Raw genomic sequence first — 72089 nt, forward strand, 5'->3', positions numbered from 1 at the left:
ATCTGGTGGAGATCATGTGAATGGACAGTGTGCCATGCAAGCCAATACCCAGTAAAAAGTAAATTATATGGGTAATTAGGACCACCTAGGTAATTTCAACCAAGGGTGGAAACCTTACCCAAGCATGGGTCAAGGGCAAGCTGAGCAATTTAATAGAACACCACAATAGCAATGGCAACCACAATCCTCTTTATCTAAAAGGATGACAAAACTGGAAGACACCTTTCAACAATTCATGCAAGTGTCTGTCTCTACTCAAAAGAGCACTGAAGCTGCCATTAGAAACTTGGAGATACAAGTTGGTCAATTGGCTAAAAAGTTGGAGGAGATGTTTGATAGGAGTTTTGGGGCTAATATTGTAGTTAACCACAAGGAGGAGTGCAATTCCATTATGACTAGAAGTGGCAAGATGTTAGATGAGAGAAAAGTTGAGAGAAAAGAAAAAGCTAAGTTGAGTGAAGTAGAAGAAGAGAATGAAGAGAGAAAAGAAAGGACAAGAAAAGAGAAAGATGAGGGGAAGGAAAAAGAAGAAGAGAGAGAAGAGAGAAAAAAAGAAAAAATTATTGAGAAGTCCCTTCCTTACCCAAAAAGTTGTTCAAAGATTGAAAAAGAAATGCAATATGGGCGTTTCATGGAGATTTTCAAGCAATTGAAGATTATTATGCCCTTGATTGAAGCACTACAACAAATCCCTGCTTATGCGAAGCACATGAAGCAGTTCCTCAAAAAGAAGAAGTATCTAGATGAGGAAACAATTGAAGTACAGGGTAATTGCAATGCCATATTGCAGAAGACGGTTCCTGCCAAATTCAAAGATCCAGGGAGTTTCACAATCCCGTGCACCATTGGGAATCATGATATAGGGAAGGCTCTAGTTGACTTAGGAGCTAGTATCAATCTAATTCCCTTATTTATGCTTAAGAAGATTGGTGGTCTGGAGGTTAAATCTACAAAAGCAATATTGCAAATGGCAAATAGGTCCATCAAGCATCCTTATGGTGTAGTAGAAGACGTGGTGGTGAAAATTGATAAACTCAAATTTCTGGTGGACTTTGTAGTGATGGAGATGGAGGAAAATGTAGAGGTATCGCTCATCCTTGGAAGGCCATTCATGAAGACAACTAAAGTTGTCATTCATGTGGATGATGGGGTTATAACGTTGAAAGACCAATATGAAGAGTTGACTTTCAAAGTCTTTGAAGTTGGGCAACCAATACAATTAATAAAGGCTAGTCTTAAAGTTAAAGACGAAGTTCTATCAATGACTAGTCTACCTGATAAAGTTGCCAAGACGGTCAAGAGGAATCATTGTTGTTGCTTTCCAAGGCTGAAGGAAGATGGTGGAGATAAGGAAGAAAAACTCGTTCACCATGACTCTATGATGGAAAATAATGAACCCTACCTTGGCAAACTAGTGAAATTCAAGAACAGGTTATGGGTTATCAAGGATATAAAGGCAAATGGAGTTCTTGAGATTGAGGCTCCTTACTCTAGGAGAGTCAAGTTGATGACAAGAAAGATGTTGAGATTATGTTGGTGTCATGAAAGGAAGAAGCACATCAACATTGAAAATCAAACTTGAGCTTTATTGGGTCAAGCTAGTGATGTTAAAGAAGCGCTTGCTGGGAGGCAACCCAGTTTTCTAAACCTATCTTTTTAATTTATGTTCGTCTTTATGTTATTTAGAATAAGTTATGATGTACTTGGCTTAAAACTGTATCTGTGATGCAATGGTTTGATGATGATGATGTTTGTGATGAGTGTTGCTTTATGATGCTGATTATATTGATTGATGTTGAGATGATGCATGATGCTGATATACAGGTGGTTGCTCATAATATTGTGAAACAGATGCATGATTATTTGTGATTGTGTTACTGAGAAGGATGTTTATCTAAATGTTGGAACTTGAATTAGCCTGTGTGAGGATTGAACTCCAAAGTTTTTGATGAATGATTGCTATTACTTTCAAAGCATGAATGATTTTGCCCAGGTTTCTATGATTGAATCACTTGCTTGCTTGGGTCATATGATCAAGTCCATCTGTTGTTATCCCATTTTAGCCAATGCATGATTCTAGCCCAACAAAAGAGAGCACAATGTGTTCTATCCTTTGAACCTTTAGCTTTAAACAGGATATGAAACCCTTTTTGAAAATCTTTACTTTGAGTTAAGTTGAGAATATTTGTGTGGTATTGATAAAGGTTCAAGTTTAGGGTTGTTGGGAAATTTGAAAAGGAAAAATAAAACGAATAAGCATTGAGCTAAGTATTGAGCAAATGAAAAGCAAAAGAAAAAGAAAAGAAAGAAAAGAAAAGCTTAATGCATGGGAACGTTGGGAATAAGTGAGAAGGGTTTTAAAAAAGAGAGATTGTGTTTAAATGATGAAATTATGAATGAATCTCTTAACTCAAGGATTTTGTCATCCAAAAGAACCAATTTTCTTCTTAGCCCAACCACATTACAAGCCATAGAAAAGCCCTTGTGATGATACTTGCTTGTGAGTGTGTTTGATTGTGGTTAAATGAAAGGCAAAGTTGATTCATGTGACATGATGATAGTAGAGTAAATGAGTCATCTTTATATACACCTGTGTGTTTGAGAGAAACACTTTTGCTTGGTGAGGAGTAGTTCCATGTATGCATGATTATATCTTTGCTTGGTTGATCATTCATGAGGATAGACTCTGTTGAATATTCTGTTATTAGGAGAGCACCACAATGAGTTAATTAAATCAAAGCATGTATTCGTCTTGACTGATATTCTTTATAATAAACTGATATGAGCAATTACTTGTCTTGAAAGAAAAGGTTTCGAAATGTGTTGAAACTATTGTATTGATTGTTGTGAAAAGCTAAGTTACATTTTATTTTGCTTGAGGACAAGCAAAGTTCTAAGTTTGGGGTTGTGATAACGGTTAAAAATACTGTTATCTGTGATATAGTTTTGATACTAAATGCAGTCTTTTTGACTTAGAAACTTGCTTTAACTCATGTTTTTGCTTTAGTTTTGTGAATAAGGGAGTTGAGGTTATACTTGATGACTTTATCACTAAATTCCCTTTATTTTGTAGGCTATTGGAATGATTTGAAAGAAGAGTTAAAGTACCAAATAGTTCGAATGCAGAAAAGTCAACCAGAATGAAAACTCAACCAGAGTGCAGAAAAAGGACGCTAAGTGCAGAAAAAGGGCGCTGAGCGCCAATTTATTCTGTCTCACGCCTGAGTGCCACCGTTGAGCATCACTTTAGTGTCGCAACCACCGCTGGGCGCCCATTTTGCGACGACGTGGGCTTGGACCTGTTTTATGTTATTTTTATGAACTATTTAAGGTTTTGGACGACCTAGGGTTCATATCTTTTGACAGAAAGAGGCAAAAATACACTCCTTTCACCCCTCGGAAGCGGATTTTGGATGCGGAAGCTCCGATCTTCAAGTTTTAGGGTTTTATCTTTCATTCTTTTCCATATTTTCATCTAGTTTCACCATGTCTATGGTGAACTAAACCTCCATTGTTGTTGGGGAAACAATGTAATCCTTTGAAACTCTCATGTATTGAATTGATTTATATTATAAATGCTTTACTTCATTAATTGTTTGGGTTTTTCCTCTACACTCTATGCATGCTTTGTTTAACTCATTCAATTGCATGATTATTGATTTTGTCAATATCTACATGGGAAAATCTAGAACTGGGGAAATTCTCCCAAAAGCAATATTACCTAGACATAGGGATAAGAGGAATGGTTGTCTTTAAGCTTTTGTGCGAATGTAATGCATAATTAATTGATGGGGATACAAGACATTGTGATCTAGTAATTAAGAGTAGGCTTTCTTCACCGAGACATCAGGTTTAAGGTAAATTAGAAAGTGGCATTAACATTAATCAAGAAGATGAATTCATAAATACATGAGAGTGGATAGGATAAGTTGGAAACCCCAACAACATAATCATTCCATATTTTATATCAATCACCTGTGCATTCTTCAAGTCAATTGATCAACACTTGCATTCATATTTATTTTCTGCATTATAAACACCATGATTTTGTTTACAAGTCTTAATTAATCAAGAAACCACATGAATGTCTAGGTCGTGAGTCTATAGGGAAACAATACTTGGTCTTACCATTTATTATTACTTGATACGATTCGATACACTTGCCGAATTGTTAACAGCCTACTATTATTCCTACGGGTTGTTCTCTCTATCTCAGAATCAAACAACAAATTTTCAGATTTTGTCTTGCTTCTCCTACAGAGCAAGCCAGCTCAAAGAATCAACCCAAGGAAATAAAATTAGAAACAAAATACAACCTATCTATAAAAAATTTAAAATAACAATGGATATATATAGATAATGGAACAACATTGAAATTGATAAATAATCAATAATTGAAATAACAATAACAATCAAATTCCCCAACAACAACGCCGAAAACTTGATAAATTTTTGACAATTATACCAAATCGTTACAAGTAATATAGTGAATAAGTAAAGTGTCGTTCTCGCAAGGGAATTTGAGTCATGTTATTCTTTCAAGTTTATTTATCAAAATAAATTACTAATAACAACATTTGATTTCAACTAGGTAAAATAACATGAAATTAACAATGTAAAAATTTAAGATTGTAAAATTAGAATAAAGATCACTAGAATTGGTCTTTGACTAACATTATAGTAACATCCTGAACAAAATACGTTCTCTATTAAAGCATTCACATAAGCGTATCTTGATTTAATTCCTTAAAACAAGTTCTAAAATTATCTATTAAATTATTAATTCCTTAATTAATTTAACAAATAACTTTGCATTAATTTCAGATGTTGAGAATGACCAAAAGCACAGAAGCTATTCTTAGCGTAGTTACTTTTAGTTGCTTTTCTTACATTTCTGTTCTAAAAATACTTCCGAGTAAAACAGAATGTTTAACGATAATTATATTGCATAGGAAAAGCACAAGAATAGTCACATGTATTGAACAGGAAAATTACATTAATGTATTGTCATACAACCAATTCCAATGAACAGAAAAACTAGCCTCTCCTAGACATCTAAACGTACTCTTTACATCAATTCATTGCAGAAAGTGTAGTCTTGATGCCTTGAAGAGTCTCCTGAGTATCTCCTGAAGTTCTCCAGAATTTTTTCGTGCTTTAGTTATGTCAGAATATCGTTTTTGTCTTTCTGTCACGTCTCCAGAATTCACACTTATCAATGAATGTAATCCCTAATGACATCAAGAATTATATCAATATTACAGTGACAAATGAAATATACACGACAAGATAATAATACCAAAATTTTAAGCATCCATAATATTTCAATCAATTGATAAAGACAACAACTTTGGAGCCCTTAAAATCTTCTTTGGTCAATTCTTCTGCTTGCAAAAAAAGAGCAGAGTAATTGTCAAACATAACATAATTTAGTTGATGGATATTTTTTGTTTCAACTCGAACTAAATGCATGTATATTTGAGACATAGACAATGAAGTCATGTACCTGAACTTTCACAACATTAGAGACACATGATCGCATGCACTAGTACAAAAATCGTATACAACGTCGAATATTTTGGGCTTTTAACGGCGAATTCACGAATGACGTTATATCAGAAGATGTTAAATTGACGTCAAATTAAAAAAAATTGACGTTAAACTAATGTCGAATTTTGTAAATATACGACGTTAACTTAATGTCGAATTTTGTCAATATACGACGTTAATCAATTTATTTTGTTTTTTTTAATTAATTGTGATCCTTTTTCAAAACTCTACGAGACTTGAAAAGTAGAAAAATAACAAATTTTACTTTTTGGTATTTTATAAAGCAAGAACTATGAACGTAATATCAACAACAAACAAGTTCAATCAAACAACAACAACAACAAACAAGTTCAAGCAAACAACAACAACCAAGTTCAAGCAAACAACAACAAACAAGTTCAACAAATAAGTTCTTCAAAACGAAAACGAAAGCTAACCTTCAAAAGGTGGGTTTGTCAGAATAAAGTGTCTTCACTAGTGACAGAGAAAGCAAAATGCACCTATAAAGGACAAGAGCACGAAAATAATCGGTCAAAACAAACGAAACCATACATAAAGTAGTTAATTAACATGCATTTGTATCAAATGAAAGAAATATTACATGTGATGGTCGTCAAACTTCGTTCGAGAAAAGTTTGAGAAGAGAAGAGGGTCTCGCGCGCTAAGATAAAGTGAATGAATTTTCAATCTCTCGCTCAAATTTTTATTGAATTCACTAACCTTTTGACTTCTAACGCTGGGGCATTCGACGTTTTATATCCTTTTACTTCGAATTACAATTCTAAACGACGTTTAATAATTGCACTTATTTACAAAAATGCCACCGGTCATTTTTAACGTTGGCTATTTAGTGGTTGGACGTTGAATGCGTGATGTTATATGCTGTTTTTTCACTAGTGATGGTTCGGTTTCCCAAGTCATCAACCAAACAAACACACTATGTCAGATAACTAAGCTGTTACATTTCTACTTTTGAACAAAACATTTATTGATACAATAAATTATACGATAAAACTTTGATATCGATCCTTGTAATTAGTATTTTGTTACTCACCATCGAGGTTACACTCTTATTTGGACTGAAAAACAACTCAACAATACCAAAAACATTTAAAAAAATGTTTCTAAGTTTTAACCAAATATTTGTGATGTTGAGAAAACTTGTGTTGTATGTCCTTTCTTCTTCCTAATTCTAGAGAGGTCAACTCCATTGAAATTCATGTTATGGACAAAGAACTCTCCTTGGTCATCATCCCCACAATCCCAGTGAGTCTTTCTCCATAATAGCAAGAGCTATAAACCAATCAGCCATGCTGAAAAATCATCTCATTGTTGGTTGTTCCTAGAAACAAACCCAATATTGAACTTGCACAAGAATAATGAAACCTTGCACAAGAATTAAACCAATGGAAGGTCACAATACTTGAAAATCCATGTCACTTGGAAATTGATATAAAATTTCATCAATGATATAATAGAACTTGAAGAAGTATCATTATTGGTGACTTTCACCATCTTCAAAAAGTTTAGATTCATCAATAATTCCCTCATGGCCAAAAATATCTTCAACAACTTCATCTATCACAACCAATTGAAATACAATCAAACAACTAGTTTAGAGTGAGTAATTTAATATAAAGTAATGATAAAAATAATAACATATAAATTTACCACTAGGATTTTTAGAAAATCCATATAGCCAATTTTGAGTACAAATCAACATTTGCACATGCTCAAGAAGAATGAAGCTTCTATATTTTGAAAGTACATGCCCACCTTTACTAAAAGCAGACTTTGATGCCATTGTAGTAATGGGAATACTAAACACATCTCGAGTCATTATAGACAATATAATTTTCTCTCATTAGTCTTCCAATATTTGAGCACATCAAAATCTTCAGTGTCTTCATCATAATCTATTATTGGTTCATCTAAATAAGTATCTATCTCTTTCTTTCAAATGATAGATTTTGATTCATTCTAATACATTTTAAAATGCTACAATGAATTACATATTATTTATCAAAACAAAACTAGAAAAACTGAAAGAAAAAAAATGAACACTAGGTATAAAATGCTTACCGAAATAATCCTTGATCTCTTAAACTTTTTCCCTTTAGTATTGGATTCAGTAGGTGATTGGGAAAGAGAAACACTAGGGATAGAAAAATTCTTTACCAATAAACTCTTTAACTTCTCTAACACTTTCTTTGTTTTCTCTGCATATGTTATGTTAGTGGATCAAACTTTTTATAATAATATGTTATAAAATCAACCTTTAGTCGTGGGTCAAGAATAGCTCCAAAAGCTAACCCGATACTATACTCCTTCCAATACTTTTGAAACTTTTCTTTCATATTCCAAGCCATATCCATTAAGGTGACATCTTCGTTCAACAAATTCTCTTCAATGATAAGCTGAATTTTCCAAATTTACATAAAATATAAGTTTGAAGTGGGATAAGATGAACCAAACATCACATTTGTAATCTCATAAAATGGTTTTAAGAATTGACATATTTTCTCTCCCCTATTCCATTCCTAAAAAGATAGACAACTTTTATAATTTCTATCAATGACTTTGAGAATTTCAAAAGTTTCCTTATATTTGATTGCACTTTCAATCATTAAATAGGTTGAATTCCATCTTGCAATCACATATAATCTCAAACCCATGCTCATATTTATGCCAACATCACTGACACATTCTTTGGATTTTAGAGTTCTTCCATCTGATTATTAATAAAAGATATTTCATCATGTATTCTACTTCATTCATGAAGGGCTAAGCTTCTAGGGATATTCCACTGTAATTTCATTATGGATTCTAAGGTTAAGTTGAATTAATGAAATTGTTTCTTTTGATTATTGATTTGAGTTGCTCTCTTTCTATGTCTTTCATCTCTCAATCATATTAAAAGTATTGATTTTTACATCATAATGTGTTTGAATCTACATGCATATTAATCATATGAGTTCAAGGGTTTTAGGTTTGGTTGAGAATCTACTTTGATTAAATTTAGGAACTTTCATATGATTGAACGAGTTTTTGCTATCAATTGAGAATTTACTTTGATTGATGGTAATAATTTTAAGGTTTAATACCTATTTTGGTCCCTCCATTTATTAGATGTGTTCAAATTGGTCCTTTTTTTCTCAAAAATTCATAAATGTCCTATGTTTTGTAAAAGATAGTTCAAGTTGATCCTTTTTGCCTACGGCGTTAAAAAACTAACAGAAAAGTTGCTCTCTTGGCAACTACTGAATGAGTTGTCCAATTTATCATTACGTGGCACTCTGAAATGAATTGAGGTGTCGATTTTAAAAATAAAACTTAATGACGTGGATTACCATAAGTGAAGTGCTGAAGGCCAAGGTTATCACGGCGGGAAAGAAGCTGGTGGAGTGGAGCACGCCGATCCTAAATGCTCGAACACGCTGATCTCTTCCACCCTTTGGAAGCTTCCCTAGGCTCCCCCTTCAGCCCCGAACCTCTCTCTCCCAACCCCAACCCTCTCATCATCACCATCAGCGGCTCCAGCGGCGTTGGCAAAGACACCCTTATCGCGCGCCTCCATGAGGCCCATCGTAGCCTCCACTTGGTCATCGCCGCCGCATCGCGCCCTCGCTGCCTCAACAAAGTCGACGATAAGGACTACCTCTTTGTCTTGAAGGAGGAGTTTCTCGGGATGGTGGAGCGGGAGGAGTTTCTCCAGTACGCCCTCGTTCTTAGGGTCGATATTTAGGGCGCCGCCATGTGAAAGAGGAGATGAAACTTTTGAAGAATTTTGATTATGTTGTGGTGAATGCGAAGAGGAAGCTGGAGAATGCAGTGAAGTTGATGAAGTCTATTATTGATGCCGAGAAAGCTAGGGTTTCGCACTTAGACTAAGGGCTGAGGGTAAATGAACCAGGAAGAATCTCTCTGAAACGTTTTCTTTTATTGATTTCATAAATTGTTCATTGTGGAAGATTGGTCGTTGGTGTTTTTGAGGGAACGACTGTTCCCTTTCTGCAACCTCAATCCTAAAATGCTCATTCTTTCAGAAACTAGTTTGGACTTAAACTAAAAGATCCATTAACAAGTCAACATTGATTCCACTATGTAGTTTGTGCTTAGAACTGAATAATAATACAGTATAATCCCAAGTGCAAAACTTCATTGTCTCCAATTTTTCTCGTCAAATTTTCATTGCCTTCTTTGTTGGAATTCAATTTGTACCTTCAATGAGCCACAAATCACAAATTGATTTTAACCTAAAGGTAATGAAGGAGAAGTTGCGATGGAGGTTGCAGTATGGTTCGATATTCAATATGACTGTTTAATGGTAATGAGGGTTACAGTGATGGTAGAAGAAGGAGAAGTGTGATGAAGCTTCCAGTTTTGAGTGGGAAGGGGACTGCCACGTGGTAGTCCCTCATTGGCTGAGCTTACCACACAATGACTAACTGGACAGGTCATTCAGTTTTGGCTAGGGGAGCAACTCTGCCGTTAGTATTTTTAACGCCATAAGCAAAAAGGATCAACTTGAACTATTTTTTACAAAACATGGGACGTTTATGAATTTTTGAGAAAAGAAGGACCAATTTGAACACATCTAATAAATTGAGGGACCAAAATATGTATTAAACTAATTTTAACTATAATTAATTGAGAATTTACTTTGATTAATTAGCTTTTAATCTTGTTAGGAGATTTAAGAATAAACATGATTAAACACAATAGAATTTGATTGAGAATGTACTTTGGTTGAATTCGTTGTGAATAATATAGAAAGGTCTTGCATTTGATTGAGAATCTACTTTGGTCAACTGCATGATCGCCCTCAAATTAATTAACAATGTACTTTAATTAATTTGAAACTTGAACAATAATCAATTGAACAATGATTTGTAAATAACCGATGATGAATCTATCTTGGAAAAGTAGTGGAATTAGCTTATTTCATCATAATTGTTTCTAAGTATCCTATTTGTTCTTCAAACATTCCTGAAACATTAATCCCATTAGCATAGTTTCTCACTTTAATTCTTGAGCATTACATAGCATTCATAAGAGACCAATATTAAAAAGCAATTTTGTATTCGTTGAGAGACGACTTAGGGTTACTTTAACCCTATCTACTTTCTAAAATACTACTTGGCAATATTGAAGTTGCCTTAAAAAGTAATATTAATTTGATAGCTTCAACGACAGCGTATCAAGTTTCTTGCACAATAAATGGATAAAAAAATTGCTTGATCTTTATTGTGTTTGTGCTTGAAATGATTGGTATATACATTCATTGTATGGAAATGAATCAATTGTTTAAACACATTGCACTTTGTATATTTGGAAGAAATAATCAATTGGACTATTTATATAGTCTGTTAAATTTCTTCAGATTTCAGTACATGCTTAACAGGAGCAAAATAGTTATGTTTTAACCGATTACATTAGTTGTATAATCTATGAAAACACCTTGTTATGCCAACATGTGTTTGTTGAGTGCATTGATGTATTTGGAATGGAAAATGATTTTATATTTTGCTTAAGTATGGAACTTAACCGATTACATAAGTTTCATAATCGGTTAAAGTGTTTATCTTAAAAAAATCATTTTCATTAAAAGTCATAACTGCCTATAATGGTCATATTTGTTTGTTGTTAACTTGTATGATTTATCTAGTTGATTGCATGTGCCATTTAATATGTTAAATTGTTAAAGCAGAAAGAAAAGCTTAACATATTACATTAAAAGCGTAATGATTAAACTGCATCAGGATTTAGAAATTTATAAATAGACACGTTGCACGCTTATTCAATACAATTACATGAACTTACACTTTCATATTAGACTTGTTTGTTAAGTATTGATTGCAGGAACTTCCTAATACTTCTTGGAGAATCAAGATCATTCATTTGGAAAGAAATCATCAAGATTCTTGCAAGATAGTTGTGTTGATACATTGTTGATCGTATTCTGCACTTTAGGTGTATTCTTTGAGGATAAATGTCTTCATTACAATCAAGAGCACGGTGTTCCTGTTGTTTTGAGCCAGGAGGAGAACTTGTGTGTTATGTATTGAGAGTTGGGATTGCTCTTAAGGTGTACAAAAAGTTATGATTGCTTTATGGGTTTGTGAGATTGTGAGGTGATTCACATCTTGTATTGTAAGTGATATTGAGTTAGGGAAGGAGAGTGCATTGAGAGGGGATATCTCTGTATTCTTGCTTGTATAACTCTATCATTATAGTGGTTCTCTTCAACTAAGGTTGTTGAAGGAAGACTGGATGTAGGCTTGGCCGAACCAGTATAAATCTTTGTGTTCATTTTTCTGTCCTTTCTCCTTTATTGTTGATTCATATACTTGACTTATTGATTTCAAGAAAACTCAAAGATTTTGTAAAGCTTTTTGAAAGAACAATTTTTTAAAGCAAAATCCAATTCACCCCTCTCTTGGTTGAGATATTGGCATCACATTTTCTATAATCTCCTCTGTAATTTGATTAAGATTACAGAGAATAAATATCTAAAATTTGGAAACACATTTGTTAACAATAATTTGGGGGAATTTCTATACAATATTTCTCTTTCTTTTCAAACCATAATTTCATAAGTAAAACCTAAATTACATAGGCAAATAAGCATGAAGTAGGTGAGAAATGAAGTGGGTACCTCCAAAATGGTCAATGTGAAATCGACAAGCAAGAGGGTTATTGAGAGAACGGTCGAATTGGGTTTTGCAGTTTTTGCAATTTCTGAGGTTGATGTTGTCGTGTCGTCGACTCTAAGCTCGTAGACAAGTGTTTCTTCAGAAGTAAATGGGAATAGTTCAACGTTCGCATAAAAAAAACTAATGTTTTGGGGGTTAGGGGTCTGACCCGACTCTAATTCAATCCCAACCCATTTCATGAGGTTTTGGGCTGATAAGAGCTTTAGGAAAACTCCCTAAGATATGAGTAAAAAAATGGGCTAAGTTTAAAAACATCATGGGCTGGCCATGGGGCTAAAAAAAAATTAACAGCTCTAGATCAAACCACAAAGAAAAAATGAAAATAAAAATATAAAAGTATAAAAAGCAAGATAAATTTTATTTTTAACTTCCTTTGTAATTTTGTGAGATTTTTTTCAAAAAAAAACTATCCATAATTGATTATAATTAAAGTGATAATTGTAAAGATTTAGAAAATGATATTTTAGAAGTGGTAGTGGATTAAAAATAGTGAAACTCGGTTATTTTAATATTAAAAAGTTTTAATATAAATGGATTTGTTATAAACAAGTTTCAATATTTACATCATCTCTCTACAAACCACTTTTCTAGAGTTCTTTGACTTCTCTTTAGGATTTTTTCTCTCTACTCATCTGATTGAAGAATTGAGACCGTAGGAGTGATCGTAGCGACGAGTTATTCAATTCAGACCGATCAGTTTATCTATTTGAGTAAGTTAAGTTTTGACCCCTTTTATTTGGTCTTTTCTTTCTTTTGTTGCATGTGGGTCCCGTTCAGTTTACATATAATGTCTGAGTCTTTTATAAGACTCTCTCTTGATCAATGGTATTAACAATATACCTTGATTGTGTTTTTGTTGTCTATAAATACAAATAGAGCTCCTTGAGTTGTGTGAGCGAAATATGGTTCTCTAAAGCGTTTGGTCTTCTAAAAGGTAAGGGAAGTTAATTTTTTGTCTTATAATTTGTATTATAAAGCATGAATTGATAGTTAATGGTACATGGAATTAATGTATGTTGATTGTTATACCTAAAATGATGGTTTTTAATATTAAATGTGTTTGTATGCATGTAATTGGTTGAATTATTGTTTATGCACTTTGATGCTTTTGTTTGAACTTGAATATTGTCATGAATTATGTAATTGTGAAGTCAGGGATGTAATATCTATGGTAATGTTGAAGAGAAAGGAAATAGGATGAGTCATTTTTTTGTGCTAAAATGGAGGTTTTGATAAGTGAGTTTTAGAAGTGAAGGTCTAAGGAGAGAAACTGTAATCTAGAACATGTTGTAGGGTCAATTGAGACTTGTTGGTAGCTTGAGTTGCTAAAATTATAATATGGAAATGAGTATGAGTCCATAGGGTGGTTTAGGAAGGTTTTAAGCTCAATTTAGGGTTTTGAAGAGTGAGATTTTGATTTGGAAGGTTTGAGACAAAGTGGAGTGTTTGGGGATTGTCTTTGAGTCATTTGGGATTTGTTCAGACAAGGTGCTAGGATCTGCATTAGAAAAGGTAGAAATGATTTAAGGTCCATAAAATGTAGTTTTAGTTGTCACGAGTTAGATTTTCATTGTAAAATGAGTTTAAACATGGTTAAAGTTGGGATACATAATCTTGGATAGGTCAAGTGTAGCTTAAAACACCAGGTAGAAGTGGTAGAAGTTGGTAAGAGTGTCTAAGGTAGGTCAAGTTAGGTTGAGAGGGTGCAAATTCTATAGAATTAGTGTATGTGGAATTATGTAGAGTGGTTGGGCGAGCCAGGGGCTCGTTAGGCGACTATTTAAGGGTTTTGGGAGTGAGTTTCAATGGCTATGCAAGCCAACTCGTTGGGCTTGTGAAGCTCATTGTTTTGGCTCTCACTAGGAGAGTGGAGGTTGCTCACTAGGCGAGTATTGTAACGCCCCGGCAACTCACAGGGACCATCGACTGCCCCCACAGATCACCACTAGGCTTTCCAGTGTGCTTTGTCCTCACTCGCACACTTTCTGGGAAAACTTCCCAGAAGGTCACCCATCCCAGAATTTCTCCAAGCTAAGCACGCTTAACTATGGAGTTCTTATGAGTCAGGCTACCGAAAAGCAAATGCATTTTGGTGATATGAGTAGTCAAATCAATTCCTTTAAGCTATCCTTCAACTGTATAGTCCCATACCTACACAGTCTCCAGATCCCTCTCATTCCGGTGTATGTTCGATTCGTCCATGTACCCCTTCCACCCGAAGCTGCCAGGAGCCGCTCCTTGTCTGTGCCCCCTGCACCATGCTTCTTGCACCGGCGTCACTCCCCGCCCTCGTCTCCGTGCCCGGGTGTCACCTGCCCACCAGCTTCCGCTCTGGTTCGTCCTCGAACCACACCGTACTGGGAGAGGCTAGGCTCTGATACCATCTGTAACGCCCCGGCAACTCACAAGGACCATCGACTGCCCCCACAGATCACCACCAGGCTTTCCAGTGTGCTTTGTCCTCACTCGCACACTTTCTGGGAAAACTTCCCGGAAGGTCACCCATCCCAGAATTGCTCCAGGCTAAGCACGCTTAACCATGGAGTTCTTATGAGTCAGGCTACCAAAATGCATTTGCTTTTCGGTAGCCTGACTCATAAGAACTCCATGGTTAAGCGTGCTTAGCCTGGAGCAATTCTGGGATGGGTGACCTTCCGGGAAGTTTTCCCAGAAAGTGTGCGAGTGAGGACAAAGCACACTGGAAAGCCTGGTGGTGATCTGTGGGGGCAGTCGATGGTCCTTGTGAGTTGCCGGGGCGTTACAAGTATGTGTTTGTTGGAAACCCAGTTTCTGGTGCTGGGCGAGTGGTTATGGATCTTTTTGGATGTTTTAATTTTTTTCCTCTTATATGCATGATTTTAAATGGTATGATGGTTTATTTTATGTTGAGTAGTGTGATTTGGAATATATGATTGGATGGACTAAGGTCTGCAAGAGTTCTAAGGAGAATTCTTAGTGGTTGTATCAAAGTGTTGTTGGTATAAATGTACGGAGCTGAGTCTTAGGGGTTATCATGATCCTCTAATGATAAATCATTCTCAATTAGAAAGGAGTGGTACATGTGGTGAGAGTAGAAGGAGGTCTTAATCTAAGTGCTTCCAATATAGCCTAAGACGCGGTACAGACTAACCTTGTTCGTGTGGTAGGGTGGAACCCATTGACAATGACTCTGTAGAGTAGTAGAGACCACCACAAGTGCATGATTCGCTATAACTCCACATTCATACATTATCTGGATGATCAGGTCTAGTCATGGCATGCCTAAGATGTTTGTTTAATTTGGTATGAAATATATGTTTAATGAATTATGATATTTTTGTATTTTTTTTATATTAACTTACTCTTGCTTTTGTGTTGTTTGTTTGTGTGTTTTGTCTTCTCTTTTAAAATGTTCACCTTAACGGTAAAAGGTTTTTGTTAAATTTAATTTTATTAAATTTTGGGATGTAACACTAATTCATTATGATAAATTGTGTTTAAATAAATACAACAAAATATTTGTCTTAAAATTATAATATAATAAACAATTAAAATATATAATATTATAATAATAACTAAAATAATTTGTATTTCAATATTTTATAAAATAATTTATTTTAATATTTAATAATTATTTTGTTAGAGTAAAATAAATTTGATTATAAATTTTTTAATTAATATGTAATATATAATAATTAATATTTATAACTATATTCTTTTATTGTAACAAAATAATTATTAAAATAAAATAAAATAATAATTAATATAATAAAATAATTTAAATAATAAATAAAATTTATTTAAATATAGTTTATTATGATATATAATTTATTTATTTATTGAGTTTTTACATTCTGATTTTAACTTTAATTTAGATTATTTTTTACATAGTAATTACATATGATACTATTCACTTTCTTCACACTCTCCGATCATTTTCCTTTTATCAAAACAACCTCTCTTTTCCTTTTCTATTTTTTGTTTCAAACTCTACCCTAAATCTAATCAAAACCTAAGATATTAAAAATGAATTGAGGAAAACTTGTATTGGACTTGTTTTTGAATAATTTACTAATAATCCAGCGTAAAACTTGTGTTGTTGTATTCAAAGATTTTATCAGCCATTATATAAGAATTATGCAGGCGAGTTGTTTGAGAAAATGTTTATTAGGATAAAATTTGGGAATAGCTTTCTGTGTTTAGCTAATGTTTATTTTCTGTGAAGGGAAAAGGGAAGTAATTGTGAGTAAAGAGGTGGGAAAAGAGACTGTGGATTGTAATTTTCTTTCAAATTTGTGTTTTTATGGTGCTGTTGTTTAGAAAGACACCTATCATATCACATGAACGCTCAGATTTTTCATTACTTGAGTTGATTTCGAAAGAAAACTTGACAGTTACCACAATACCACATCATAATTGGACACTAACAAACCTCTAATGTGTTGTTTAAACCATTTTGATTTGGTTTTGTAACCTTCATCTATTGTGTTGTGGTTTATGATACAGGTGCAGGGTTCTAACATTAATCTCACTCACCATCAATTTCTAGTATGTGCTTCATACTGTGTTCAATGCCCTAAGTATTTCATTTTCATTTTCCTCCTTTTTTAACCAAATTTTAATCCCTATCGTAACATTCAAAAAATACAAAGTTATCAAAAGAAATTTATCGATATAGATACAATGTCAAAGCCAGTTAACCCGGCTTAAGATAAAAATAAATCAACTTAATTTGGTTCATTTTCTTTTTCTAGTTTTAGGATGATTTATTCTTATTGTAATATAACAACAATAAATCCACTTAATTTTTTTTAACAGTATAATTAAAGTATTAATACATTTTCTGAAATATTATTATAAAGATAATAATTGAAAATAAAAGTATGACATTTTTTAAAAATTGGGTTACCGAAACTAATGTAATTATTTTTAGTATATACAAAGAATATAGTCAAATTTTATAAATTGTTAAAATATAAATAAACAAAATTTACAATATAACATTAAATCGACAAAACAAAATCGTGTCTCGTAACAAAAAACTTGAATACATAAATTTTAGCAATAGTTTAATTTAATAATTTCCTTTTCCATCATCATTTTCAAAAATGACTTATCAAGAATAAAGACCAGCAAACTTCGAAGCTGGAGTTCTTCAATATTGCTATTCCACCTTCAAAATCCTTTGATACCTTAGGATGATTTGTTAAGCAAAAAAGAGGAAGCATCAAGACTAAATTTTTATTTTTTTTTTCTTCAATGATTTTAGCTCATCTAACAATTGCATGAGGCTGTTGAAAGACGATCCTCCCTCCTCTGTAGTTTTCTTGGAAGCACCTGCAAGTTCTCTTGCTCTCCTTCTGATTTCTGTGCTCTCTTCTTTTCCCATCAACTGTACCACAGCCTTTGCAATCTCTTCCCTTCCCACCATTGCATCCTCTCCCAGCCTTGTCCAGAACTTGTTTTCCTTAGCTCCTACCGGAACTCCAATCTTCAACACATCAACTAACAGCTTCTCATTGTAAAATTGCTCTGCAAACATTGGCCATGTCATCATTGGCACTCCAGCACTCACACTTTCAAGAATCGAATTCCAACCACAGTGAGTCACCATGCCTCCTATGGCAGGGTGGTCCAATATCAGCAGCTGTGGTGCCCAGTTCCATATGATAAAACCCTTCTTGCTTCTTTTCATCTTCTCCTCAAACTCTTGAAGGAAAATTTGTCCATTGTCAATTTCATCTTTTTCTCGTGCAACCCAGATGAAACTACAGCCAGAAATTTCGAGCCCGTGAGCAATTTCAACGATTTGAGCATGTGGGAGCCTCGTCAAGCTCCCAAAACTCACATAAAGTACAGACTCGTTTTGCTTAGAGTTAAGCCAATTTAGCCACTCTGAATCTTGTGCAAAGTCCTCCTTGTGTCCCCTAGTGACCTTTTCCTCATTCCCCTTGTTAGCCCATGCCGAAACTGGTCCTATACTCCAGCACTTGATCCCCTTAGTACTTTTATAAAGATGCTCATAATCACCTTCAAGTTCATGAAAACTGTTGCACAGCGTTCCATAGCTTCTCATCTCTGATTCATTGGCTTCATTCATTAAGTCTGAAAATTCATCCTTAGTCTTTATCCATTGTTCTAGCTGCAAGTTGGTCATCTCAATATTATGTGGAAGGCCAGGAATTGAGAACTTCTGGGTGGCAGAAGCTACCCTCTCATGAGGCTTATGCTTTCTGATAAAATAAGTGGCACAGCTTGCGAAGTGGCTTGCACTGTAAAAGTAAAGCCTTGGAATGCCTAGTTTTGCAGCTGATTCAACTGTCCAAGGATACAGCAGATCAGTTACAAGACAATCTGGTTGCAGATCCTGAAACAGAAGCTCAAATGGACCTTGGAGCATCGACACTCCATAAAAGATTTTACCAATTATATCTAGGGAAGTGCCATCTTTGAGGTTTTCAGCCCCATCAGGGAGACCTAGTTGGGCAGTTGGGAATGGTACCACTTGAGTTCTGATGTGGTATCCACAATTGAAGTCACTGTCTATGGCGTTTTGGAATGTCAAAGCATTAGCATGGGTGGTGATGATGGTAACACTAGCACCATATCTAGCAAAAAGCCTTGCTGTATCCACCATGGGGTTCAAATGGCCAGGAGATAGATATGGTAGAAATATTACATTGAGTTGGTGGGATTCTGTCTCCATTGCAAACTGTGTTTAGAAAAAATCACTCACACTTCTCCTTCCAAACACAAATACAGCTTGTACCTCTCTTTCAACTTTCGACATCCATTTTTCAAGTGGTAAGTGCTATTCTTTTTGTATGACCACTAGACTTGAGACAAGAACCATTTTCTGTTAATTATTAACTTGATCATTTGGCCGGTTCTTGGTCTCCTCGTTCTTCTTGACACGCGCTTCTTTCGTTAGCTTAATCTTCTTGTATCCTATTTTTCTTTTTGTTGGAGTAATTAAAACAAGGTTTGAAACTAGACTAGCATATTTTAGGTTGAAAATGTCAAACTTAAGAGTATGCTAATGTCTGTTTCTATGTACTGACGGCCATAAACTTTGTTAAAATGATTATCAAACTGCATAATCAGGTTAAAAAATAGGTAGACTAATCAGGCTGGGAACTTGTTCATGTCATCTATTTTGTTCCCTAACAAGTAAAAAACACTTGTTGTAGTTGAAAAATAGGAACCACTAAAACAACAACACATGCAAACTTTGTATTATTGCAAAAGAAACTGAGTTATCATCTGACATAGCACAGCACCAAAATGTGAATATTCCATCAACCTACCTTTTTCCCCCTTATTATATACCATAGGCCGGTGGTTTTGTCATTATATAGAAATTGTAATTTATATTAGGTTGAAAATGTCAAACTTAAGAGTATGCTAATGTCTGTTTCTATGTACTGACGGCCATAAACTTTGTTAAAATGATTATCAAACTGCATAATCAGGTTATAAAATAGGTAGACTAATCAGGCTGGGAACTTGTTCATGTCATCTATTTTGTTCCCTAACAAGTAAAAAACACTTGTTGTAGTTGAAAAATAGGAACCACTAAAACAACAACACATGGAAACTTTGTATTGTGCAAAAGAAACTGAGTTATCATCTGACATAGCACAGCACCAAAATGTGAATATTCCATCAACCTACCTTTTTCCCCCTTATTATATACCATAGGTCGGTGGTTTTGTCATTATATAGAAATTGTAATTTATATTATAAAAGTAAATATAATTAATAAATGAAATATATAATAACAAAGCTTTACTGGCTCCATAATCAAGGTATAGCTGATATATTAATGATATAAGGTAAAACTGATATATTTCTTATTTTCGCAAATTGAGTGGCATCAAACAATAATTTTTAGCCTGTTTGTATTATTTTCGAAGCATAATTTGTCCTCATAATATATAGACTTTGGTAATGATGTGTATTGAAACACTTGTTTTCATAATAATTTGTTCAAATACGAATAGAATAGGGCTCTTTATCATTCTCCAAACTCTGTTCTAGTACAAGAAATACTCAAGATCAGAACTCTAGTAATGTTGCTAAGAAATTTAGAGCAGAGTTAGAAGATTATGTAATGACACTGAATTAGTTGCCACAAAGCTTTCAAACCATGTGATTGAAGAAAAAGTCATGTTAGAAAAGCAAATTGGAACCGTTGTTTACATTCCACTTATGTCAATGTCTCCACATTTTGGATACATGGAAGCTTGCAAATAGTTGGTATATCAGTACTCACCAAAATATTCCTCCCTTTTTTTTTTTAGCGGGGAAATTTACCAATCTCTTAGTTAAGTTGTTAGTCTTTGTTTTCTTCTTTTTCGTTTCCTTTTTCCTTATCCAAAATGTTCAAACAAGAAAATGACATGACATAGGAAAAACTAAAATATTATACTGAAACACTGACAGAAGTAGCAAGCTAGATCCATGTAAAACAGTTTCAGAAGTACTTGAAGTTGTTGTTCATCTTGTTCTATAAGCAAAAGGAATTATAAAATCACTAGCTTCACCTCCGAGAAGCACTACATTAATGCTCCATTTCAATTATCTACCCTGCTTCTGTATGTGCTTTAGATATCTTCAACGATTTAAGCTCATATATCAACTGAGTCAAGTTGTTATAAGAGTGTCCACTCTCCTCTATAGTCCTCTTGGCAGCATCACTGAGTTTTCTTGCTCTCTTCCTCATTTCTTTGCTCTCTTGGCTACTTCCCATCAAAAGCATCACAACCTTCACTATATCCTCTCTTCTCACCATTGCTTCATCACCCAAGCTCATCCAAAACGTGTTTTCCTTCACTCCAACTGAGACTCCAATCTTCAAGACATCAACTACCAACTTCTCATTGTAGGATTGCTCAGCAAAGATTGGCCAGGTGATCATTGGCAATCCAGCACTCACACTTTCAAGAATGGAATTCCAACCACAGTGAGTCACCATTCCTCCTATGGCAGGGTGGTCCAATATCAGCAGCTGTGGTGCCCAGTTCCATATGATAAAACCTTTCTTGTTTTCTTTCATCCTCTTCTCAAACTCTTGTAGGAAACTATCTTCATTCTCATTTTCATCCTTTTTCCTGATGACCCAGATGAAGCTATGACCAGAATGCTCAAGCCCATGAGCCAGTTCAACAAGTTGAGCATGAGGGAGCCAGACGAGGCTACCAAAACATACGTAAAGTACAGATTCATTTTGCTTAGAGTTAAGCCAATTTAGCCATTGTGGCTCTTCTTCAAGGTCCTCCTTGTGTCCTCTATTAGCCTTTTGTCCATCATCTTTGTTAACCGACGAAGAAACTGGTCCAATTGTCCAAGATTTGATCCCCAATAAACTCTGATGAAGTTGCTCATAATCGCTTTCAAGTTCATGAAAACTATTATACAGTGCTCCATAGCTTTTAGTCTCCGATTCAAACATTGCATCAAAGTAGCCTGTGGTTTCGTTCTTAGTCCTTTCCCATTCCGCTACCTGCGCTGGCGTCATCTCTATTCTTTGAGGTAAACCGGGAATTGTAAACTTGTGGGTATCAGAGACTAGGATTTCATGAGGTCTATGCTTCCTAATAGAATGACTAACGCAGTTGGAGAAGTAGCTTGAGCTGTAAAAGAAAAGCCTTGGAATGCCCAGTTTTGTAGCAGACTCCACTGTCCAAGGATAGCAAAAATCAGTCACTATACAATCTGGTTGCAGGTCTTGAAACAGAAGCTCAATTTGATCTTTAAGCATTGATATTCCATGCCTGATTTGACCCAACATTTCTGGGGTAGTGCTATCTTTAATGTTTTCAACCCCATCAGGGAGACCAACTTGGTCCGCAGGGAATGGAATCACAAGAGTTCTGATGTCGTATCCACAACTGAAGTCATCTTCAATGTCCTTTTGGAATGTTAAAGCATTGGCTTTGGTAGTGATAATGGTAGCACTCGCACCATGCTTGGCAAATAGTCTGGCAGTGTCTACCATTGGTATCATATGGCCAGGTGTTGGATATGGAAGAAAAAGGACATTGAGGTGGTTGCGCCATTGAGCTTTCATTGCTTGTGCAAAGTTCAAGGTTCTACTCCTTAGGGGTAGATGCTGCTTCAGAAAAAATAAAGCTTGAAGAGAAGTTTCTGGTATATATAGAGAAAGAATTTCAAGCTTGTATCTGAAAAATAAATCAGAACCCTTCATTCTTTGTATTCATATATAGGCCTAATTAAATAAAAGAAATTCCCAAGAGGAGAAAGATAGTAGAACAATACTTGTTCCAGAAAACTCCGTGGAAATTGTCTATCTTTTTCTCAGAGGAGGTTGGCGTCGGTTGCCTATCTCTCAGTGAAGACTTAAACAAAGCCAACGCTAGTCTTTCAAATTTTCTGAAACATCTCTCACGTGGTAAGTGCTGTTCGTTTTATGTGATCGTTGGTAAGGAAAAGTATTATTTTATGTTTGTCTTGTCTGTTGTTTGTTTGATCATGTCGCCTGCTCTTTCTTTCTGCCTTTGTTCTTGACTTACGCATACTATAGATTCTGCTTGTTCGGCTTTTTTGGGATCAGTTATTTTTTACTGTGGTTCGGTTCATGTCTGCTCACAACTCAAGGAAGCAGAACATACATGTCACTGTTTGCTTGTTTTTTATGGCACTTTACCATGTTTCAAATTGCAAACTTTGCATGGAATGGAAAGTTTTCTAAACTTTTCTTCTTGTTTGGCCTATGACCGTTAAAATCCAAGAATGGAATTATTTATACCTATTATAATCCACTTTTATTTACAGTTTAATATATTATTTTACTATTATTATCATTTAATTAATTAACGGTTTAGATTATAAGTTTAATAAATTTTAAAAGAGCTCTCCTTTTATAAAAGAGCTCTCCTTTTATAAAAGAGCTCTTCTTCTTTTGCAGTTACTCTGTTAGAGATTCAGGTAAGAAATCTAACTCACTCACACTCTTACGCTCACAGAAACAAACACCACACAGTATGGGATGAATAATGGATGTGTATTCACAAAAAAGAAACAAGAACACATAATAGTCCAGGAGCTTAACCTCCTTCACCAGGTGCTATTATCGTCAACAAATCAACAAATGTCTAACTAACTAACTAACTGATACAACAAAGAGGTCCTTATATAGGCCTCTTTCCCAAACCCACTTAACTGACTAGCAGTTTTCCCAAACCCACTTAACTGACTAGCAGTTAAGTCCTCTGTTTTCCCTTTCTTCTCTCATAGACCCTCCATTCTCTAACATCACTCCCCCCCTGAAAACTGACCTTGTCCCCAAGGTCGAACTCGGGGAATTGTTCCTGCATCAACCTCCGATCCTCCCACGTTGCGCTGTCTGCCCCTCCATCTTGCCACTCTATCAACACTTGTTCACGTTGTTCCCCCTCTTGCTGCTGGACTCTTCTATTTAGCACCTTGGCTGGCCAGTAGTAGGTCCACCGACTTGTAAATCTGCTGGCAGCTCAGCTTCCACCTACTTTGTCCCAATCGCCAATTTCAGCTGAGACACGTGGAAAACAGGGTGAATCCTGGCGTTCCCGGGCAATTCTAATCTGAACGCCACTTCCCCTATCTTTTTTATCACCTTGAACGACCCATAGTATCTAGACGTTAACTTCGGATGCAACTTCACCGACATAGAGGTTTGTCGGTGGGGTCTTATCTTTAAAAACACCCAATCATCTACCTTAATGGTTACCGGCCTCCTCTTTCGATTTGCTTGCTTCACCATCGCATCTTGTGCCCTCGACAAGTGATATCGCAACTGCTGCAACGCTTCATCTCTTGTTTGTAACTCTTGGGCCACGGCTTCCACCATTGTTTCTCCCGGAATAAACCTTGATAACGAAGGCGGGTCTCTCCCATATACCGCTTCAAACGACGTGCATTTGGAAGCTCCTTGGTAGCTGGTGTTGTACCAGTACTCCGCCCATGGAAGGATCGAGTTCTAGGTCTTGGGCTGCTTAGAACAGAAGCATCGTAAGTATCCCTCCAGCACTCGGTTCAGCACCTCTGTTTGGCCGTCCGTCTCCGGATGATAGGCTGTGCTCATCCGGAGATGGGTCCCTTGCATCTTAAACATTTCTCTCCAAAATGCGCTGAGAAATAATGGGTCACGATCACTCACTATGGTCTTGGGAATCCCATGAAGCTTTACTACCTCTCTCACAAGGCACACCAAACAGCGGTTGACATACTCGGTCACTGATTTCTTCATCCCGGCCCAGAATAGCGACTGTGCCAATCTCCTGTAAGTTCTATAAACCCCGGAGTGACCCCCCGTCGGTGTTGTATGAAATTCGGCCAACAATTTCTGTACCCACTCAGACTTTGCCGGAATAACCAGCCTCCCCTTGTAGTGCAACCGTCCGTTTTCAATGGTGTAAGCCGGATACTTGTTGGGATCCTGTGTGACGCCTTCTCGGATTTTATTCAAGTCATCATCTTCCTTCACTTCTCGCATCACGTCTTGGAAATCTTTCCAATATGGCCTCATTATCCCCATCAATTCAACACCCTCATCGTCCCCTTCGATCTCAGCCTCGCCATCTAACTCCTCGCTGCCTTTTCGTGACAGCGCATTAGCCACCCGATTGCTGGCTCCCGTTTTATACACTATGTCAAAATCGTAGCCGAGCAGTTTGGCTATCCAGTGTTGCTGCACTTGGGTCGTCACCCTCTGTTCCAACAGAAACTTTAGACTTCTTTGGCTATCCAGTGTTTCTTCCCCTGTTCTCCCCTCCGTCGACATTTCCGCTTCTCGCCATCACATTCCCTGTCGCTCTGTATTGTCTCACCGACCCACTGCTTTCGGCCGGACTAGTTCTTCCCGAAGTGCTTCTCTATGGCTCGGTCCTAGCCACCACCGCTCCTCCACCGGAAGGTCGCCCCATGGAGATGGGTTCTTGGTTCCGGCCCATCCCATCAATCCTAGGCCCCGAAGAGCCTCTTCGACATCATGCGCGATCTTCATCGCGGTCATCAGATCTCGTGGGTCGTGTGGTCTCATCTGACATCTCAACTCCTCTCGTAATCCCGCCGAAAAATATCCCAACAGCTGGTGATCAAAGAATTCCTTCGTTTGTCTCGCTAACGCCTCGAATTCCCTGACGTATTCTTCCACGGTGGCCGTTTGTCGGATCACCACCATCCTCTCAAAAATCCCCCCACGGTGCTGGCTCTCGAATCGTATCAACAACGCTTCCTTCAGCCTCTCCCATGATTGATCCTTCGCCTTATCTTGGCAGAATTTAAACCAATACCCGACGCTCCCCTCCATACTAATGTGCGCCAGCTCGACTTTCTCCTCTTCTGCCACTCTTTGGATCGCGAAAAATTTCTCCGCCCTACTAATCCAGTTCAAAGGGTCGGGTCCTTCAAAGGTGGGCAATTCCACCCTTCTTCTCCAATTGGGTAGCATTTCGGGACGCTCCCTGCCTCCTCCTCCTCCTCCACCATCATCGGAACGACCACCCCCGTGATCGTTGACAGACCCCTGGCTCCCGTCAGAATTGTCATCAGCTGTTTTGGCGCGAGCCCCCATCATCCGCATTAGTTCTTGGATGTCTTTGCGCATGGCAATAGATTCTTGCTGATTCGCCGCTGATTCCGCTTTCATCCCATCCACAGCCATCTCGATGTGCTCCAATCGCCCCTCAACAACGTTCATCCTTCCCTCCATAGCTCCCTCTCTCCTCCGCACAGATCCGGCAGGTCGGACCACTTTGTTAGAGATTCAGGTAAGAAATCTAACTCACTCACACTCTTACGCTCACAGAAACAAACACCACACAATATGGGATGAATAATGAGTGTGTATTCACAAGAAAGAAACAAGAATACATAATAGTCCAGGAGCTTAATATGACCGGTCAACAAATCAACAAATGTCTAACTAACTAACTGATACAACAAAGAGATCCTTATATAGGCCTCTTTCCCAAACCCACTTAACTGACTAGCAGTTTTCCCAAACCCACTTAACTGACTAACAGTTAAGTCCTCTGTTTTCCCTTTCTTCTCTCATAGACCCTTCATTCTCTAACATACTCTAAGAACATCCTTAAAAGAACACATATTTCCATCAAAATTAAAGAATGGTCTGCAATCTGCTCAACCCACATTGATTTCCTAAAATAAGTTTGCACCCATAACAAATAACAAAATTTTGTTAAAATAAATTTTGAATAGTTAAATTGAAATATACAAACTTGGATTAGGTTGAAAATATAAAAAACAATCCAAATTTTACTTTTGCAAAATTTATGTAGTAAATTTACTAGTAAACAAGAGTAAGCAAACATGTCACCCCACTGAATATATTATTCTGCAAAGTTAGAAAAATTTCAAGGGAAAAAGCCAACATAACTTTGTTTTGTCATTCTAAGAACTTCCGTACAACACGTGGGGCATTTGGGATATCAGTTAGCCACAATAGTGTTGTTTATCTTACCTCTCACTTCGTCACAATTTCCTGAACTAAAATCATTAAAATATGCAAACGGCAATTAATGGAAAAAAAAAACACTTAAATTATTAGCGGCACAACGAAACAGCGACAAGAAACCTAGCCGAATCCATGTTCATCTAATATAGAAAGTTTCACAAAGCCTTGTAAGCGGTTTATTCATCTTGTTAAAAGGCTTCAGAAAATCATATACATCTCCTAGAGCCATTTCATTGCTGCTCCATTTCAGTTATCTAACTTACTTCTGCAAGTGCTTTAGATATCTTCAATGATTTAAGCTCATCTATCAACTGAATCAAGTTGTTGTAAGAGTGTCCACCCTTCTCTATAGTCTTCTTGGAAGCATCACTGAATTTTCTTGCTCTCCTTCTCATTTCTCTGCCCTCTTCTGTCTCCATCAACTGTAAGACAGCCTTGATAATCTCTTCCCCTTCCACCACATTATCCTTGTCACCTAATGCCCAAAACTTGTTTTCCTTAGCTCCCACTGAAACTCCAACCTTCAACACATCAACTATCAACCTCTCATTGTAAAATTGTTCTGCAAACATAGGCCATGTGATGACTGGCAATCCAGCACTCAAGCTTTCAAGAAGAGAGTTCCAACCACAGTGAGACACAATGCCTCCTATGGCAGGATGATTCAATATCAGCAGCTGTGGTGCCCAGTTCCATATGATAAAACCCTTCTTGCTTTCTTTCATCTTATCCTCAAACTCTTGCAGGAAACTGTATTCGTTCTCATTTGCATCCTTTTTCCTCACGACCCAGATGAAACTATGACCAGAATTTTCAAGCCCGTAAGCCAGTTCTACAAGTTGAGCATGATGGAGCCTAGTGAGGCTTCCAAAATTCACATAAATTACAGAATCATTCTGCTCACTGTTAAGCCAAGTTAGCCACTCTGGCTCTTCTGGAAGGTCCTCCTTGTGTTCCCTTTTCATCTTTTGTCCATCATCTTTGTTAACCCAGGCTGAAACTGGTCCAATACTCCAAGATTTGATCCCCACTATACTCTTATGTAGTTGCTCATACTCGCTTTCAAGTTCATGAAAACTATTATAGAGGGCTCCATAGCTTCTTCTCTCTGATGCAAACATTAGCTCAAAATAGTATGAGACTTCTTCACGAACCCCCCTTATCCAGTTTGCTAGCTGTAGAGGGGTCATCTCTATTCTATGAGGAAAACCAGGAATTGAAAACTTGTCGGTATCGGACACTAACCTCTCATGAGGCCTGTGGTGAATGACAGAATGACTAGCACAGTCGGATAGGTAGCTTGAGCTGTAAAAGAAGATTCTTGGAATACCCAGTTCTGCTGCGGATTCCACAGTCCAAGGATAAGACATATCACTCACTATGCAATCTGGATGCAGATCTTGAAACAGAAGCTCAATATGACCCTTGAGCATTGATATTCCACGACTGATTCGACTCAATAGTTCTAGGGAAGTGCCATCTTTGATGTTTTCAACCCCTTCAGGAAGACCAACTTGAGCTGCAGGGAACGGAACCAGTTGGGTTCTGATATGGTATCCATGGCTGAAGTCACTGTCGATGGCATTTTGGAAAGTTAAAGCATTTGCGGGGGTTAATATAATGGTGACATTGACACCATGCCTCGCAAATAACCTTGCTGTGTCGATCATGGGGTTCATATGGCCAGGAGTTGGATATGGAAGAAAAGTGACATTCAATTGGTGTTGGTGTTTAGTATCCATAGCTTTGGCCATCTATTAGGTTCTATTTCTTTTCTATTAGACAACTTTCTGTGATACACACACAATGGTTATAGACTTATATAAGCTTAAAAATTGTCAGTAAGAAAAATATTTTCCTTATAAATAGCACTTCTTTAGTCACCTAAAAATAATATAATTAAAATGTTACTGTAATTAATTGTAAAAGTAAATAAGTATACAATATAAAATATCACTCTTAGATTATAAGAGAAGGAATAGAGCATGTGAAACCGTTGTCCAATTGTTAATTTATTCAACTTATAATTTTATAAAATTAAAATAATAATACATGCAAGGAGGTTATGCGTGGCATTGAATGAGTTGACATTATGAGAAGGTGAGAGGAGCACAGGACTTATGTTGTCTTCGTGGCTAAAAGTTGCTATATCACATTTGGAATGTCCACAGTGGAATGTTAGACGGATCCTTTTCGGTTTTATTGGTGTGGCTTGATAAATGAGTAGTAATACGGTGACACGCTTACGTGTCACTTACATTCATTTGACACGGTTCACGTCAGCTTTTTTAAAAAAAAACTGCAAAGTGATGAAGGGTAAAAGTGGAAAAACACCTAGGATTTGTGTTTTCAGATTCGAAATCCCCATTTGAGTTTTCTTAAGAAACTCGATTTCCACCACTGTCATATGCTTCTCAGTTTCATCTTTCAGACACCTTTTTGGTTTGATTTTACGGTCCAGGTTTGGTCTTCGGATTTGTGTCGCGCGTTTCCATCAAGAAACTCCATTTCTGTCGCGCGTTTCGTCTTCGGATTTTACCGTAGAGGTTTTTGATTTTTTATTTTCTGTGTTAGGCTGTGTAGTTTTTGTGGCAATGTAATTTTTTGGTACATCGATTTATTGATGTGGGGTTGTGGGGGACCAATCTCTGATTTTTGGGTTGATGTGAGGTGGGGTTGGTTTGTTGGTGATGTGTTCTATGTTGGAGGTGGGGTTGGGGTTGCTTTGCTGGTAACGTGTTTTATGTAGGAGCTTTATGTGTGGTGCGACAGGAAGCAGAGTAGTAAAAAGGTTGAGTCTTTTGAGTTTCATTTTGACCCTAGGGTGTAGGCGTGATACGGGGTCCATTTGGTTTAAAATTGGGGAGGTGGTTTCTTAGACTTTTGAGTTTGTTTTTGTCGCTATGCCGTTGACTGAGGTTGGTTTTTAAGACCCTTTATGCATGCATGAGTTGAGTAACGAGCTGCAGGAAGTGGTTATGTTGTTAATCGTATATGGTTATTTGTAAATCTGGTTTTGTACTGCCGTAGAAGTTTTTTATATTCAATGAGACAATGAGAGCCTTAGAAACAACGACACCCTTCACAACCTGCTAAGCCAGTGAGCTTGCAGGGCAACCTTTTCTTCCACTCCCAAACGAAATCAGATTGCAATATTCTCCCTGCATTAGCTGGTTATCTTGTTAGTCGGATGTGGTGATTTGTAAATCGGTTTTTGTACATCTGTAGCAGTTTTTATATACAATATCAATGTCCACATTTTAAAGTGCAATAAGTGGTGTTATGGTTAGTTATGCATGCATTAGTTACATACATTGTATTTTTTGGTACAGTAAGTGGTCAATGTTCAAATTTTAATATCACGATTCCACTTTATGCATGCATTAGTTTGATACACTGTATTTAACCAATTTATTAATTTGAACATGTGACTGTCAAGTGAGATACATAGTATTATACAATCAATATTATTTTGTTTTGTTAAATTTGCAGGATATAGTGATATGGACAAAGATTACAGTGAAATGGTAAGTATGGTGTATTTTTATTAATTTACCATTAAATATGCACAATGTTGTATTGAATTAAGTAACATACGGTTTGATTTATACTTGCAGGCCTCACTTAGAGTTAGGCATCGAGTCCAGACACAACATATAGTTCAAGTGAACGGTTGCCTATCATCCTTTCAAAAGGAACGTTTAAAGTCAACACCTTTCAAGTGGTTGGTGGATTTGGTTGATGATATGGTTATTTCTAGCCCTATTCTTATAGAGTTAATCAGTAGGTGGGACGTGGTTCATAAGGCGTTTAGGATTAGGGAGAATTTAGTGCCTTTTAGAGTTGATGAAGTTTGTTTTTTTTTAGGTTTACCAAATGTTGGTGAGAGTGTTAATTTAGAGAATGATGTCGGTGGCATTGTCAATGACTTGTTTAAGGATGACGACATCACAATTTTAAGTATAATGGAAAAGATGAAGCATAAGACATTTAAATCCAAAAGAAGTGTTGACATGTTTTGCAGGTTGTATATTTTGTTAGGTTTTGGAGCCTTTTATTTTCCTAGGAATAGTAATGTGATAAACAGTGTCCCTTTTAGTAAACTAGACAACATTAATGATCTAAATATATACAATTGGGGTGATGTTGTACATGGTTTGATAGTAAGTAGTTTGAATCGGGCATGCAATAAATACAATAGCAGATCTTACCACGAAGTTATACACATGGCTGGGTGTGCAACAGTTCTGCAGGTACGTTTATACATTCATTTATTTAACTGTTACGAAATAAATAATGGTACTTTTTGAAAGAGATATAACTACTGTAATGAACTTTACAGTTGTGGGTTGTTGAACACATCAGTTTGTATCATCTTGATGGACGATGTATTTTTCCCCGATTTCTTCATTGGGTTGTTATTAAAGATAAAAGGAAAAAAATCAAATTAAGTTTTCAACAAACAGAGGTAATTCCTTACTTTTTTATATAATGGTTACATTTGTTGTGTTATTTGATTAATATGATTTATTAGCGTTGTTAAAATTTATATTTTGTTTTGAAGATATTGTGGGAATGCAACTTGTCTGAAGAGCAATTACAAAATGATGAAATGAAGGAATCACAAAGTCATGGTGGGAAAAGTAATCCTGAGTCAAATGATGAGAACGTAGAGTTTGCTAGACTTGTGGAAGAGCAGAGAGTATTGATGAGAAGAGTTGACAAGCATGCAGAACGGCTTGATGAGTTACAAATGAAAATAAGACGTCTTGAAGAACAAGTACAGAATGCAATGCCATCTTCTAATGATGGTATGGAGGGACCATCCAAAGCTGCGGGACCATCCACAGCTGACAAAATGAATGATTTAGCTATTGTCAATTTTGTGGATGTGGGAATGGAGGGAGCTTGCAGACAGGACAACATTGATTTTAGAAGTGTTTACACCACCTGCACTTCATCACTTTGTCATGATGGTGATGTGTAAGTTATACATAACTCAATAGAACCAAAAATTCAAAAAATTATTAATAAATGTTTTTATGATTGAAATTTATGAGGAATTTGTTTTGTATATAGAGCGCTTGTGGACGTGTCTAACAACATCTTAACCAGAGGAGACTTGCAATGCTTTTGACCTCGTGCAAAAATTGATAACATTGTAAGTTCAAATACCCGAAAGTTGTTGTGTAGAAGTACTATGTGAGGAGTATATAGAACGGTTAAGATTAAAAAATGGTACGTTATTTTATTATGAAGAAATATAACTGTGAAAAGGATATTCAGTGATTGGTTATGAACTTTTGGTGTAGGTTATGTTGTTTGCGACTGCGATGCTTGTGTTAAATCAATTGCATAAATCAGGAACGATCACTCGATGTTGTTTCAATCCATTTTTTGCGGTACATTAATTATTCATTGATGTTTGACCTTGGTGAAGTACGTATGTTTGAACTAATGTTACTGATGCAATTTTTGTAGACAACGATCATTGAAAGAATGAAGATTCCTAAAAAAAAGAGAGAATTATTGGAAGCAATACATTACCATAATTTCTTCCAACCTCAGAGTTGTTCATTAAATTATTTGTTAAATTCTGAATTTGTAAGTACTTCAATGTATACCTTCATCATAACATGTGTTGTTCACTATATTGATGTTTGTGGTTGTGGTTCTGTAGTTGTTTGTGCCTACTGTGAGTGATGACCATTGGTGGTGCTATTGTGTCAATTGCCAATCAAGGGAATTTTTCATTTTAGATTCTCTTGGTCATAAGAGGCGGACCAGATATGGTATTGACAAGGCAATGGTAAGAGAAGTTGTTTTGTAGACTTGTTATTTTGATGGAAGTATTATTTTAGCGTCAGTGGTGTACAATAATAATGAATGTGTTGAATACAAATTTCCAAGGTCGGTTGTTTGCAAGAGTTATTCAATATGATAGATAATGAAGCAAATTGTGAGGACCGACAATTGAAGGTCATTAAAGAAGATTTGCCAATTCAACCAAATACGTTAGTCACCTTATCCATAACCAATGTATTAGGTTGTGTCATATGTGATCCTTCTAATATTAGTTTAATGTGTAGGTATGATTGTGGTTTGTTGGTGATGAAATATATGGAGTTATGGGACAACCAACCTAAATTTGATGGCAAAAAAATGCCCGATTACACAACGGTTGGTCTTCTTTAAGTATATGTTTGTATTGTTTTAAATGGTTTTTTAAAACAGGTTATTAATTATAATATTTCACTACTGTAATATCAATGCAGGAGCAGTTACAACTTATTCGACAACAAACGGTGTGTGATTGGGTATTACATGAAGGAAATCTGCATAGAAGTACAGTAATGAAGAACTGTGGAATGCTATAGCAAATGAAGAAGTCATGAAATAGGATATAACTTGTAATGATGTTGCTGGAATATGATAGAATATGAAACAATTTTTGTTCTATGGTTTTTGAAGTTGTTATCTATGTATAGTGAAGGATTAGTTATGCACTAGTATCACCAATGTCCATTTTGTGTACATAAGCTATTAACTAAATTAGCAGAACTTGCAGTGAACATAAGTTATTGAGCAAATAACCATATAAAACTTAACAGATAACCACTAACTGTACGAAAAATATGTGACATTGAAATTGAAGTTGAACACTTGTATTGTTGTGTCGTCCGTCTCTCTTCGTTGAAGCCTTGGTTCTTCTCGTTCGTTCAAGCCTTGTCTCTCGTCCGTCTTCTCTCTCGCCGTGTGACTGGATCCTGGACAATGAGAACATTAGCAGAATGGAAGCCCTACATTTATACGGCATTGTCTAGGATTGCTAAGAAATTATCAAATTTTGACATGTATAACATGTTCAAATATGTACCTAATGTTATTTGACAATTTTGACATGTATAAGATGTTGAAATATGTACCTAATGTTATTTGACAATGTACACTATGTGTTTGTAATAAGAATAGTGGTTGGATTTGGAAATGAATTGTTTTTACTTTGCGTTTGTGTTTGTTATAATGACAAAATTAGTGATTGAAAAATAAACGCAGCATTATAATTAAAATTTTAATAGTACGAGACCATTTTCACTAAAATTAATGGTAATTAATGCGAAGGATTTGATAAATTTCTGAAAAATGGGGCTGGTAATCGTTTACAGGACCCCTGTAAACGATTACCCGGGAGAAATTGCGAATTTGTACAGAAAGTCCAACACAGGTACTCAGTCAGATGAACACAGGTCACCATTGGAAAAAAAACTGACTTTTAGGCTAATCTGCACCTGTCTGAGGCTTGTGCAGGTGTTCCAGAGGTGGGAGAGGGTGGATGGTGATGTGATGTGAGGCCAAGGAGGGTGGGGAGACCCCTCATGAGTTGGAGGAGCAAGGTGTGCAAGGAATCAGTGAGACTTCTGAAAAATGGGGCTGGTAATCGTTTACAGGACCCCTGTAAACGATTACCCGGGAGAAATTGCGAATTTGTACAGAAAGTCCAACACAGGTACTCAGTCAGATGAACACAGGTCACCATTGGAAAAAAAAACTGACTTTTAGGCTAATCTGCACCTGTCTGAGGCTTGTGCAGGTGTTCCAGAGGTGGGAGAGGGTGGATGGTGATGTGATGTGAGGCCAAGGAGGGTGGGGAGACCCCTCATGAGTTGGAGGAGCAAGGTGTGCAAGGAATCAGTGAGACTTCTGAAAAATGGGGCTGGTAATCGTTTACAGGACCGCTGTAAACGATTACCCGGGAGAAATTGCGAATTTGTACAGAAAGTCCAACACAGGTACTCAGTCAGATGAACACAGGTCACCATTGGAAAAAAAACTGACTTTTAGGCTAATCTGCACCTGTCTGAGGCTTGTGCAGGTGTTCCAGAGGTGGGAGAGGGTGGATGGTGATGTGATGTGAGGCCAAGGAGGGTGGGGAGACCCCTGATGAGTTGGAGGAGCAAGGTGTGCAAGGAATCAGTGAGACTTCTGAAAAATGGGGCTGGTAATCGTTTACAGGACCGCTGTAAACGATTACCCGGGAGAAATTGCAAATTTGTACAGAAAGTCCAACACAGGTACTCAGTCAGATGAACACAGGTCACCATTGGAAAATTACTGACTTTTAGGCTAATCTGCACCTGTCTGAGGCTTGTGCAGGTGTTCCAGAGGTGGGAGAGGGTGGATGGTGATGTGATGTGAGGCCAAGGAGGGTGGGGAGACCCCTCATGAGTTGGAGGAGCAAGGTGTGCAAGGAATCAGTAAGACTTCTGAAAAATGGGGCTGGTAATCGTTTACAGGACCCCTGTAAACGATTACCCGAGAGAAATTGCGAATTTGTACAGAAAGTCCAACACAGGTACTCAGTCAGATGAATACAGGTCACCATTGGGAAAAAAACTGACTTTTAGGCTAATCTGCACCTGTCTGAGGCTTGTGCAGGTGTTCCAGAGGTGGGAGAGGGTGGATGGTGATGTGATGTGAGGCCAAGGAGGGTGGGGAGACCCCTCATGAGTTGGAGGAGCAAGGTGTGGAAGGAATCAGTGAGACTTCTGAAAAATGGGGCTGGTAATCGTTTACAGGACCCCTGTAAACGATTACCCGAGAGAAATTGCAAATTTGTACAGAAAGTCCAACACAGGTACTCAGTCATATGAACACAGGTCACCATTGGGAAAAAAACTGACTTTTAGGCTAATCTGCACCTGTCTGAGGCTTGTGCAGGTGTTCCAGAGGTGGGAGAGGGTGGATGGTGATGTGATGTGAGGCCAAGGAGGGTGGGGAGACCCCTCATGAGTTGGAGGAGCAAGGTGTGGAAGGAATCAGTGAGACTTCTGAAAAATGGGGCTGGTAATCGTTTACAGGACCCCTGTAAACGATTACCCGAGAGAAATTGCAAATTTGTACAGAAAGTCCAACACAGGTACTCAGTCATATGAACACAGGTCACCATTGGACTAAAATCTGACTTTTATGCTAATCTGCACCTGTCTGAGGCTTGTGCAGGTGTTCCAGTGGTTCGAGATGGTGGATGGTGATGTGAGACCATTGGACAAAAAAACTGACTTTTAGGCACCATTTTGTATGACATAATTAAATTCATTATAACACACCATTAATAGAGATTCAGTTACACAACATACACAACAAAAAGATACATTGTACGTTTCAAATATTACAGTTATCCATGAAATAGTGTTAAAAGAGTGTTAAAAATGTGTTGTTGGAATATCGCGGTCCTTCAGTAAATAACCGAATAAAGTTGTCCATATATCCAGTTACTGCATCAAAGATGTCCATATATCCAGTTAACCAGTAATATTGTTGTACAAAATAAAATTAAGAAATAACCACAAAGGTCTAACAACATAACCATTTATTGTAACCAAATCAGCGCCTATGCATGTAGTGAACGAGCTCTCTGTACACGTGAGCGAGCGTTCGTTCTGTACAGCTGACCGAGCGTCTAGCGTTGTCGCCCATTTATTGTAACCAAATCAGCGCCTATGCATTTAGTGAACGACCGCTCTCTACACGTGACCGAGCGTTCGTTGTGTACAGCTGACCGAGCGTCCAGCGTTTTCGCACATCACCCTGTCGCCCACGACGGTCGTCACATAGCGACCGCACGAACATTTCATAGCAAGCTGACGGTCGTCGCCCCCTGCACGCACAAGAGGACGGTCGTCCACAGAAGATCAAGTCCACGCTCGATCTGTTAGTGGACGCTCGTCCATACGTGAGTCGCTGGCACATGGACGGTCGTTTAAAGGTCGTGCAGACGCTGGACCGGATGGACGCTTGTCCAGACGCTCATCCAGAAGGACGGTCGTCCACATGTGGACGGTCGTCGAGACGCTCATCCAGAAGGACGCTCGTCCAGAAGATCGTAGAGAAGTGGAGGCTCGTCCATAAAATTGGACGCTCCTCCATAAAATTTGTACAAAACCAAATTGCATAAATAACCACTTGTATTGTTGTAGAAAACCAATTCAATAAATAACCGAATAAAGTTGTCCATAAAGTTAAACACTTTTAATTTTCACGAAATGAACTTCATATAAAACTTATAACTTAACGAACATTACATAAGCACTTAATGCAACAACAAATTGATGAACATAAGTTAAGTAGTTCACAAATTTTTCTAAATAACACATCCATGTGACCACGCACAATATTCGACAACAAACAACAACGATAAATCTTAAATACAGTCAACGAAATTATGAAAGTTTTAACATAGGCCATTTATATTGTTCTTCTTTCATCCAGTGCCTTGAGGTTTGTGAAGAGGTGGAATCAATTTCGATAGAATGTCATCAACGGAGCGTGTTGGAGGCTTGTTGGTATCAATTGGTATTGATAGACGTACTAGGTCATCAGTTGGGCCCCCAATATCACTTCCAAAAACCTGCACAATCCGAGAGTATCATTTAAAGTCATAGAAAAGTTTACAACATATGTAATAGTACAATAGAAAATTGTTCACCAAAATCTTTACCTTGACAATATTCCTCAGAGTTATGTTAAGATAGTATGTTTCACGTATTGGTGAAAAAATTGAAACCTGTAGAAATATTATTGGTGGAATCCATATTTTTATGTGGGAATATAAGGTCAATAGCTAAGTGTTTATGAAAATGAAATATACTTACATCTTGTAGGATTATCACACTTCCAACTTTTAAGTGTATGCCTATTTCAGGATGATCAATGGCCTTGTGGTGAACACTTGCTTTTACAGTCCCTTTTGGATCCTGTTAAGAAAGAGGTTCATTTATCAGAATTATATTTGAAGGTGGTCGTCAAAGTAAATATACATCAACCTACCCGAATTGTTATTTTCATGTCACCCAATCCGTTATGTTCACAAGCTTTAACAATACATCGCAACAACGATAACTTACAAGTTCCTCTCAATGAATCAAGGGTTGAGATATGCTCAACCTCATGTTTAATCAACAATCCTGCACATGAAATAACTATTTCGATAATCTTCCTAAAATAGAAAATTACAAAAAATCTATGAACATCAACTCCCAATTAGGTTTTTACCGTGGATGTCAATGAATTTTTCAGCCCATAACCATGCATTGCAAGTGAAGTCACGATCAAAACTAGCTTTAGCTATGTCACTCAAAAATTCTTGTGTTGGAATGTTTTCATTCACTTGTCGGTTAAGCATAGCTGCCTCAATGACACCAGCAGGGCCCGGGATGACAGTGTCATTAGAATTGCAACGGCGAATAAAACTATCAAGATCACTTTCATCAATATCAAGTTCTTCCCATGGCTCCATTGCTCTCGGTTGCTGTTCACACAAAAAAAAATGTACAAAAAATATGAAGTTCACATAAGTAGAACGATGTATTCCCTAAATCGTATGAAGTGTGCATGAGAAAAACACAAAATTTCAGAGGATGTATGCAGTAAAAGTAACCCAAACAATGGGGGAAATTTCAAAATCGGGGAGACAATAACGAAGGTCGGTGTTGTTCTTCTCAAAATTAAAAAAATGAAGAGGATGTGGCAATAAGCAAATATAATCCAGAACCAAACAATTAATTGGGGGTGACGAAAATGAACCATTAAAATTGGGCATACCAGCAAGGAAGCGCAGATATTGTGCCGTTGCAGTGAAATGTTTCGTATTCCTATCCAACCAGAGGTTTTAATAAGACAATTCTGCAATTACATAAATGCCCTTAAGAAACATTAAATGTGATTGCTTGTGATAGAAGTCATGCAATCACTGTCTATTTAATGTCTCTGCCAAAACTTAATGACCCAAACACTTTTCTGGTTTTATGATTGAAATAAAAGGTAGAGATAATGTTGTTCCCAACAAAATGAAGTTGAAACCCAACCATAAACCCTAATATTGGTAGCAGACGAGATGACCGAATGGGGAGAGCTGAGACTCATTTATTGAAGTGCATTAATCTCAACAACCATTGCAGTTTTATTGAATAGGTAAGTTATTACAACTTTCCATTCAAAGTAAGAAACATTTACAGCTGGCCAGAAGGTTGTTCACTGCCTTTATTGTTGGGAAATGATCTTTGTCATCTTCTTTGTGTTTGTCATATTGTTCTTAGTGTCATCTTTGAATTTATACCCCCTTTGAATGCATACACGTGGTACAATGGTGTGTAATGTTCGGTGTGACAGAAAGCATTGCATAGGGGACGTTTGAAAAGATTTAACGTTACAGTAAATGGTTGTATCCTCATTGTTACGTGGTTATTTGTTAAACTGGTTATGGACATATAGAAAAGTACTAACTACCATTAATGAAGGACGATATTAATTAGTCCAATAATGAACAGTAAAAGGTTAACTGAATGAATGTGCTTAAACAAAGTCCATGGACATTATACATGCATATTTGGATGATAATGACATTGGTGATCAACATTTAAATACATTTTTCGATGAAGTTGACATTGATGACCAACATTTATTGCTGCAGTAAGTGGTTATTTGTTCATTGATATGTGAATATTTATTTAAATGGTTATGGACATATAAAAAATTCATTTTCTTCAATATGAAGAACCATACTAATTAGTGTAGTGAGTACTACTCATTTTTTTATTACATAAATGTAGGAAAATCAGGTACATGGATCATACAAATACATGTTTGGATGATATTGAAAATGATGACCAACAAGAAAAACAACAAGAAGAATTAAATGAAGACAATGTTCAACCTCTCTCAATCGCTCCAACAATTGGAATGGTTTTTGAAACTGTTAATGAAGTCAAGTTATTTTATAGACAATATGCAATATCAAAGGGTTTTGGAATTCGTACAAGGAGTTCAAGGAAGAACAACAAGAACGAATTATGTTACTTCATGATGGTGTGTTCTACGGCTGGAAAATATGTGTCTGCCATTCAAAATCAAATGATTGGACGTCCAACATGTGCTAATGACTGTTCAGCTCGAATGATTGTATCAAAAAGAGATGATAAATGGTACATTTCAGGATTTCATGATGTGCATAGTCATGATCTTAGTCCAACAAAGTCCAGATTGTTCCGAGGCAATAAAAGAATGAATCTCAACGTCAAAAGAACTCTGGACTTGAATGCCCAAGCAGGAGTTAGGATTAACAAGAGTTTTCGGTCCTTGGTTTGTGGAAGTGGAGGTTATGAGAACATGGAGTTTGTCGAACACGATGTTAGAAATTATGTGGCCAAACAAAGAAGAGCCTTATCAAAAGATGGTGATGCTAAGACACTCTTAAATCATTTCTCTTCCATGAGAGAATTGAATAAGGATTTTTTTTACGAGATTGATGTGGATGACGACAACCGCATACTTAATGTGTTTTGGGCTGATGCACGAAGTAGGGCAGCTTGTGAGTATTTTGGTGATGTCATTTCTTTTGACACAACATACTTAACGAATAAGTACGACATGCCATTTGCTCCTTTCGTTGGTGTTAACCATCATGGCCAATCTATATTGTTAGGTTGTGGTTTGTTATGTTCAGAGGACACAAATTCATTTGTTTGGCTATTTAATTCATGGCTTCGATGCATGTCCAATAGACCACCTGAAGGAATTGTTACGGATCAGTGCAAAGCAATGAAGAAAGCCATTTCTTTAGTGTTTCCTAACACTCGTCATAGGTGGTGCTTATGGCATATAATGAAAAAAATACCTGACAAGTTACAGAGTTATGCAGCTTACAAAGATATCAAGCGCCAACTTAAGGAAGTTGTGTACAATTCTGATTCAGTTGAAAATTTTGTTTATGGATGGGAGAGGATGGTAACAACCTTTTCACTTCACAAGAATGAATGGCTTTCTTCACTTTACGAAGAACGTCACATGTGGGTTCCTTGTTACTTGAGAAACAGTTTTTGGGCTGGCATGTCAACAACTCAAAGAAGCGAGAGCATGAATGCATTCTTTGATGGATATATTAACTCACGCACTACTCTTCAAGAATTTGTTAAACAATATGACAATGCACTACAACACAAGACAGAAAAAGAGACCCAAGCTGACTTCACATCATTAAACACAACTCTTCCATGCGGTTCACAATCACTCATAGAGCGCCAATTCCAAAAGCATTACACACATGCTAAGTTTGCAGAAATACAGTTAGAATTTAGAGGTAAAATTAATTGTTTCGTTGATGGCGTTGTGGTACAAGATAATTCGTCACTGTACAAGGTGATGGAGGACTTCATTCATAATGAAATAAGGGAAGAGAGGGCATTCATGGTTACATTTCACCGAGACACAATGGATGTTAATTGCAGTTGTTTGCTTTTTGAGTTCAGGGGCATTATATGTAGACATTGTGTTTGTGTTTTGGCCCAAGAGCGAGTGATACAGGTTCCTGCTAAGTACATACTCAGAAGATGGTGTAAAAGTGTCCGCAGAAAGCACACATATATTAGAGCAACATACAACAACAACGAAAAGGACCCACATATTGAACGGTATGATAACTTAATGAAGACTTTTGGAAATATTGCTGAGATTGCTTGTGACTCAGTACACATGACACAATTATTGGTTGACAACCTTAGTTCATTTGTAAAGAAGCATGACCTACAAATTTCATCTTCACCATACGTCGACAACAATAGCCACATACAAGAAGAACACCTGTGTGATAGTAACATAGGCCATGATGTAGACACCACTACAAACACTGCTCAAATCCAAAGCCCCAAAAGTGTGAAGCGAAAGGGTCGACCTAAGACAAGAAGGTTGAAGTCAACAACTGAGACAATCAAAAGAAAGAAACCATCAACAAAAGGCACTTTACTTACATCCAATGCTATTGGTGTAAGTAATAATGTTATTAATTTTTACTGTGTTTAGTTGCAATAATCATTTCGTTATGTAAAAATTTCCAAACTAATGCAAGTTAAACTAACTTCATATCGACTACTCATAAAGGAAACAATTACGGACGTACCATATACAACATTGAGAAACAACAGTGATGTCACAGTCAACACACATTACACAACATCCAACTCAATTGGACCGGTAAGATTCAATTCTGATTTTATAATTTATTGATTTCACATTTAGTAAGTCCTGCATATATTTAGATGGCATTTTATACTCTTGTTCTGTCATGCAGGTATCAGGTGTGCAATCCACTGGGTTCATGTCACTGCTGACATCATTACACAATGACATGCAAAACACACAGTCGTCCACAACTAATATTGACAATGTATTTTGAAATACAATATTCACATTTAGGATTCAATTCCTGACATGTATGTTGTTACATTTTTTTGGTTATGTCATCTGAAATATGTGGTGAACAACATATTTACAATCATTGGACACAAATGTTCTATTTATACTTTTCTAGTGATATCGATTTGCAGTATTCTGCTCTTGTACAAAATGTCTGACACAAATAACCATAAAATTGTATGTCAATAACCACTTACTGAACCAAATAATCAAACCAGTTAAAATGATCAAATAACTATTCTGCCAAATACCACTCCATTTGACCATATCACGCGATGCACAATAACTACTTAATCAAACCTTAATATCAAACGCACTGAAATGAGGTTGATCAATTTATTGTTGAACCAAATATGTGTGAGGACCAACCACAAGTTTTCAATCAAATAACCACTAACTGCTGCAAAAAGGCTGACCATTTCAAATGACCAAATTATTATTCTGCATAATACCATTCCTGGTACCAAAATATTGGGAACCACATTAACTTCTTACTCAACTGTTGCTATCAAATCAGTTGAAATCAGTGATATCATTTTATTCTTGTACGCAATATCTGTTACAACCAACCACAAATTTTCAAACAAATAACCACTTACTGCAGCAAAAAATCTACAATATTGACTACAAAACTGTTTGAGTTATTGCTTATCTCTAATGAAGCACATGGTTAATTCAATTGCCCTTATCAACAAAAATAACAGAAAAAGTTACGTATTCCCAAATCAAATTCAATCAACCAGGAAAAATAACATCTCAATAACAATTACAAATGCTTCATATATTCAACCTCTATTCATCAAAAAATACAAAGTTAACATAATTCAAAATGACATTTCAGTTTGGTAACAATATTTATCATTCCAACCTAATATTGTAAAATAAACAACTTCATAAACTATACAATGCGCCTATGATTTTTCCTATCTAATCTTGTCCAAGGGGTTTTCAGAAGAACACTTCTAACACGCTTCCTAGGTTGAGCTTTTAAACGCGTGTACATGTCAGATTTTTCAGTATCCATCTCTGCATGACCTAAAACATCACCATCATTTTCAATGAAACCTTTTCCAACAGCAGGTGTAACATCAAAAACATTCTCAGAATTGGACTTATCCACATGATCACCTTCAATCTCTGACTCTTTCTTTGAATTTGACTTCCCAATAGATGATACTTGTACCTCATAATGTTCCTGTGAACTACTTGTCCCAAATTCATGAACTAACATGTCACACTTTTTATTCGAATTTGAATTCGTAACATCATCAAACTGTTGCCGCTTTTGTGCAACAACCATTGCCAGGTTGTCAACCATTTTCTCCAGCTTGCCAATGGATGCCTCTTGGTCAACAATGATAGCAACCAAAGCTTCATTTTCTGCCACAATATCAGCCATAGATCGCCTTTGGAAGTTCTCCTTCAATCCAGCATTGTGATGACCATCTAAGCCTTCTTTGACTATTTCAGTACACATCTCTTCATTGCTTACATATATCTCGGTAATCACCTATACAAAACAAAATAACCACAATAAAGATATTAAAATCAATACAAATTAAAAAATATCCAATTGGTATAACACATATTAATTTAATCTCACTTCATTACACAGAAAGGCTTTCTCAAGTTCTGCTTCACCAACTTTAACATGTATCCAATGAAGGATTCTAGGTAAACAAGTATTTGTTTTAGCCAACTTCTTCTGACCGTACAAAACATGTTCCATTGTCCAGATCTGTTACATACAAACTTCAATTTCAGAAAAGTAACAATTGTAAGTTATAACACAATAACTTCTGTAACTAACATCAAAATATACCTGTAATGCAAATACACAACCAACCACATGACAGTGTGATCTGTTTTGTCTCTTTCCTACACACAGTGCAACATCACACAAACTAGAAACCAAATACTCATAAATAACACGCCCCCAATTATATTTTCCAATACAGGATAAATCATCTAATAATTCAAATAAACCTAAGGGAACTTTTCCACCTCTATTTGGGAAGAAAAACTCACTCAACCCTAACAATAAATATAATCTACAAACATCACTTACTTCATCCCCTTTTATATGCTTTTGAATTTCTTCATAAACATTATGAACACTTACATCAATTGTGTCAAACAATCTCCTAGTATGACAATCAACTTTGTCTTTAAACAACTTAAACATCTCTCCATTAACCCTAACCCCTAAACCTAAACAAAGGTCGAACTTGGTGAATGGAATAAAGACAGACCTAACTTCAAAACCGCCCCTCCTCTCTGACCATCTACTACACAATTCTAAAAGTAGTGTCCTACTCATTTTGGCATCCACATCAATGGACAATAGCCATGCAAAAGGAGTTGTTTGTATCAATGTCTTTTGCACATCTGTTAATAATGTGTTCACATGTGCCAAGTATTTTGTCCTGCATGAATGCCGTACATAAACCTATACATCAAAGTATACAATTGAATAAGTCAGACAAAGCATTTCACCAAATTAAATTTAAAAACATAATAAATCATCATGTCTATTCAAACCTGTTTCTCCATAATGACTCTTCCAACTATCTCTATGGTTTGTACTGAATGTCCATAAAATAAACAAGTTAGACTTTAAGCCATAAAACATAGAAAATTAAAAATCATGTCTGTCATTCATCAAATATCGTTTCAACCTACCAATTTATTAACCTAATTATATCAAACATTCTACAAAAAGACAAGATAAAAAATAATGATTGTGTGGATAGTAGGAAAGCATTAAATACTCTGTGGAAGGGAATACATACATTTGTCATACGGTAATCATGCAATCTTCAAGTTCACGAACATTTGTTAAATCTACCTCCTGCATCAATTGTCATAGGGTAATACATGCAAAACAATTAATTTCGTAAGAGCTGATTCCACAAGGACACTACAAACAGAAAAAATGGAGAAACAAACTTTTGGTGTTAATCAAGCACTTAGCTCTATGAAAGAATAACCTATATTTAAATTCATAAATTAGATGAAACTATTCTCTACATAAAATCCAAGGAGTTATAAATAACAGTGGCCAAACACCATATACAAACCACAAACAACATAATCACGCAATATATCTAGGGGCAAACAGGGCACAATGCAAAATGCTAATACAACTGACCAAGAAAGGGCAACCTAGTAGTGATAGAAATAAAATATATGTGATGGATTCCAAACCAAATTTATCACTGAGTAAAAAACAGTGGATTCAGGTAAATAACATATACAATACATCAATTAAAAATAAAATGGTGCCAGAAGCAAATGTATGAAAAATTCAGGACACCTTAAACTGATGTTCAACTCTCATGACAATATTTCCCTTTTTCTAACTCAAAAAAAATTTCATCAAACAGATAATGAAGGAACACAGAGGGAGCCAATGCAGCATGGACAGGGAGTTTTCGGACTATAACAAAAACGGGAATCATTTCAATCAGTTCATGGGAAGTAGCTCCAGCATTGGCGCGAAGACAGTTAGAAACGTTTGCGTTGCATTTCGTGCTGCTGCTGAGCATAATAACCGTGCTGGGTAGTTGCCATTTCTTGTAATCATCTCACACTTTATCCATTTATTGCAATATTCCCTTTTGCAAATAAGCAAACCAAGCCCAAAAACACTAAGGACAGTAAATAATCCTACAGGTTTGCCCAATCCAGAATTTTATCTCTCACGACATTTCCCCCTTTAGTCTAGGGTTTCCGATAAAATACCAAAAATAAAAACAAAGATAGACAAATTCTGAGAAAAGAACAAAGGAACAACAGTATCATACTTTATATTATTCAAACGGTACAAAGGGGAGAAATAAGAAAGGGGACAAACCTTCCGCGCTCCACATCGATGACGTCCGGTACGAACTTTGCCTTCGGCTACACCTTCGCTGGTACAATCTTTTCCTATCACGTACAGCCTCCGGTGGCAGCAATGGAGTAGGGTTTGTGTTTTCTCCCTCGATCTCTCTGGTTCTCTCGTTATCTCTCGTTCTCTCTCAATCCTAACCCTAGCTCGAAATTTCGAAATTTGAAATCTCACACACGATCCTAAGCCAGCAAGTTAACTCGAGCGTTTCGAAATTTGAAATCCCACACAGATCCTAAGCCACACAGTGAAACGCAACGTTTCATTTAACTTTTTTACCTGCCAACTCAGCACCAGCAAATGACCAAGCTATCCTTCATGATGTTGACAGTTTCCGGGGCCCACCGCGTGTCAAATGAATGTTATTTGGTTTAACCGTGTCAAAGAATCATTTTTCTTGATAAATATAACGAGGGAAACGAGTAGCAATAATAATATAATAATAGTTCAAGTCATCAACCATTCAAACTTTTCTTCAAAATAGCTAGTAATTTTGTAGGAAAAATAATTTAGTAGGAAAAGAAGCGTGCGTATGCACGGGTCACTCGGCCACTTAAAAACTATAAAATAATGTACTCGTGGAGATGCATAATTTTGTGAAGGACATCCGTGGTTGTTGGCTCATAAAGACTTACATAGCGGGTAAAAGTGGATCAATCAAATTTATTTATTTATTTAGTCTTGTGTGTCAATATAACTGATCAAAGAAGGTATATGTGGTGGGTTGGTTTATTGATCTATTTTTTAAAATTAAAAATTAAAATAAAAAATAATTTTAGAAATTTACTTTTTTTTTATATTATATGATTTAAAAAATTTAATTATATAATAATATTGTAATAAAAATATAATAATATTGTTGTAATTTAAATCATTAATATTTATAAATTAAATTTTAATTATTAATTATTTTTTATAATAAATTAATCTAATATATAACTATAGTAATTATTTTAATTCATCCAACTAAAGATATTAATTAATTAAAAATTAAAAAATATTTATATAAATATTTTTATTTAATTTAATATATAAATTTTGTTACTCATGTCATTAGAAAAGTAAAATCTCTTAAAAGTTTCGTATACTCACCAGCATGCCTCACTCACTTTTTATTTTATTGCTTACTTAAAAATAATGATCAATTTTCTTTTAATCATCAAATTTTTGTTTAGCTGTGACATTAGAGGAATAACCTAAGAATTTTAAGTTATAAAAGATTTTGGTTAACGTGCATACACTATTTCTCAAATTTCTTCAACTTAAATAAGTATACAAAATGAAATATTAAACTTAAATAAGTATATAAAATAAAATATCAGTCAGCTGGAGTATAAAGCGTTTAAAAATGAGAGTTGTTATATTTATATATCGTAAAATAATAGATAGGAAATAAAGTATGTTAAGCCAATTTAGCCACTCTGGCTCTTCTTCAAGGTTTTCCTTGTGTCCTCTATTAGCCTTTTGTCCATCATCTTTGTTAACCCAAGAAGAAACTGGTCCAATTGTCCAAGATTTGATCCCCAATATACTCTGATGAAGTTGCTCATAATTGCTTTCATGTTCATGAAAACTATTATACAATGGTCCATAGCTTTTAGTCTCCGATTCAAACATTGCATCAAAGTAGCTTGTGGTTTCGTTCTTAGTCCTTTCCCATTCCGTTACCTACAGTGGCGTCATCTGTATTCTTAAAGGTAAACCTGTGGGTATCAGAGACTAAATTTCATGAGGTTTATGTTTCCTGATTGGATGACTAACACAGTTGGAGAAGTAGGTTGAGCTGTAAAAGAAAAGCCTTGGAATGCCTAGTTTTGTAGTAGACTCCACTGTCCAAGGATAGCAAAAATTAATCACTATACAATCTGGTTGTAGATCTTGAAACAAAAAGCTCAATTTGATCTTTAAGCATTGATATTCCATGACTAATTTGACCCAACATTTCAAGGGTAGTGTTATCTTTAATGTTTTCAACTCGATCAGGGAGACCAACATGGTCCACAGGGAATGGAATCACTAAAGTTATGATGTCGTATCCACAACTAAAGTCATCTTCAATGGCCTTTTGGAATGTTAAAGCATTGGCTTGGGCAGCGATAATGGTAGCGCTAGCACCATGCTTGGCAAATAGTCTGGCAATGTCTACCATTGGAATCATATGGCCAAGTGTTGGATATGGAAGAAAAAGATCATTGAGTTGGTTGCGCCATTGAGCTCTCATTGCTTGTGGAGTGTACGAGGTTCTACTCCTTAGGGGTAGATGCTGCTTCAGAAAAAATAAAGCTTGAAGAGAAGTTTCTATGATATATAGAGAAAGAATTTCAAGCTTGTATCTGAAAAATAAATAAGAACCCTTTGTATAGGCTTAATTAAATAAAAGAAATTCCCAAGAGGAGAAAGATAGTAGAAGCATACCTCTTCCAGAAAATTCTATGGAAATTGTCTATTTTTTTTTAAGGAAGAGGTTGACGTCTGTTCCCTATCTCTCAGTGAAGACTTGACTAGTACAGTAAAGGGAAACGACAACGGTTTTTTTTTTTTATCCGCGGCGGTTTCACAACCAAGGTATATACAGGCAAGGCAAACAATCTACCACTCTTTGTCTCAATTCTGAACCGAGGCAAAAAGGTGTATGTTTTTGTCTTGGTTCTGAATCGAGGCAAAGAGGTGAATGTTTTTGCCTCGGTTCAAATGCAACTGAGGCAGTAGAGGGTGTTACTTTTTTTACTATTTTTTTTGACAGACTTTTGGCTTCGGTTGCTAGTGAACTGAGGTAGTAGAAGGTTTTTTTTTCGTCAACCTTTCTGCATTAGAGGGGTTGTTGTTTTTCCATCAACCTTTCCTCCAGTACCAAAAGTAAAAAGTTTTTCTTTATTAGTGTTATCAGAACATAACAGTAAGAGAGACCACCTTATAGCAACATTGAACCGAATTGCAATCATGGAATCCCAACCATTTATGTTCATACTGCAAACATCAAAACAAGTATTAATACTCAATTTTAATCTCTCTAAAAGTACTAAAAGCATTTTTTGTGTTGAAACAAAGGATTTGAAAATATTTTAAAGCCAATTGTATTTTCAACTTCTGCAACATAAAGAGACTTTAGAGGGTTAGAAAATTATTCACCAGATAGATATGGTATCAACAAGTACTAGAGGATTTTTCAAACGCCCTGTTATCACCACTAGTATCATCATATACCAGAACTCCAAGCTGCCACAATATTCATTTTAGAATTCAAATTTAGCACCAAACATAATCAAGTTCAAAGCAGAAAAGGAAGAAGGCTAGTGAAAGTACCATAGCATAATAACCGAAGCAATGTAGAGAAATTGTGCAACAAAATCAACCACCATGATGTGTTAAGAGTGATAGCTACTCCAATCAAACCCCACCCCAGCTTCATAAGAAGCCAACTAAAAAATTATGTGCAACACCTAAAATCCCACTGATACCCATAATATGACAAACACTTTACCCTATGCTTGCAAAAACTTTTGGATTGGAAAGTTGATAGCATATGCAAATAATTGGGGTATCATCCACAAATCAAATTTTCCTGCCAAAACAAAGCAGATGTGTTAATAACATTTGAAGTGAGCGTTTTGAAGAGAAATGTGAGAGTGAGTTGTAACCAAGCAACATTAAAATTGGGGATGAGGATTTGGATTAGAACCCTAGGAAATGACCTGTCAAACATGGTGGCGATGGTCTTGAAAGCATGGATGAGGGCGCGGTCGGGGTTGGAATCGCGGTTCTGCCAACGACCGAGGGAGGAGGCGAAGAACTCGCCACCACAGCCTTTGGGCATAGCGATGACAGTAGACAGGCAGCCATCCGTGAGAAGAGGGTTAAAGGGACCGCTTACACGGTTGGGGTCGTTGTCGCTCGACTCGTTGGCGAAGGTACGCCCCTCGGAGGTCTCGTCGATGAAGTAGGACTCGAGGACGAGGCCGTACTCGGAGCAGACGATGTCGTTGGTGGAGTGGTCGAACACAACCTATGTTTGCTTCTTGCAGTTGCTGCAGAACGCGTCTGACATCTTCTTCCTTCTCTCAAGGTTTCAATACAATGCATGGGACTCTATTTGCACACGGAAAGATGAGCTCTTCTTAACCGATTTCTAAAGTGTTCGAAAAAATTTCAAAATGAAAAATTTAGTGCGAAAAACGTCTATAGACTTGGTTCTGAAAAAACTGAAGCAATAGGAGGAATTAAAACGTAACAGACTCTATTCTGCAGGGGGACACGTGGGATTGTGCAGGCTTTATGCCTCGGTTCTGAAGCAATTGAGGTAATAGACATTTTTCTGCCTCAGCTCCCCTTGAACCGAAGCCTATAAGTTCGTTGAAATTACAAAAATACCACCGCATTTTTTTATGCTTCGGTTTTCTGGAATCCTCGTTTTTCACTGGTGCTTAAACAAAGCCAACGCTAGTCTTTCAAATTTTCTGAAACATCTCTCACGTGGTAAGTGATGTTCGTTTTATGTGATCATTAGTAAGGAGAAGTATCATTTTATGTTTGTCTTGTCGTTGTTTGTTTGATCATTTCGCCTGCTCTTTCTTTCTCCCTTGTTTTTGACTTAGACTTTGTTCACTTGAATGGATTTGGGGAAGAGTGATTGAATGGATTTGAAAGAAAAAAAAAATTGTTATTTATTTAAGTGGATTTGGGGGTAGGTGAGAGTGGATTTGTAAGTAAATTTTTTTAATCTGTCACATCAATCAAATCATACACTAATTCTCACAAATGTTGCTTCTAAATCCACTCTCACTTACCTCCAAATTCACTCAAATAAACAACAAAAAATTTATATTCAAATCATCTCAAATCCACTTAATCACTCTTTCCCAAATTCATTCAAGTGCACAAAGGTTACACATACTCTGATGGGATCAGTTATTTTTAACTGTGGTTCGGTTCATGTCTGCTCACAACTCAAGGAAGCTAAACATACAGGTAGTTGTTTGCTTGTTTTTTATGTCACTTTACCATGTTTCAAATTTCAAACTTTGCATGGAATAGAAAGTTTTCTAAGCTTTTCTTCTTGTTTGGCCTATGACAATGTTAAAATCCAAGAATGGAATTATTTATACCTATTATAATCCATTTTTATTTACAGTTTAATATATTATTTTACCATTATTATCATTTAATTAATTAATAGTTTAGATTATAAGTTTAAGAAATTATAAAAGAGCTCCTCTTCTTTTCCAGTTACTCTGAGAACATCCTTGAAATAACACAAATTTCCAACAAAACTAAAAGGAATGGTCTGCAATCTGCTCCCGCCACAAATAAGTTTGCACCCATACAAATAACATTTTTTTGTTAAAATAAATATTGAATAGTTAAATTAAAATATACAAACTTGGACTAAGGTTGAAAATATTAAAAACAATCCAAATTTTACTTTTGCAAATTTTAGGTAGTAAATTTAGTAGTAGACAAGAGTAAACAAACATGTCACCGCACTGAATTTATTTATTCTGCAAAGTAAATTAGAAAAGTCTCAATCGAAAAAGCAAACATAACTCTTTTTTTTTCATTCTAAGACATTTGGGATATCACTTAACAATAATAATGTTGTTTTTTCTTCCCTCTCACTTCGTCACAATTTCCTTAGCTAAAATAGTTAAAATATGCAAACGGCAATTAATGAAAAAAAAAAACAACACTTAAATTATTAGCGCGGCACAACGAAACAGCGACATGAAACCTAGCCGTTGTAAGCGGTTTATTCATCTTGTTAAAAGGCTTCAGAAAATCAGCAGAGCCATTTCATTGCTGCACCATTTCAGTTATCTAACTTGTTTCTGGAAGTGCTTTAGATATCTTCAATGATTTAAGCTCATCTATCAACTGAATCAAGTTGTTGTAAGAGTGTCCACCCTTCTCTATAGTCTTCTTGGAAGCATCACCCAATTTTATTGCTCTCTTTCTCATTTCTCTGCCCTCTTCTGTCTCCATCAACTGTAAGATAGCTTTCTTAATCTCTTCTCCTTCCACCACATTATCCTTGTCACCTAATGCCCAAAACTTGTTTTCCTTAGCTCCCACTGAAACTCCAACCTTCAACACATCAACTATCAACCTCTCATTGTAAAATTGTTCTGCAAACATAGGCCATGTGATGACTGGCAATCCAGCACTCAAGCTTTCAAGAAGAGAGTTCCAACCACAGTGAGACACAATGCCTCCTATGGCAGGATGATTCAATATCAGCAGCTGTGGTGCCCAGTTCCATATGATAAAACCCTTCTTGCTTTCTTTCATCTTATCCTCAAACTCTTGCAGGAAACTGTATTCGTTCTCATTTGCATCCTTTTTCCTCACGACCCAGATGAAACTATGACCAGAATTTTCAAGCCCGTAAGCCAGTTCTGCAAGTTGAGCATGATGGAGCCTAGTCAGGCTTCCAAAATTCACATAAATCACAGAGTCATTCTGCTCACTGTTAAGCCAAGTTAGCCACTCTGGCTCTTCTGGAAGGTCCTCCTTGTGTTCCCTATTGATCTTTTGTCCATCATCCTTGTTAACCCAGGCTGAAACTGGTCCAATACTCCAAGATTTGATCCCCACTATACTGTTATGAAGTTGCTCATACTCGCTTTCAAGTTCATGAAAACTATTATAGAGTGCTCCATAGCTTCTTCTCTCTGATGCATACATTCCCTCAAAATAGTATGAGACTTCTTCACGAACCCTTAGCCAGTTTGCAAGCTGTAGAGGGGTCATCTCTATTCTATGAGGAAAACCAGGAATTGAAAACTTGTCGGTATCTGACACTAACCTCTCCTGAGGCCTGTGCTGCATGACCGAATGAGTAGCACAGTCGGATAGGTAGCTTGAGCTGCAAAAGAAGATTCTTGGAATACCCAGTTCTGCTGCGGATTCCACAGTCCAAGGATAAAACATATCACTCACTATGCAATCTGGATGAAGATCTTGAAACAGAAGCTGAATATGATCCTTGAGCATTGATATTCCACGACTGATTCGGCCCAGTAGTTCTAGGGAAGTGCCATCTTTGATGTTTTCAACCCCTTCAGGAAGACCTACTTGAGCTGCAGGGAAGGGAACCAGTTGGATTCTGATATGGTATCCATGGCTGAAGTCACTGTCGATGGCATTTTGGAAAGTTAAGGCATTTGCGGGGGTTAATATAATGGTGACATTAACACCATGCCTCGCAAATAACCTTGCTGTGTCGATCATGGGGTTCATATGGCCAGGAGTTGGATATGGAAGAAAAGTGATATTCAATTGGTGTTGGTGTTTAGTATCCATAGCTTTGGCCATCTATGAGGTTTTATTTCTTTGCTTTCAGACAACTTTCTGTGATACCCACACAATGGTTATAGACTTATATATAAAGCTTAAAAATTGTTAGCAAGAAAAAGATTTTTGTCTTTATAAAAATTGTAAGGGATATGTTTTTCTATACTCAGGATAATATTTATATTTTTTTTATTGAACATACATCTTTTAACAAAAATGAATAATAAAATTTTTGAATTAAATAAAAAAAAGTGTGAATGAATGATATATATGAATTATTGGGAAATACATGCAAGGAGGTTATGCGTGGCATTGAATTAGTTGACATTATGAGAAGGTGGGAGGAGCACAGTACTTATGTTGTCTTCGTGGCTAAAAACTGCTCTTTCACATTTGAAGTGTCCACAGTGCAATGTTAGACGGATCCTTTTCGGTTTTATTGGTGTGGCATGATCAATATAACACGAAGGAAACGAGTACCAATAATAATATAATAATAGTTCAAGTCATCAATCATTCAAACTTTTCTTCAAAATAGCTAGTAATTTAGTAAGAAAAAGAATTTAGTAGGAAAAGAAGCGTGCGTATGCACGGGTCACTCGGCCACTTAAAAAGTATAGAATAATGTACTCGTGGAGATGCATAATTTTGTGGAGGACATCCGTGGTTGTTGGCTCATAAAGCCTATCATTCAATGACTTAAATGGTGGGAAAAAGTGTCAATCAAATCGATACTCAGGTGTTTTTTTTTATTATTTTTTTTGTCTAATGTGTCAATATAACGGATCAAATAAGGCATGTGGTGGCTTGGTTTATTGATCTACTTTTTAAAATTAAAAATTAAAATAAAAAATAATTTTAAAAATTTACTTTTTTTTATATTATATGATTTAAAAAATGTAATTTTATAATAATATTGTAATAAAAAATATAATATTGTTATAATTTTAAATCATTAATATTTATAAGTTAAATTTTAATTATTAATTATAATAAAAATCTAATATATAACTATAGTAATTATTTTAATTCATCCAATTAAAGATATTAATTAATTAATTAAAAACAAAAAAATATTTACATAAATATTTACATTAAAAAGATAAAATCTTTTAAAGTTTGTATATTCAGGAGCTTGTCTCACACACTTTTTATTTTATTACTAACTTTAAAATAATGGTCGATCTTCTACTAAACATTTTGTTGTAGTTATGATATTAGAGGAATAATCTAAGAATCTTAAGAAAGTCATAAAAGATTTTGGTTAACGTGCAGACACTATTTCTTGAAAAGAAATCTCTTGAACGTAAATAAGTATACAAAATAAAATATCACTCAGATGGAAGTATAAAGCATTTAAAAGTGAGAGTTGTTATATTCATACATTGTAAGAGACAGGGAATAAAGTATGTGAAACATTTTCCTTAATGGTAAAATTATTCATCATATGTACCTTCATGGTTGTGGCAATAATTAGAAAAGACATGTCGTAACCGAAATTGCGACGGGACTACGATCCAGAAAAAGACGAGTTTAGAAAAAAGGATTTGGAGTTGCCACCATAGTTTATTCTGGAAAACTACGGAAAAACCATAAAATGATAAAGCATTGTCTACGAAAATGAGATTCTAGATTCGGAAGTCGGTTACGTGTAGGGAAGGTATTAGCACCCTACAACGCCTGCCTTAAGGCAGTACCTTTAACTAAATACGCGAATATGATGTGGTTTTCAAAATGTTTAATTGTCCCCTAAAATAAAACCTAAAGAAACAAAATATATTTTTTAGTTTTTTGGGCCCGACAAGGATTGACCTTGCTCGTTCGTATTCTCATTCAGAATGACAAATCAGGGTTACGTAGTTCTTTTAGAAACTGCTTAAAAATTTTTGTTTTTAGAAACTGCTTAAAAATTTTTGTTTGATGAATTGTTTGGGAAATTTGTTTGAGAAATTGATTATATATAAATTTGGATTTTTAGGAAAGTGAACCTGACAAGGGTTTCTTTCTGCATTTTCTTTCTCCAACGTGCAAGACCAAGAGAGCAGCCCCAGGTTACCTCGCCAAAAATTTTCCACCACCGATAGCTACCGGGTCGACGTTGGTGACCTCCGCAACGTCACCGACCTACACGTCGCTCGGAACCTTCGACCAACCTTCATCGATGCTCCTGCTCACATATCATTCTTTCTCCTTCCAAAAGTGCAACCCATGAAGACCAGGGAATATCATCCCTAATTCCGGCGAACTCCACGTTACCGTCGATACTGCGCCGTTGAACCGGTGACTGTCTCTACTTCGGCACCGTCAGCCATGGAGGCCGCCACCAACGCTACCCTCTCACCTTCCCCCTTCGAATGAGGTTCACCCCTTCCCAGGTTCACCACCACCACGAATCGTGACTCCTCGCCAGTGCTGCCGCTCACTGCCACGACACCGCCACACCACAACGCCGCGACTGGGAATGCCTCTATCTTTGCGTGGAAGCGGCCCCTTGGGATTTTTGCTGGGTGATGTTGTCGTTGGTGGTTACGGGTGTGTGAATGATGATGGTGTTAGAAAACGTGGCGGAGGCAGAGGTTAGGAAAATGAGTGAATAAGGATGAAGGTTGGGGGATGGTGGGTTTCTGTGATGTGCTTGATGGAGGAAATTGGTTTCTCAGGAGGTCTCTCTGTTGAGCGAGTAGAGAGTGAATAGAAGTTTTGTGAGAGGCGAATGATGGGTTCTGTGTGTTGATGTCCCTTTTTTGTGTACGAGAGGGAGGCTTTTGTTCTTGTGGTTGGGCATGATGGAGGAATGAGTTCTTAGCTTCTGAACAGAATCATTTTGAATCTTTCTTTTCCCTTTCACAGGCTAAAGTCATATGTAACCACTCTACAATCCAGTCATCCTTCCCAGGGCCAGAGAAGTTCTTTTCATTTTGTGGTAATCCAGCTAGAGGTAGAGTAGGTCTGTGCAAGGATTTGCATCCCAAAAATGGGAGATAACGTAGAGGAAAGGAGTGATTTGAGAAAACTGACTTTGCCTAATCTATGTTCCATTTTTTTTGCTTTTTTTTATACGTTGGACAAGTTAATTAAAGTTAAGAAAGATTAAAATAACAAAATAAAATAACAAAAATTAAAATAACAAAATAAAAATAAAATACAAAAGAATAAAAATCTAAAAGATAAAATAAAATATAATATAATAAATCAAAATAACAAAATAAAGTGACGTACGATGAAATAAAATTAGAATAAAAATAACATAATATCAAATAAAATAAACAAGATCAAATAAATTTAAGCATTATCTACTTAATTAGTTACCCGGACGAAATTGGGTGTTTACAACATGTTCACCAAATGGATGTACATAACATGTTTCTCCTTAGGGTTCTTGAGGGGGTTTCCTTTGAAAAAGATTATATAAATGTGACATGAGTACAACGTATATAAGAATTGACATCATTTTTAACCTAAAAGCTTGAAGCATTGAGTTTACGGGTCTTTTTCTTATATGGTGTTTAACTTTGTCATTCGTACCCAATGTGAGACTTAAACTCATACTTGAATTATTCCCAACAATATCTTCCTTCAACATGAGTCCATTTTCATATGATCTACTTCCTCTCAAGTGTAGGTAACTTTTAGTTATATTATTATCGTTGTGGTCGTGGTGTTGATGTGTTTTTGCTATTGTTGTTATTATCACAATAGTCTAAGCGGTCACCCACCATCACCTTAATACCATTAATGGGTTCTTGAGAGAGTTTCATTAGGAAGATATTATATAAACGTGACATGAGTCCAACCACATAAGAAATTGACACTACTTTTAACCAAAAACGTCAAGGCATTATCAATATTTTAACCAATAACCACTTAGCAAAGAGTAATAACGCAGCGAAAATTCAATCCCCCTTCTTGCAAGAATCTATTAGGAGCAACAAACAAATAGAACAAAAAATAGAATCCAAAGCATAAAGAGACACCAAATATTTTTAACGTGGAAAACCCCTCAATGCAAGGGTAAAAACCACGAGTCGTCTAGACCAAAGAAAAATTCACTATGATCAATAATAGGGTACAAAAGAGTCTCCAATAATAACACCAAAGGGTGTTTTCAATAAGCCAATTTAAATAAGCACACATGCTTACAAATGAGAACAAAGAAGATGAAAATTCTCCAAAAGAGGTTTGCTGGTGCTAGACCTCTGATTGACAATCCGAACGGTCAAAACGAAGAACCATATGTCTGGAACCCATTGTCCAAAAATCAGCCCGATCCAATGGTGAACGAATTCACAACGATGAAAACACCAGTGCAGGTTTAGGGTTGTGCGGGAAAGACTTTTTCTCTTCCTTTTTCTCTCACTTGGCTCTTGCCTCTCTTCAAATGACTCTAATGTGCCATACTAATCTGACCCATCTCTATTTAACCTAGTGAGACACAATGGTCCACATTATTTGGGCCTATTCTCTACATAGGAAGGGAGCCCAATAGCCCAACAAATCTCCCCCTCACGACTATGTGGAGATATCCGCCAAACCGGTGATCTGACAACAAACTTCAAACTTTTCTCTTAACAATGTCTTGGTCATCATATCAGCATCATTACCATCTGTATGAACTTAGCTAATTCCAACAACTTAGCATCCAAAACATCACGTATCCAATGACACCTCACATTAATATGTTTGGATTTAGAATGAAGAGGTTGATTCTTACCAAGATGAATAAAACTTTGACTGCCACAATACAACAAGTATTTACCTTGCACAAAACCAAGCTCCTACAAGAATTTCTACCCCCATAATAACTCCTTACATGGTTCAATAAGTGCAATGAATTATGCCTTAGTAGTAGACAAAGCTACAAACTTTTGCAACTTTGATTGCCAAGTCAAGGCTCCCCTGCAAACTAAATCAAATAGCTTGAAGTGAACTTTCTGGAATCAATGTCTCCAGCTATATCTGAATTTGAGTAACCCACCAAAGTAGGCTTATCACCTCCAAAACAAAACCTCAAACCACTAGTACCACGAAGATACCTCAAAATCGATTTCACAACATTCCAATGCTCTCTACGTGGATTTGACAGAAATATACTAATTGTACCAACAACATGTACAATATCAGGCCTTGTACATACCATTGGATATTTCAAACTACCCACTGCAGAAGCATAAGGAACTTTTCTCATATCTATCTTCTTAGCTTCATTTGAAGGATTTTGTTTAACACTCAACTTAAAATGAGTAGTAAGAGGAGTACTTACAACTTTAGCATTTTCCTTGGAAATCTTTGCATCACCTTTTGAATGTAGTGCTCCTGATGAGTCAATATTTTTTTGACTTCACTTAGTTTATTATGCTAGAATTAATCAGGGAATTGTGCTTAAATGTCCGGTATTTTTTCGTTTTTGCTAACTATGCTTAATTTAACCAGGAATTCTTATTTTTAATTAATTTGAATTATCTGAGCTAATTATTTTCATCATTGATTGCAGGAAAAATGTTGGAGATACATTTTGGAACATCAGGAAGAATGTAAATAAATTCAAGACTCTCCACATAGACATTTTAGAATTAATTAAATTGTAATTTAGTAGTGTAGAATGTTTTTGGATTAACTTTTGTATATTGAGCCAATTTTTAGCAAAATGAACTAGGCCCAAAAGTGCGAGTGGATGACTTCGCACCCTAGGGTTTTTTGTGTGGATCCCACCCTCATTAAAGAAAACTCACGGTCTTGGTGAAAAGGGTAGCCGCCACTCTCTCAGAATTTTTTTTTTCTTTTAGACTTTTGGCTTTGAACGTTTCTTTGGGGAGAATGTAAGAACTTGGGAGTGTAAACAAAAACGTTGTTACAATTTGTAGAATGGAAGAAGCACACTCTGGCCTTTTCATTTTGTTTATTTTTTATGCACTTTGATTGAAGCCTTTCATTGCTTCTTGGCTGGAACGAAAAAGGATGCCCATTTTCAATTGGAAGTAACGTTTTCTCTCTTCTCATTGAATGCAAAAGTACTGTGATTGATGCTTGGAGATTTCTTTCATTAAAGAATGAAGAGTGGTGACGTCAACTCTAGCATTTGAAGAGCACCTTGCATTTTTTTTATTTAGTATTAGGGTCCTTTGCAATGCTGCACCAAATTGCTTTGAGAATGAAGAGGTGGTTAGGTGGGAGTTAGTGGGAAGTCAAGTCCAGCAGGTGGGACCTTTCTCATGCATTTCCTTTTCTTTTAATTCATTTGCTTTGGAGAAGAATGAGGCACCAATCCCATTGTTGAAGGGTGTGCACGCTGCTTGCACACGGAGACACATTTCATTTTAAAGAGATGGAGGTCTTGTGATGTGAAAGAGAATGAACGGTGATGAGATTTTGAGAAGCACACCACGTCACAGCATGGGTGAAGAGGTGGCACACGGACATAGCTAGCTGGAAGCGTGAGGAGGCACATTGGATGTTACTTTCTTTTAACAAAAGCATTACAGTGATTTATTAGAGAAGGCTGCACTTGATGATGATGGAATGACAGCTTTGGTGTGCACGGGATTGAAGCGGTGCAGCAAGGGATTGAATTTTAGAGCTGCACGATGATTAATTTTGAAGAAGTGTGCACACGGTGTCCAGCTGTTGCCACATCCAAGTGAGAGATGCTCCAAGGGTCTTCTTTTAAAAATGCTTGATCCTATACTTAAGTTTGGTTACAATTTTCATATTGTTTTAAGTGATTTTTACTTATTCATCAGTTGCTTCTTTCAATGCTCATTGTAACGGACTTTAATTCTCACTCCTTTCAATTGGTTCAGATTTTTGCACTAAATGTTTTATTTCAGTGTTTTCATTTACTTTAATGTTGTCTATTATATTCAGTTGTGATAATTAAATTGTGATGTTATTAAGTGACCAATTGTTTTAATTCTGGGTTTACATATGTGTTTTAAATTTAGCTCATTTGCATTCATAAACTCTTCACCAACTTCCCCCCCTCCCCTCACTACGTGTCTGACCTAATTCTCGAACCACATTTAGTTCTTGAGAAACGACCTAGGAGTCACTTCCTAGCACTATATTGCATTTATTTGCACATCAAATTTGTATGGGCCGCAACAGCCGCATCACTCCTATGACAGCCGAAGTTTCTTCTCTTTTCTATCATGAGTGATACTTATACCAAGAATCTTCTTAGCAACTCCCATGTCTTTCATGAAAAATGACTCGCCAAGTTGTTTCTTCAACCTGTCAATTTTGGATACATGTTTCCCAACAATAAGCATGTCATCAACATATAACAACAGTATAATGAAATCATTCTCAGAAAATTTCCTGACAAAAACACAATGGTCAGAAGTAGTCTTCTTGTAGCTTTGCTCACACATAACAGACTCAAACTTCTAATACCACTACCTTAGAGCCTGCTTCAAACCATATAGGCTTTTTCGTAGCCTACACACATAGTCTTCCTTACCTTTAATAAGAAAACCATCTGGTTGCTTCATGTAAATCTCTTCCTCCAAATCACCATGAAGGAAAGTTGTCTTCACATCCATCTGCTCAACCTCTAAATCTAGAGTAACAACTAAACTTAACACAGTTCTGATGGATGTCATCCTCACCACAGTGAGAAAATCTCATTGAAGTCAACACCATTTCTTTTTCTGAAGCCTTTCACCACTAATCTGGCTTTATATCTGGTAGATGTAGAATTGCTCTCTTGCTTCACCCTGAAAATCCACCTGTTCTCTAAGACTCTCTTACCCTTAGACAACTTCACCAAGTCATAAGTGTGATTATCATCCAAAGATTTCATCTCATCCTACATTGCATCCAACCACTTTTGCTTTTCTTCACTTTCAATGGCCTCCTCATAACATTCAGGTTCTCCCTCATCAGTCAACATCATATACTCATTGGTAGAGTACTTCTTTAGAAGGTTGTTTTGGTTTGTCAGATCTTCTAGGTTGAGCTTTAGGTAGCTCAGGTACATCACCAAGACTCTCATCTTGTGACACATCATGTTTCTCTTCATCAACATCATCAATAGGAACATCCAAGCCATCTCCAATCTGCTGATTATCAGTATCACCATGTTGTTCATCATCATGAACATCAATATCCAAATCATTAATAGACAACCGAATTGGATCAAAATCAACCACGTTACCATCTTCCTTAGGTGTAGACTTCTCCACCTTATCAATATCTTCAATGGTTTGATCTTCCATGAATTGCACATCACGGTTTCTAACAACTTTCTTTTCAACGGGGTCATACAACTTGTAGCTAAATTCATCCTGACCAAAACCAATGAAGATGCATTGCCTTTTCTTCACATCCAACTTGGATCTTTCATCCTTTGGAACATGAACAAATGCTTTACAGCCGAAGACACACAAATGATCATAAGTAACATTCTTGCCAAACCAAATCTTGTTTGGCACCTTAGAGTTCAAAGCAACTACAAGACTTAGATTAATAACATGCACTACTGTAAGCAATGCCTCACCCCAGAAATGCTTAGGCAATTTTGCTTCAGAAAGCATACACATAACTCTTTCAATCAATATCCTATTCATCCTCTCCGCTAAACCATTCAGTTGAGGAGTTTTGGCAGGAGTTTTCTTGTGTGCAATATCATATTGTCTACAATAAGCATCAAATGGTCCACAATATTCATCACTATAGTCAGTACGAATGCGCTTTAGCTTCTTGCCTGTCTGCCTCTCAACCAAAACATGAAATTCTTTAAACTTGTCGAACACTTGGTCCTTTCTCTATAGTGCATAAACCCAAAGCTTCCTAGAACAATCATCAATAAAAGTAATAAAGTAAAGTTCACCACTAAAAGACTTTACCTTCAATGGGCACAAACATCAGAATGCACCAATTCAAGCAACTCTGACTTCCTAGAGGGAGGATGCTTCTTGAAGGATACTCTGGTTTGCTTACCTGCGATGTAGTGAGAACATTTCTCCAACTCTACACTCTTCAATCCTGAGAGGACATCCTTTTTAGCTAAGCAGTTAAGTCCCTTTTCATTGATATGCCCAAGCCCTTTGTGCCACAATCCATATACACGACATTTACACTATATTTAGCAACCAAAGCTTTTGTCTAGTAAAACTTAGAGTTTCTCTCCCCTTTAGCCACAATCAAGCTACCTTTGGTGAGGTTCCACTTTCCAGAACCAAAGTGGTTATAATATCCACCATCATCAAGTACCTGCATAGAAATCAAGTTAAAGCGAACATCTGTAGCATGTTTAACTCCTCTAAGAAACAACTGCATCCTCATGTTGGTTTGCAAGTGAACATCACCAACACCAATAACCTTAGACACCCCATCATTACCCATCTTCATTACTCCAAAATCACCAGGTGTATAAGATGTGAAGAACTCCTTCCTGGATGTAACATGCAATGTAGCACCACTATCAATTATCCACATGCTTTCATCAGATACAAGATTAATAGTGTCATAATCACCAAGACAAACAAGGTCACCACATGTAGTAGTAGTAACACGATCACCATCATCAATATCTTTTTCCCTTTGCTTACCCTTTTTGTCTTTCCTCTCTTTCTTCCAAAAAAATAGTTCTTTTTTATATACTCAATAGGTCATCATCAAATTTTATACTCACTCCTACTAATTGATCATAGTGTCCTTGAAATTCACTCAAGTGATTTGAAACAGGAGTTCCTTCCTTGTACTTCAACTCCACAAAATTTTTCAACAAGTACAATTTGTTAATCCCTGACTTAGAAACACACAAGGACTTAAGCTTATCCCATAGGTTTCTCGTATGTGTCTCATTAGCAACAAAAATATAAACATTATCATCAACAAACTGCCTGATAAATCCACATATGTTGATGTTCAAAATCTCATTCTTCATCTGACTTGGATTTCGGCTTATTGGAAGCAAAAACAAGAAGATGCAATTTTTCACAAATAGCAAGTCCTTCATCTTGCCTTTCCATAGGTTATAATTTTCTCCATTCAAAGGAATCAATTTTGTATGTGCCTCCATCATTCACGCAAACTAAACAATCCCTTAACCAAAGAGCTCTGATGCCACTCTCTGATGGGAAAGGTCCCAAAATATAACAACTTAGCAAAGAGTAATAACACAGTGAAAATTCAATCCCCCTTCTTGCGAAAATCTGCGAGGAGCAACAAATAAATAGAACAAAAATTATAAACCAAAGCACAAAGAGACACCAACAATTTTTAATGTGGAAAACCCCTCAATGCAAGGGTAAAAACCACGAGTCGTCCAGACCAAAGAAAAATCCACTATGATCAATAGTAAGGTACAAAAGAGTCTCCAATAATAACACCAAATGGTTTTTTCAATAAGCCAATTTAAATAAGCACACATGCTTACAAATGAGAACAAAGAAGATGAAAATTCTCCAAAAGAGGGTTGTTGGTGCTAGACCTCTGATTGACAATCCGAACAGTCAGAACGAAGAACCATATTTTTGAAACTCATTGTCCAAAATTCAGCCCGATCCAACGGTGAACGACTTCACAATGATGAAAACACCAGTGCAGGTTTAGGGTTGTGCAGGAAAGACTTTTTCTCTTCCTTTTTCTCTCACTTGGCTTTTGCCTCTCTTCAAATGACTCTAATGTGTCATACTAATCTGACTCATCTCTGTTTAACCTAGTGAGACATAATGGTCCACATTATTTGGGCCTATTCTCCACATAGAGAGGGAGTCCAATAACCCAACAAAACATTGGGGTGAAATATCATAGTATCAATCATAAGATTTATAACAATATTTTAAACATGTATTACCATAACAAGAAATGACAGGTTATTTAATATAATTATCCCATCAATTTCACAAGCTACTAGTTTGGCTCTCCTAGCGTTTTATTTCCGCATCACACGGTCAAAGAGAACATCTTTTCCACACGACCAAAAGATTCATTAGTATTTATACCCACTATCTTTCGTTTTCTTCCCGCATTACACGGTCAAAGAGAACCTCTTTTCCATATCGCACGACCAAAAGATTCACTAGTATTCGTGCCCACTATCTTGCCGCATCACACGATCGAAAAATGCCTCTTTCCTGCATCGCACGACTGAAAGAGTCATCAATTTTTTTTAATGCATCCTCTCTCCTTGTCGCATGACCAAGAAAAATCTTTTTTCCGTATCTCACAGTCGAAAGAGAAAACAGCTGACGACATGACACCATATTAACACACACGTATAAACGCGACAAACCTCATATAATTTCATTAGATCATGATATGTTAACTTTTTTTAACAACATTTTGACAATAAATCATGGATCACTATTTTATTGGTCCGTATATTTAAAACAGACCAATCACAAGCTACCATATAAACGTTGTAAAAAAGTTGTTAAAAAAACTTTTTCAATTTCATTATCATTTTCCGCCGCATCTAACATCTGGATTCCCAATTTAAACCTTCCCCATGTCGTTCAGCATCCTTATTCCGAATTTAATCTTCCCGTAGAAGCATTTTTAAGAATTAGCCCCACTAAAGCCATTAAAATATCCGAAAGTCAAATTTATCATTTATAGTAAACGGGTACTAAATGTACCCCCTCTTTTTTATACACACATGCTAAATAAAGTAAGAAAATTTCATCCATCTTTTCTAATTGGTCCCACTTTTGTACTAAAATTTCATTCATTTAAACTTTTAGTTAGTCTTCGTATTTATTGATGAATTTCAAGTCGTTTAAACTCTCGGTTAGTCTTCGTATTTATTGATGAATTTCAAGTCGATTCTAATTCTTTTAACGGTCAAAATTTTGTCTATATATTTGTAAAATTAAGTTAATTTTGCCCTTTTTAAGTTTTGGTTGACGCGTCTAACTCTGCACGTAATATAGTTAATTATAAGTATTAAATTATGTGAATATTTTTATTTAAAAAACTTTTTTGACTTGACAGAGAATCAGGGATTTTTTACTTAAACAGATTTAGGAGTTTGTTTTTATTGGGGTTTATTACTGAAACAAAATTAGAGAAAGGGAAGTGACGACCAAGTGGGAGTATGTGGCGTCGGCGATTTGGCTTCGCGGTTTGGTGGTGCGAAGGAACTCACAGGTTTCATGGAAGCTAGGATTTTCTGGGTTTGGCTGAGGTTGATGGAGAAGGCGCGACGAGAAGTCGCGGTTGGTTTCCATAGTTTTGTGATTTTGCGTTTCTTCCTTGTAAAGATTCTCTAACTTAGAAATTGATCTGGATAGTCTTGCAGATATTTTGTTTCTTGGCATATCCAGTGTCTCCAATGCCTTCATTTCATACAATGTTTTTGGAATCTCTCCTACCAAATGGGAGCCACCAAGATAAAGCAAGGTCAAGTTCTTCAGATTTCCAAGAGTCCCTGGAATCTCACCTTCATTGTATACATTTTCCCCAGACCCAGTGAAACCAGTCCGTTTAGATTCCACACCCAGTTAGGGATGCTTCCAGAAAAGTAGTTTGCTGAAAGGTTAAGAATTTGCAAGTTTCTCAGCCCAATGGGATTGCTGCCACCGATTGAATCGGTGCATGTATTATGACATATGCCACATGTTCGATTAAAGTTCCTTTGACATAATAATTGTTTTTTTTATTGAAAATGTGTAAAAAATAAAATTCTTTTTGTTCAAAATTATGTAAAATAATGCAAGGGTAGTAAATTACTCAATATTTTATATTGGAACACTCAAGAAAAAATTAATAAATATTCAAGTGATTGCGTATTTTTTATTATTAAAGAAACTTTGGAGAGATATTGCATTGAAATTATAGTGCAGTTAGTATGCGTGGATGAAAAAAATTTCTCTATTTATTACACCTTAAAAAAATATTATTGTTTTAATCGGATCTGATCGTGCCAAAACACACAAGAGTTTATCGAAAATCGAGCAGACGTTGTTGAATCTCACTAACTGAAGTAGACTGAGCGACTCTGTCTCTAGGGGGCACTAGAAGCTGACGAAAACCGGAAGATTACCTCTTTGTTGAGGGCTGGACGCGTTAGGAAGGGCCGAACAGGCTCTTTCGTCTTCAAGTCCTGGTTGTAGTATTCGTTCTCTCCTCGTTCTCCAAGCCGGGCGGTCGGGTACCTGTCAAAGGCACTCCAACGCTTAAGTCAGTAACATGACCGAGTGGTCTGTAATGCATGTATATATTGCATCGTAAGCAATCTGTGCAGAAATCATACCTGGAACCTTTATTTATACTGATTGTAATGGGCTTTTACCTTTCGTGGGCCTGATAACGGCTCAATCATACCTTAATCTTCATTAAGGACTTTAATGAGTCATTAGTGTTTAACTTTGTAGTCGACCTAGTGAGGGTCGGTCGGGACGACCGGTCAGAAGGGGCAGTCGGCCAAGGATGTCAACCTGGATGGGCGGCCACTCGGTTCGGTAAAGAACTCGTCGTTCACTGCCCAACCAAGCCGACAGGAGTGAAACTCCGTTCATCAACTTGGGCTTTGTCTGGAGTCGGGCAGCAGTGGTTCGATAAAGAACTCGCCGTTCACTGCCTGGCCAAGCTGACAGGAGTGAAACTCCCCGTTCATCAACTTGGGCTTTGTCTGGAGTCGGGCGGCAGTGGTTCCGTAAAGAACTCGCCGTTCACTACCCGGCCAAGCTGACAGGAGTGAAACTCCGTTCATCAACTTAGGCTTTGTCTGGAGTTGGGCAGTAGTGGTTCGGTAAAGAACTCGCCGTTCACTACTTGGCCAAGCTGATAGGAGTGAAACTCCGTTCATCAACTTGGGCTTTGTCTAGAGTCGGGCAGCAGTGGTTTAGTAAAGAACTTGTCGTTCACTGCCCGGCCAAGCTGACAGGAGTGAAACTCCGTTCATCAACTTGGGCTTGTGGCCACGTCGGACGACAATGGTTCTTTGCAAAGAACTCCCCGTTCACCGCCCGGGCCAAGCTGACAGTTGTTCTTCGGAAAGAACTCTTTGTTCATCAGCTTGGGCTTGTGGTCATGCAGGACGGCAGTGGTTCTTCGGAAAGAACTCCCCGTTCACCGCCCGGGCCAAGCTGACAGTGGTTCTTCGGAAATAACTTTCCGTTCATCAGCTTGGGCTTGTGGTCACGCCGGACGGCAGTGGTTCTTCGGAAAGAACTCCCTGTTCATCGCCCGGGCCAAGCTGACCGTGGTTCTTCGGAAAGAATTCTCTGATCATCAGCTTGGGCTTTGGTCACTCCGGACGGTAGTGGTTCTTCGGAAAGAACTCCCCGTTCACCGCCTAGGCCAAGCTGACAGTGGTTCTTCGGAAAGAACTCTTCGTTCATCAGCTTGGGCTTTGGTACATCCCGGCGAAGACTCCTCTTAGTATGGTTGAGGCTGACTGGTAGGCTAACTACCTGAGTCCATCGTAAGGCCGAACAGAGGAAGCTATAGGTAACCGAGGACTGGAAACCTATGAAGTCCGAACAGTAGAGGCCGAGATGGCCTAGAAGTCGAGGTCGACTGGCCAAGAACTTGATGCCTAAAGGCTGAATGCTGGGTGCCGAGACGATCGAGGTCCAAACAGTAGATCTCGTTAGGCTGAGAAGCTGAGAGCGAGCCGAGGCCGAACGTTTGAGACCTTCGGAAGCCGAGAAGGCCGGACGAGTGAGGCCCTTGGAGGCCGAATGCGTTAGGCCTATGGAGGCCAAATGAACATGTTTCGATCCTCTTTACTACTAGTGTTGTTGCTTATTCAAATTTACGTTTCTGCATTTCTTTTCAATTTTTGTTCATGTTTCGATCATATTCCACATTAATTTTGTTAAGATAAGATCTTCTAGAGAATAGATCGTCTAAGACCCAGATTTTAAAGTTTAACAAAAAGCCACTAGTGCAGAATTGGCCTTTAACGTCACCCAATAGACGTCCGTCCACAAAAACACCAACGTAAATAATTGACCGGTGGCATATCCATAAATAAGTGGGACTGTAGACGTCCATTGTGCCCCCCCTCCCCCCCGCCCACAACAGACGTTTAAGTTGCTGACAGGGTAGTTGAAGAGTTAATTGTTTTAGCCTCTTAAACGTCCGTTGGAGGGGCCCCGACGTGTATAATATTATAGACGTCCGGCCCCCCCACAACGGACATTTAAGTTGCTGGCAGGGTAGTTGAAGAGTTAATTGTTTCAGCCTCTTAAACGTCTGTTGGAGGGGCCTCGACGTGTATAATATTATAGACGTCCGCCCCCCCCCCCCCCCCCCCCCCCCCCACAACGGACGTTTAAGCGGCTGATAGGGAACTTGAAGAGTTAATTGTTTCAGCCTCTTAAACGTCCATTGGAGGGGCCCCGACGTGTATAATATTATAGACGTTCGCCCCCCCCCCCCCCCCCCCCCCCACAACAGACGTTTAAGTTGCTGACAGGGTAGTTGAAGAGTTAATTGTGTTCAACCTCTTAAACGTCCATTGTGGCGGGGGCCGGACGTCTATAATATTATACACGTCGGGGTCCCTCCAACGGACATCTAAAACCCCCCGCGAATATCAAATTTTAAATCCAAAACACGTCATATTAGTTATGGCCCCGACGTCTATAATACTATAAACGTCGGGGCCCCCGAGTACCGGACGTCTAGTGCCATTTATACTAAAACGGCGAACCCGCGAGGAGTTACGCTCACTGTTCATCGTCTTCCTCGCGATTTCACTCTGCGGCATTGCATTTCCAGGTGCATTTTCTCTCTTTTGGACCGTTTAAATTTACTTTTAATCCGATTAAATTGTTCTGTGATGAAATATCTTTGATTTGAACCGATTAAAAATCGTTTTCGGTGCGTTTTGGTGCAGTTTCTTGCGTGTTCTTGGGCGGCGTTTTTAACTGTTTTTGGCCTACGTTTTAGGTCGTGCCCTCCTCGATTTCCCTCAGTTTCATTTGGAATTTGCTTTTCAGGTTAGCTTCTTCGTTGATAATTTTTTTGTATGCATGTTATTGGGTTTTGTATATGCATGTTTTTGACTTTAAGGTCTGCATGTGTTATTTGCTTTTGAATATGCATGTATTAGTTGTGTTATTATAATTGTCATGTTAGATTATAAGTATCAAATCATTGAGTGACACTTAGTTCCCGTTTGAAATTTAACACAAACGATTAATCTTTTAATCGTTTGTGTTAAATTTTGAATTGTCCGATTGGACAGTTTGAGAAAATTAATTTTCATAATTTGCAATAACATATAAGTTGGTGTTTATGGATAAGATTGATAAAATTTCGGTTCAGTATTTGTGTTGTTCTCCGAATGCATATTTGATTGTGGTCATCGTTGACAACTCTCATTTCGTGTATTTCGGAGACCCATGCGAAATGCTGCCGAAATCTTATCAATTTTATGATGTAGACTTCTTTGCACGTGTCTTAGCAAATTATGAAAATTAATTTGTTTGAATGGGTAGGGCCTAACCTTGTGAGAGTTAAAAAACTTATACTGATGATTTTACGAACATAGTATAGACCAAAAGCTTCAATCATAGAGCGATACGTTGCAGAAGAAGCCATTGAATTTTGTTCAAGTTATATGCCATCTTGTGAACCCGTGGGTCTTCCCAAGAGCAGACATGAAGGAAAATATGAAGGTAAGGGTGTTCGAGGTGTGAGAATTCAAAGTGTTAGCAGAAAAGAAGTTGACCAAGCTCATTTGTACATCTTAAACAACACTGTTGATGTGATTCCTTACATTTCTGACCACATTAATGAAATAAAGGCAACAAACCCAAAAATGAGTGAATAATGACATCTTAATGAACATGTGAAAACCTTCTTACAATGGTTTAAGAAAAAGATTTATGCGACTCCACATGTTTCTGAAAGTTTATTGAGGTTATCTCTTGGACCGAACACAGATGTCATTACATATGGTTGGTACTATATAAACAATATTTCTTTTCAAACAAAGGTAGAAGATGACAAAAGTAGAGTTCAAAATAGTGGTGTCACACTACAAGCTGAGGCTGTGCACTTTGCTAGTTCTAAAGACAAAAATCCAATCACAGCATCTATGAGTTATTTTGGAATAATACAAGAAATATGGGAAGTTGATTACATCACTTTTAGAGTCCCAGTTTTCAAGTGTAAATGGGTTGATATAAATTCTGGTGTCATGACAGATGACTTTGGTTTCACATTGGTAGACTTGAACAAGATGAATTACACTGATGAACCATTTATCATGGCTAGTCAAGCGAGACAAATATTCTACGTAAATGATCCAGCGAATAAAAAATGGTCAGTGGTTTTAGAAGGAAAAAACATGCATGGACATGATGATGACGATTCTCTTGATATACTTGAGACAAGATCTGTTGCATCTAGACCCATTGAAGACCTAGTTGATGACGTTGCCGATGTCATCCAGGCAATTCGTAGTGATCACAATGAAGGGATTTGGGAAAAAACAATATCTTAATAGGTTGTGATATTTTTTGTATTGACTTTATATGTATGTTCATCATAATTGAATTATTACTAACCTTGTATAATTTTTCAGGTATGTCGGCCCCAGACTCAGGATCGGGACAGACCAGACGTGGTCGAGGCGTCACACGATTGGCAGATGTGACATCCGGACGCGTGGATGGGCAGAGGAGACATGTTGACATCGACCCCAGATCAGGTCATCCATCAGGGCCAAATGCTGATAGGTTTAGGAGTTATCTGGGTAAGTTAGCAAAAAGCCATGTCTCTATCCTTCATGCAACTTGGGATGACGTCCTAGAGGTTGACAAAAACCTCTTATGGGGATCCCCCACGCATTGTGGTTGTCGGACGAGTGCTTGAGGAAGGGCAGACTATTCATGGTTGATGTAATCCTGCCCGATGTAGTCCTCCTTTTGTATTTTTACCTTTCATAGATTAGCTTGTAAGGAGCATGGGTTACTATAAATACCTAGCTCCTCTATTGTAATTGGCACTTTTGAGAATAATGAGAATTGAGTTTTCTGAATCAGAAACTATTCTCTCTTGAAAGTCATAGGCTAGAGAGTCCAAAGACTCCCTCTAGCCACCTTCCAAGAACCTCTCTAACTTTCATTTTCCATTGCACCGTGCTTCTCTCTCATCACACACCATCACCATTATTCCAATCTGCTTCAGCATAGTGGCTTCAACACCTCTTAGCCACGCGTCCTCCTTTCTCTGGCGCACATCATCTACCACCGTGCACACGTCAGCATTCCTTTCCTCCACCTCTTCATTCAGCCACGCGTGACATCTTTCATACTTCACTTTCATTCCTCTCCCGTAGAACTTCACCACATTTCTCTCATTTTCCACTTCGAAGAAACATCATCAACTAGGGTTTTCTTCTTGAGTGCATCACCATCACAGATCCACGTCTCATCCTTCGTAAGTTTCATTTCTCTTCACGAATATACATCTCCTTCCATATCTGCGCCTCATCTTCACCGTTCCTTCGTTTTCCACCGATTAAAAGCCTTGTTTCCCCGATTAAATCCATTTTCCACCGATTCAACTTTGATTTCCACCGATCAATCGGTCCAATTTAGTGATTCCTCACCATTCTAGGGCTCTTCATTTTCTTATCTGTTTCTAGGGTTTTCCACCAAACAAACCCTAGTTTCTTGAGTGCTTCTCAGATTCTTGCGTTTCTCAATCATTCCGCTGCGTCATTCTCTCGTCGAGGAAAGCTCGAGGAGTTCGAATCGTGCTCGCACAGCTTCTATCGTCATCTCCTCGGGTGCTCGTCCATCATTTGGCACCAGAGCTAGGTTGCGTTCACGCTTCAAAGATAAGTATCGCTTTCCTTGTTTCTTTTCGTTTTGTCTTGATTCATGTGTTTTCCTGTGTTGCTTTGTTGTAATCTGTGTTTGTCTTTCTGTTCTGGTTTAACGCTGTGCGTTTAACTTCTTTCATTTTCGCGTTTCATATTTTGTTCATTAGATTCTGAGTCGCGTTTCTATTTTGCGTTTACTTTTGTTCA

The 72089-nt window shown here is 37.0% G+C and overlaps 7 protein-coding genes across 7 annotated transcripts; 2 read left to right on the plus strand and 5 right to left on the minus strand.

The window, feature by feature from the left end:
* Positions 1–17253: 17253 nt before the first annotated feature.
* On the minus strand, positions 17254–18951 carry LOC108347061 (soyasapogenol B glucuronide galactosyltransferase). Its single transcript, XM_017586174.2, has one exon. The coding sequence runs from the start codon at positions 18949–18951 to the stop codon at positions 17479–17481; it is 1473 nt and encodes a 490-aa protein (XP_017441663.1). The 3' UTR covers positions 17254–17478.
* A 1702-nt stretch (positions 18952–20653) lies between these two features.
* On the minus strand, positions 20654–23670 carry LOC108347152 (soyasapogenol B glucuronide galactosyltransferase). The gene is made up of 2 exons (XM_017586301.2): positions 23546–23670; positions 20654–22359 (listed from the first exon to the last, which is right to left on the minus strand). Exons 1-2 carry the CDS (start codon positions 23582–23584, stop codon positions 20830–20832), a joined length of 1569 nt encoding a protein of 522 aa, XP_017441790.2. The 5' UTR covers positions 23585–23670; the 3' UTR covers positions 20654–20829.
* LOC108347565 (soyasapogenol B glucuronide galactosyltransferase) lies at positions 23292–30209 on the minus strand. The gene has a single exon (XM_052872144.1). The coding sequence runs from the start codon at positions 28476–28478 to the stop codon at positions 26979–26981; it is 1500 nt and encodes a 499-aa protein (XP_052728104.1). The 5' UTR covers positions 28479–30209; the 3' UTR covers positions 23292–26978.
* On the minus strand, positions 23292–53337 carry LOC108346958 (soyasapogenol B glucuronide galactosyltransferase). Its single transcript, XM_017586033.2, has 2 exons — positions 51625–53337; positions 23292–26919 (listed from the first exon to the last, which is right to left on the minus strand). The coding sequence occupies exon 1, from the start codon at positions 53168–53170 to the stop codon at positions 51674–51676; it is 1497 nt and encodes a 498-aa protein (XP_017441522.1). The 5' UTR covers positions 53171–53337; the 3' UTR covers positions 23292–26919; positions 51625–51673.
* LOC108347345 (uncharacterized) lies at positions 25878–33558 on the plus strand. The gene is made up of 12 exons (XM_052872145.1): positions 25878–26017; positions 30217–30251; positions 30342–30977; positions 31067–31192; positions 31289–31707; positions 31804–31885; positions 32037–32126; positions 32206–32328; positions 32405–32533; positions 32635–32738; positions 32814–32904; positions 33000–33558. The coding sequence occupies exons 2-6, from the start codon at positions 30228–30230 to the stop codon at positions 31859–31861; spliced, it is 1263 nt and encodes a 420-aa protein (XP_052728105.1). The 5' UTR covers positions 25878–26017; positions 30217–30227; the 3' UTR covers positions 31862–31885; positions 32037–32126; positions 32206–32328; positions 32405–32533; positions 32635–32738; positions 32814–32904; positions 33000–33558.
* Positions 36986–38020, minus strand: LOC128195282 (uncharacterized). The gene is made up of 5 exons (XM_052872522.1): positions 37777–38020; positions 37552–37688; positions 37377–37478; positions 37223–37288; positions 36986–37132 (listed from the first exon to the last, which is right to left on the minus strand). Exons 1-5 carry the CDS (start codon positions 38018–38020, stop codon positions 36986–36988), a joined length of 696 nt encoding a protein of 231 aa, XP_052728482.1.
* Positions 39346–41577, plus strand: LOC128195283 (protein FAR1-RELATED SEQUENCE 5-like). Its single transcript, XM_052872523.1, has one exon. The coding sequence runs from the start codon at positions 39346–39348 to the stop codon at positions 41575–41577; it is 2232 nt and encodes a 743-aa protein (XP_052728483.1).
* Positions 53338–72089: the final 18752 nt, after the last annotated feature.

The sequence above is a fragment of the Vigna angularis genome, chromosome 2, assembly GCF_016808095.1.
Source record: "Vigna angularis cultivar LongXiaoDou No.4 chromosome 2, ASM1680809v1, whole genome shotgun sequence".
Classification (NCBI taxonomy): Eukaryota; Viridiplantae; Streptophyta; class Magnoliopsida; order Fabales; family Fabaceae; genus Vigna; species Vigna angularis.

Excerpts from the sequence above, each read along its gene's own strand:
- LOC108347061 (XM_017586174.2), bottom strand. The coding sequence starts at position 18,951 with ATGGAGACAGAATCCCACCAACTCAATGTAATATTTCTACCATATCTA.
- LOC108347152 (XM_017586301.2), bottom strand. The coding sequence starts at position 23,584 with ATGCAGGAACAATTCCCCGAGTTCGACCTTGGGGACAAG. Across the intron at positions 22,360-23,545 it reads AGTTCGACCTTGGGGACAAG|CATCTACCCCTAAGGAGTAG; the intron begins GTCAGTTTTCAG and ends TTTCTGAAGCAG.
- LOC108347565 (XM_052872144.1), bottom strand. The coding sequence starts at position 28,478 with ATGGCCAAAGCTATGGATACTAAACACCAACACCAATTGAATGTCACT.
- LOC108347345 (XM_052872145.1), top strand. The coding sequence starts at position 30,228 with ATGGACAAAGATTACAGTGAAATG. Across the intron at positions 30,978-31,066 it reads GGTGTGCAACAGTTCTGCAG|TTGTGGGTTGTTGAACACAT; the intron begins GTACGTTTATAC and ends TGAACTTTACAG. Across the intron at positions 31,193-31,288 it reads TAAGTTTTCAACAAACAGAG|ATATTGTGGGAATGCAACTT; the intron begins GTAATTCCTTAC and ends TTTGTTTTGAAG.
- LOC128195282 (XM_052872522.1), bottom strand. The coding sequence starts at position 38,020 with ATGGAGCCATGGGAAGAACTTGATATTGATGAAAGTGATCTTGATAGT. Across the intron at positions 37,689-37,776 it reads AAAATTCATTGACATCCACG|GATTGTTGATTAAACATGAG; the intron begins GTAAAAACCTAA and ends TTTCATGTGCAG. Across the intron at positions 37,479-37,551 it reads ACATGAAAATAACAATTCGG|GATCCAAAAGGGACTGTAAA; the intron begins GTAGGTTGATGT and ends CTTTCTTAACAG.
- LOC128195283 (XM_052872523.1), top strand. The coding sequence starts at position 39,346 with ATGGATCATACAAATACATGTTTGGATGATATTGAAAATGATGACCAA.
- LOC108346958 (XM_017586033.2), bottom strand. The coding sequence starts at position 53,170 with ATGGCCAAAGCTATGGATACTAAACACCAACACCAATTGAATATCACT.